The sequence below is a fragment of the Suricata suricatta genome, chromosome 9, assembly GCF_006229205.1.
Source record: "Suricata suricatta isolate VVHF042 chromosome 9, meerkat_22Aug2017_6uvM2_HiC, whole genome shotgun sequence".
NCBI lineage: Eukaryota > Metazoa > Chordata > Mammalia > Carnivora > Herpestidae > Suricata > Suricata suricatta.
The window spans coordinates 8,789,580-8,861,224 of record NC_043708.1 but is presented as its reverse complement, the minus strand read 5'-3'; positions in this window follow the sequence as shown (position 1 = coordinate 8,861,224).

The window sequence follows — 71,645 nt, the reverse complement described above, 5'->3', positions numbered from 1 at the left end:
AGCCATGCACTTCGGGGTGTGCGGGCCAGGTTTTCAAAAGCCCGCATTCGTGTCCAGAGGGGATATTGTAGAAGTTACCAGTGCCTCTCCACCTCGTATGGCAGCGTGAGGGTGGGGGCAGCGTGTGCACGTGTGTGCATGCGTGTGCATGTGTGTGCATGCGTGTGCAGAGCAAAAGAAGAAACTGGACCCAGAAAGAGCAAGAAGAACGTGCAGGGTCACCCAGCAAGCTTACGATTGAGCTAGGATCTGAATCCAGGGGGGTCTGACTCATGGCTCCGGCCTGACGCCCCACGGCTCTGGAAACACCCTAGAGCCAAGGTGATGGAAAATGAGTCAAGGTTGCGGAATATTTTTCCCAGGCCACTTGTCTCCTGTCACCATTTGACACCCCCATCCCAGTTTTTTTGTTTATGTTTTTTATTTATTTTTGAGAAACAGAGAGAGACAGTGTGAGCAGAGGAGGGTCAGAGAGAGAGGGAGACACAGTATCCGAAGCAGGCTCCAGGCTCTGAGCTGTCAGCACAGAGCCCGAGGTGGAACTCAAACCCATGAACGCTGAGATTGTGACCTGGGCAGAAGTTGGACGCTTAACCGACTGAGCCCCCCGGGAGCCCCTGACACCCCATCCCAGTGGCAGGGCCAGAGGGCATTTCCAGCAGCCCTCACGGGACAGCGATCTACACGCCATTAACCACAAGTCAGGCGACACTTGTGAACCCCAAAGTACAGATGCGTGTTCTTCACGCTTGGCCAGCTGTACCGCGCCTTTGTCTGTCCCTCCCTCTTTCCTGGCTTTCCTGTCCTATGAGCCAGGCTGCACTGCCGTCCCCGCACAGAAGGAGCATATGGACATAGGACAAGGGAGGCAGGTTCTGGAGGCCTGCACCCTGGATCAGACCTGGGCTCGACAGCTGGCCTCACCACTTCCTGCCTGTCAAATGGGCACCAAGTAATACTAGTTAACACTAGGTCTCTTAGGGGAAACACAGGCCCTGTTCTGTATAAGGAGGGGTGATGAGTGCTGAGAAGGGGTGGGCGTGGGCTAACAGCCCTCTGGGGAGTAAAAGGTGTGGGTGGGAGAGGTGTGCGGAACGGAGCGATCTGCCTTTCGCTGGCCTTCGGAGAAACGGTCCCAGATGTTACAGAGAGCTGCCAGGGCCACGAAACAGACCTCCGAGTCCGCGGGTCCTGGTGCGTGGAGGGCAGCAGATCATGGAGGGAACGGGGCCACAGAAGCAGCAGAGTCTCAGGCTTGGAAAGATGTGGGCTCGAGTCCCAGCTCTGTTCCCCATTTCCTGAGCAACCTCGCCACGCCCACACAGCCTCTCGGAGCCTCAGTGTCCTCTTCCCTGAAGCAGAGATGATTACACCCACCGCTCAGCTAATGTGACGGCCGCAGGACGCGTGGAACCGGCCAGGCACCCAGCAGCCCGGTGACAGGGAGGGGGGGTACTGTTGTTTGGACATTTCCCCACACTGAGGCAGGGAGCCCACGCCGCAGGGCCTCGGGACAGCCCCAGACAGCCTGCAGGGAGGAAGGCTTTCCAGCACCCCCTTTCCAGCCAGCCCTTGAGGCTTCGCTTACCTCTCTGAAAATTAAATTAAAACCTAACAGTGGTCCCATTGTGGCTCCTACATCTCCAGCCTAACCGGCGAATAGTCTTTAATATCCACCGCTGACAGGATGGAATTAGCCGCGTTGTGGGCTGCTGTTTTTTTTTTGTTTGGGTTTTTATTTCTTGCTCTAACTTTCATTCCCCCCACCACAGGGGTGTAAGTCGGTGTTTAATCCGTCCTGAGAGCACCGGGCAGCTCTTAAGTAGGACGGGCAGGAGCCCTCGGCCCCGCCCGAGCCGACCAAGGTGAGTGCTCCGTGAGCCGAGGAGCCTCTGTTGATCTCCCGGCATCCGAGTCGGCCAACACAGGTTCTCCAGGCACAAGAGAATCAATGCAGAATTACGGTTAAGCCTCCTGATCATTATCCTCATTAGAGGTAACCGGAGCCCGGCTGGCCCGAACGCAGCTCTAAACCCCGCTAAGACGGGACACACTCGGGAAGAATACGCCGTGTGTAATTTAATAATCCTGGAAACAAGTCCACATTCTTTTTTGTCTTTGGCCCAAAGGAGAGGTAATTCCTGACGCAGCCAGGGAAGCAGAACCGTGCAGCCTGGAGAGAAAGGCCTAGATGGGGTGGACAAGAAGGACTTGGGATTTGGAAGCAGTGCTCTTTCTCCTAGGTGGAATCACGACATCCCATTCCTCCGTGCCCCCAGCAAGGCTTCCAGTAGCCCTTCAGAACCTTCCAGAACCTTCCAGAACCTCAATGTGCGTCAGAGAATGCAGGCCCGGCATGTGACACTATGTGGCAAGTGAGGAGGAGGCTGGATCTCAACCCCACTCTGTCCCCTTCAGTGAATGCTTATGTAGATGGCATCTCCATCACCCCCTTGCACACAGACAGCACCTCACAGTTTATAGAGCACTTTCACATCCTTCCCCCCTTTGGGTTCTCCCACAGTCCTGTGAGAGAGGCAAGGTAGGATTGTTAGGGCCATTTCATAGATGGAAAAGTGGAGGCCGAGAGGTGTGAAGTAGCCTCCTGAAATGACAGGGCCTCCAAGGACTGCAGCTGAGTTGGAACTTGGGCCTCCTGACCCTGAGTCCGGGAACCATTTAATGAGAGCTGAATTGTGTGCTCCCCCAAATTTACATGCTGAAGCTTCCACCCTAAGTGCCTCAGAATATGACTGTATTTGGAGACTTTGAAGAGGTGATTAAGTTAGGATGAGGTTGTGAGGGTGGCCCTGATCCAGTCTAACTGGCATCTTTATAAGAAGAGATCCAGACACAAATAGACACAGAAGACCAGGTGAGGACACACAGAAAAGATGGCATCTACAAGCCAAGGAGAGAGACCTTGGGAGGAACCAGCTCTGCAAACACTTTGATCTCAGACATCCAGCCTCCAGAATGTGAGGAAATCAGTGTCTGTTGTTGAAGCCACCGTCTGTGGGGTCTGTTATGGTAGCTCAAGCAGACGAATAAAGGCTCTGCTGGGCCTCCCTGCCTTCATGGAGTCCGCTCTGAAATGCCGGTCTTCATCTCCCTTGTTGGCTCCCCGCCCCCCTGTATGCCCTGGCCTGCACTTGACACCCCCCTCTTGGGACTGAGACCTGACTTGTGGGGGCAGCGGTGGGGGGGGGCAATTGGCCCCCAAGCCATGGTTATCCATTGAGACGCGTGTGTGATAGAGCTTGAGGCTTCTTGAGCCAATGGGATTTTTAGGGTGTCCTTTCTCACTAACTTGTGACTTCATTATCATTTACGCTACATGCGTTCCAAGAGTGCTAGAAATCTCTGCACCTGGGAAACGTGACTTCTGGAAGGACCCTTTCTAAATGTCATTCTTAGCATCACATGTCAGTATATGTGCATTGTGTGTACAAAAACCCATGCAGATATACTTCGTGATTAATTTTCTGCACCAAGTTATCTGCTAAAAAGTAGGTATTTTTGTATTCATATTCGTATTTCGTATTTTCACCATACGAATAAATTTCTAGGTTTAAAAATTTTTTTAATGTTTATTTTTGAAAGAGGGAGACAGAGTGTGAGTGGGGGAGTGGCAGACACAGAATCTTAAATAGGATCCAGGCTCTGAGCTGTCAGAATAGAACCTGATGTGGGGCTCAAACCCATGAACCATGAGATCATGACCTGAGCCAAAGTTGGATGCTTAACCGACTGAGCCACCCAGGTGGCCCTAAACTTCTAGGTTTTTTTATTCAGCCTGTTTACCATCAGCATATGAAGGCACCAAAATACCTGTTCCTCCCAGTTTTCTCTTCTAAAAATCTGTTGACATGTCATTAACAGAGGTTAAATTACTATAATATTCATCACAGTTTGACTTTGATATTTTCAACATTCTCCTTTAAGATGTTTTGAAACTTGCATGTTAGACCCTTGAATGAGGCAGAAATCTTCAAAACCAACAAACTGCTTCCTAGCACCTACTTTTCCTGCAGCTACATCTGCCTGTCCCTCCTGTGTGGGTGTGTCACAGCACAGACCTGAGCACAGAGTGAAGTGTATACAGCAGGTGCTTAATAAATGCTGGTACTTTGGGTTTGTTTTCCCCAGGCCTATGTCCAGCCTGTTGGGTCCTGGCCCACCTGGGCGAGTCCACAGAGGTCACCAAGTGGCAGCCCGTCCTGTGGAAGCAGAGCGTGGTCTTGACCTCACTGCCTCTTGCCCCTCCCTCCAGTATCCCATCCACACCCGGGCAAGTGGGCACTCTGCCCAGGAATGTTCATGAAGCCCCTTGCAGAGGTGGTGGGGGTGGCTGTCCCAGCCCGCAGTCACAGCAAAATCCAAAGTGCTCTCCTGCCTCCAGTCCAAACGGGGTCGACCTGGGCCAGCCCTGGTCACTGGCGACTTCCCTGTGTGTGGTCACCGGGACCCAGCAAACAAGAACATGGCCCACAGAGATGGCGGTGCGAGGAGAATCCCGTCCAGGAGAAGCAGACAGGGCCGCCCGTTGAGACATTATGAGGTGGGGCCCGGATGGCAGGGCTGACGGGCACAGTCGGGAAGGGCAGGGAAGGCTTTGCAGAGGCACTGCATTCCCCCAACTTGGCGGTGGACGGGAGTCCGTAGGCAGGAAATCAGCCATGCCCTTCATGCTGTTTCAGCATCTCGGTGCGCGCCCTGGACCTGACTCTCCACGCACTGGCTCCATGACCTTGGCCGTGTCTCCCGCCCGCTGAGAGAGGCAGGAAAAGCCAAGTGAGTTTTCTATCGGCTCCCAGGGCCCCGGTGGCAACAGCCTGAGCCTTGGTGGGAGGTCACGTGGGGAGCCAGCAGAAAAGGGGGGCCACCCTCCCCAGAAGTGAAAGCAAGAACCAGGGAGAAAGTGGCTGTCCCTGTGGAGAAGCCCGCCTCCCCCGGCCGCCGGCCAGGAATGTGCTGACGGGGTCTGAGGCCTGTCCCCAGCAGTGCCACGGCCCTCTCGTCCTGCTCTTTAGTAAACGCAGCGTCTGTCTCATTGACCAGAGTGTCCTTCCTTCCCGCGTGGGCCCTGGCCATACCTGAGATGTATAAACAGCGCTCGGGCCTCAGACTATTGAATTAGGCCGCTCCTGGCGTTGCTGTCATTGGCAGAGCAAACCCCTCTGTGATTGTTATCAGCTATAATCAAATCTGAGGGTGACTGGAATGCTAATACCTTCCCCGGCAGCGTGTCCTTCGGCAGACGCGGGCTAGCAACGCCCCTGATCCTGGTCAGAGTCGCCCCGGCGGCTCCAATCCATGACATCTTCTTTGTCTCAACCCAGCGGCTCTGCAAACGAGCGCCGTCAGTGAGCCAGCTGGTCAAGACGTGTCATTTTGTGTCCCAGGGAGCCCCCGCTCCACGCCACCCTGAGGCTTTGTATCTGATGGGGCAATGAGAAGGTGACAGTGATGGACCGGGGCCCCTGCCCCAGCCTTGCGAGGAGGGTGCACAGGTGAGCCCCAGGTGGGCTCGGAATGTGATCCGTTTGGGCCCTGATGGAATTCACTCATTTATTCATTCGCTGAACAGAGGTGGGTTGCACACTTCCCTACAGGGCACAACCGAGGGGAAAGAGGACGCTCTTGACCTTCACGGTTCACAATCAGGGCCGGCTCCCCAGCTGACGGAGCACAGACATTACTGCATGTGTGTTACAGATGCCACGAGAAGCGCAAGATGGGGGTCTGGGGAGCATTCCAGAGGACTTCCCAGAAGAAGCACCATGACAGAGGAATCCAGGGCAGGGCGGTGAGGGGTGGGTCATGTGGCAAGACACTACTCAAGACTTTTGGGGATCCCAGGGTTTGAATTGGCACCGATGCCTGGGACCGACAGAAATCAGAAGTCAGACCCTCAGCATGGGGTAGAAGAAAGGAGGGGGACGTCACGGTCCCCGGTATTGAGGAGCATGGCTCCCTCCTTTTGAGAAATGGGGATGTAGGGAGGAGGACGGGAGGAGAGGGTTTAGCCGTATGAGGGTGTGAGGCCGGAAAAGGTGCACATCTTAACCCGACTTGGTGTGTTTGGCGAGGTGCTGACAAGGATGGTGGGTTGGCCTCTGTTTCATGCCCAGCAGGGGCCTGGAGTCCTCCCCGGTGGCTTCCCATGCTCAGACGCTCAGCTACGAAGGAGGCAAATCGTTGGGGGTCCGCACACAGCCTGTGGGTAGAGAGAGGAGAGGGAGTGGGGGGTAACAGGGAAACACAAAGCCTAATAAGTGAACAAGATGAATCCAGGTATGACCAGTGCATTTCCTGCCACTTGCTAACTCGATGAGGCCACTGGAGAAGGGGTTAGGAGACGAGACCCTAGTGCCCACCTGCCCATGACCTCCCAGGCCTACCACACACTCGTGGTCACACTGGGCAATGCACTTAATGTCCTTGTGCCTTGGGCTCCTCAATCCTGCTCCGTGAAATGGGGATCGTCATGGGGCCCGACTCAGGGTTTAGTGCATAGGTACATGTACAAGTTCAATGGCTCGCAGTGGTGCCCGGCATACACCCAGCTGCACGAAGGTGCTGTGTCGTGTTTATTGTTGGTGCTCTGGGTTGAGAAGGATTCCGAGGTCCACTGGGCTCGATGGTGTGAGGATCAGGAGTGGGGGGTGCGCTCTGTCTCGTCATCCCTAGTGACTGGCTCTGCTCAGACTCTCCTGGTCACAGCTCTGACCAGCGTCTCCTAAACCTCCCGGCCCCTCCTCCGCTCTCTTGACCACATTCATTCATTCTTTCCCTCGGCCACGGGGGTGGCAGGATGGGGTCTGGACAAAGGTGGGAAGTGGGCTGAAGGGGAGGGACAAGGAGTCTGGGCCTGGAGTGTCCCCCCCACGACTAAGAGGGGCACACATGCAAGTCATTTCCCAGGAGCATTGGCCTGGGAGTCTCCGCTGACTCCACATCACTGAGGGTCCATGGGCAAGTCATTCCCGCTCCCCGGGGCTCAGTTTGTCTCAAAGAAGAGACCTCAGCAATAAGACAGAAGTGGACCTTCTTCTGTTTGGGACCTGGGGTCTATGGCCCATCTGTTCAGACTCGTCCTCCCTGAACCTGAGGACCCTCCAGTTGGTCCCTTCCTGCCTACGGTTGGGAGGAGATGGCCAGGGAGGGCAGCTCGGCCCTGTGGAGGAGAAAGGCCCAGGCTCAGACACCCTGGATTCCAAAGCCAGAGCTGGGACAGCATTCAGCCTCTCAGATTCAGCCTTCCCATCTCTCAGAGGGGGTCACGGTCATGTGGCAGGTACACAGAAGTAGCGGCTTGGTTTGAGGCTGGAGGAGAGGTAGAGACCTGCATCTCCTTCCTCTGCCTTGACCCCATCTATAGCCCGAGCCTCCCAAACCTTCCCCGGCAAGGCCAGGCCAAACCTCACCTCCAGGACTTTCTCTGCCTTTCTAAGTCCAGCGCCAGCCTCACCTCCTCCGGGCAGTCTTCCTGACCACGCTAGCTGGGAGCCTGTCCAGCACCTGCTCCTAAAACAGCCTTGCCCATCTTCCTTGTGCAGTCAGCTCCCCGCCTCCTCTGAGCCCCAAGCTCAAAGCCGTGTAACGTGGGTTTCCTCTTGCCTCCACTCTCGGCAAGAAGTGACAGCACACAGTCAGTCGTGGGCGTCCGAGGTCAAGCCCTGGCTTTGCTGCCTCCAAACCCATGCGACCCCCAAGCCTCGGGCAGCACAGCAGGCCCCCAGAAGGACAGTTAAGTGCCTCAGGGAGGCTGGTTTCACTTTCATTCGTGCTGGTCCATTTCATCCCTCAGCGTGACCCAGTGGGACACTCATGGGACAAGGATGCTCATGCTCACTTTTTCTTTAAAATTTTTTTAATGTTTTTTTAAATTTACTTTTGAAGGACAGAGAGAGACAGCACGAGCAGGGGAGGGTCAGAGAGAGAGGGAGACACCGAATCTGAAGCAGGCTCCAGGCTTCAGGCTGTCAGCACAGAGCCTGAAGCGGGGCTCAAACCCACGAACCATGAGATCATGACCTGAGCTGAAGCCAGATGCTTAACCGACTGAGCCATCCAGGCGCCCCCAGGCTCATATTTTAAATAAGGAGGAAAATCCATGGCTATTCATGGCGGTCCTGGGTCCCCAGCTCACCTCCAGTGCCTTCACTAGAACATTTATCCCAGACATGCAGAGCAGACATGCTCCTAGGCACGAAGTAAGGAGCAAAATGCTCCCCGCCTCCTCTCCCCGGGGTGGCTGTGCTCACAGCCTGTCCTCCTCCCCACCAGTAGGTCCACCGACGACCCGTTATCGGGCAGCGTGGTGCCAGGTCGCTCTGGGTGTGAGCGGACGGGATGAGGCTACAGGGAGCCCAGGCCAACCGATACCCCAGGCTGTTTGGACCAGAAGTCCGGCCGGGACCAGGGGCTCAGCCGATTCGTGCCGCAGGGCGAGCCTCCCAAGGACCTGCTTCGATGAGGGGGAAGGCCTTCTCCAGCCTCATCTCCCCTAATCCCCATTCAGCCCCCAGGCCGGCATTAGTGTTGTCCCCACTTCACAGGTGAGCAAACGGAGTGACGGAGTGACGCTCAGGAGGACTTAACAAGTCATAAGGCAGAAGCGGAAGTGAAGGTGGGACTTGTCCTCCCCACGTTTCCCTGCACCGGGCACCCCCGGAGAAGGCTCCTGCGACACGCCCAGAATCGGCCATTAGACCGTGTCCAGCCCGCCCGCCAACCCTGTCCTGGACGGGATTCTAAAACGCCCAGGGCGTGGGGCACTTTCTACATGACAAAGACGTTTTGCAGGAAAGAAGTGCTGTGCTCTCAAGCGACACGGCTTCTACCTTGGAATTTTCCTTGTCCATACAGGAAGACCACCCTCCCTGGAGAAGAGACGCTAAAGGCGTTGAGCATCCGTTTCACCTCTAAGCTCCAGGGGCGCTCAAGGCTGCGGACCCCCGGCCGCCAAGAAGTACTAGATGCAAATTCACCGTAAATAGGTCACATTTCTATAATTACGTCACTAGACGATGACTATGACATCACTTCAAAAAGGGCGCTCCAGGGGCGCCTGGGGGGCTCAGTCAGGTAAGCGTCTGACTTCGACTCAGGTCATGATCTCACGGTTCGTGGGTTCGAGCCCCGTGTCAGGCTCTGCTCTGTCAGAGGGATCCTCTTTCTCCCTCTCTCTGCCTTTCCCCTGCTCACGCTGTCTCTCTCTATCTCAAAATAAATAAAAAATAAAATTCATATGGTTCCCCAAAAGTGGCATTCCTGGGCACAGCCTTTGCTCCTCCCTGAAATGCCTGTTGGGAGCCTCCCATGTCACAGCCACAGGTCTGGGGGCCGGGTGACGGCGGGGCCCTGAGAGCCTTCCGACCCTCCTGGAACTCGCCCGTGGGGGAGACAGCGGACGGTGGCGCACAGCGCATAATCAGAGCTGCACACAGGAGAGAGAGAGCGTGTGCGTGAGCCCTGGTGAAGACAGAAAGGGGTTTGGGGTTCGCCAGAGTACCCCACTCGGAGAGTGGCTGGGAGGCTGACCCCTTGAAGGGCCATTGTGGACCCTCCCATCTCTCTCTCTGAGGCAGGGCGATGAGGGGTTGTCTATTCCCATTTTCCGGCAGAGAAAATCCAGGCTCAGAGAAGGTGAGTCACTTACCCTAAGTCACACAGCTGCTAATCCACAGGGCCAGGGCTCCAATGTGGGCTCGGTGGACCCCAAGCCCGGGGTCTATCCTTTCTCCCCTCATGCCTTCCTGCCTCCTGTATTTCCCCCTGCAATTTATTCAGTGGAGTAAAAATTTAGAGTCGACATTTACAAGCTGAGATCGGGGTGTCTTAAGGTCTTCTTTTTCCATCTCGAAAGGGTCCCCCCCCTGGTCTGCCGGTGAAGCAAGACACGTCTAGGGACACCGTCTAATAGTCACGTGATGAAGCCCGCCCCCACCCCCTCAGCCAGGAGCATCTGCAAAACCGCATCTTGTCAGTACGTTTTTAGGAATGTCACCACACCCAGATTTGAACAGCCACTGACAATACAAACAAGACTCAGCAGAGGATGACAGGGTCGTGTGTGTGCGTGTGCGTGTGTGTGTGTGTGTGAGTGTGTGTGAGTGTGAGCATGCAAGTGCGCACACGTGCATGCAGCTCTACGCTGCTGCCCGGTGCTTTCCTGCGCCGGTGACAGGGTCAGGGAAGAATTTTCTGTGACTAATTAGGTTTTAACTTGCCAGAGAGAAAGTGGACATTGGCAGCCTCTTGTATGAGTGAAACAAAATTTGAACTACAGTGAACTTAATTTCCTTTGCACTGAAAGGAAAGAAAGATTAATGAAATATCCCCAAATCCATCCTGTTAGTTTTTATTAAATCAGCAAATGAAATTTAACCTACAATTCTGTTATAATGTCCTTTCCTGTAGATTGGGTTTCAACCAGCCTAAGTGAAACAGACACCCTCCTTCTAGAACAACATTTTGATATGAAAATTGCATTATTGCAGTCAACATCGGGTTACCTGAGGAACAGCCACATGGAAAACAAGTATTTCCACAGAAAGCACAATGACACGTATGTGGCCTCAGACTTGCAAGTGTCCTAATTATGGTGTTTCTGCGAGGTTACTTCTTACTTCTTTGCTAAACGCTAGTAAAAAAAAAATCCGTTGAATGTTAAGTCACAGCAACTGTGATACTTTTAGCTTCAAACAGGGATGAGGAAGAGGAGGAGAGAGGACACACGCACTTTCTACCAGGCGCTGCCTTTCCTAACACTTCATGGTGACCATACTCACCCATTCTAAGGATGAGCAAACTAAAGTCTTAGGAAGCAAAGTACATTCGTTAAGCACACAGATCTGCCACTCAAACTCACTTAACTAACCTGCAATTGTTTCCTGGTTTTTAAGGCAGGACGTGTAGACAGTTGAACACTCAGGGGTTAGGGGTGCCGAACCCCCATGCAGTTGAAACTACGGGTGTAACTTTTGACTCCCCCAGACTAAGCCATGAATAGCCTCCTCTTGGCTGGAAGCCTTACCGATGGCGTAAACAGCCCATCAACACATAGTAGGAACGTTCTCTGTACTACACTCCGTATTCCTACAAGAACACCTAACTTTTCCGGCTTTTTTGTTGTTGTTATTTCTCGGCTACACAGCTCATCTGCTTTTTTCAAACTGTCGCAAATCTCCAAACTATTTCTTCTGCACTTACTGAAAAACAAAAGTGGAAGTAAGTGGACCTGCTCAGGTCAGCTGTGGGTCCTTTTAGTCATTTTTTGTACAAATAGGGACAAGCTGAACATCACTGAGTGCCGGTGATCTGATGATCTTGAAAAGTCCAAGCTCCCATGTACACGTGCAGAGGACAAGTCTTACAACTTCTGGGCAGTCCTTGGCCGTTCAAGACTTGTGTCATTTGACCATCATGGCCCCAGGAGAGGGGACACTTCATGCCATGTCACAGAGTTCCGGAGAGGGGAAGTCACCGGTCCACGGACAGAACGTGGCAGGGCTGGAGCTAAGTGCTTAGGCTTCTGCGTCTTAATTGCAGTGTATTTAGAGGTGGCCACCCGTCATGTCTGTATGCTTCTGTCCCGTGGGGAGGATAGTGACGAGGGTGTGGTTCCTGCCTCTTTCCTTCTGGGACTTTGCCTCAGGAGGCTTCACGTCCACAGCTCCTCGGGGGCAGCCCAGCACCCCAAGGATGGGGTGCATGCGTTTAGGACATGCATCAACTGGGAAAGAATTTCTCCTCTAGCCTGCCACTGACTGACTGACAGCAGCGTTGCCACTGACTGCCTGTGGGCAGGTGACGGACATCTGTGAGCCTCAGTGATCTCATCCGGGAAGTGGGGATGATCCCAGGCCATTCCTCACCAGGCTGTCCATGGTTGGGGTTAAACGAGAGAGTGAGTGCGTGCACAGAGCCCAGGGCACTATGACCAGCCAGGTCTCAAGCCCTCCTCTTCCTTCGGAGCATGAAAACTCATGCAAAACTCCTACCTGAATGTCAACGCCTCCCTCAAGCCCTCCAGAGAGCTCTTCTGGGGGAAGGCGCGGGGGGGGGGGGGGGGGGGGACACACATCAGAACTTAAGTTCAGGAGGGCCCCTAGGTTTCCCAGTGACACATTTTGGGCTCTATCACAGCTCCAAGAGCTTCATCAAATACTCTAAGTGATAGCCAAGAGGGAGACCCCTTTGCCAAGGCTCCCCCCACTCATCCTCTGGAACTGATTACTCAGAGCCTTGCAGAGATGCAGAAATAAAACGATGCCAGTGCGGATGGACAGGCTGGGGACCAGCTCGTGTTTCTAATCCAGCAGCTTCCCCCATCCCCCCACCCCGGAACAAAGTCTTCTCCAGTTTTTAGTAAACTTAACTTGACAATCGTCAAAGGGAATCCAACGGCGCAGAAACGAAGCCTTTAAAAGATGTCAGAAGAAGTCAGAATCGGTAGAAATCTACTACGCTTTCCCCCCAGCCCCCTCCCCTGAATTCGTATTTAAATCTTTTAGGAGCAGGCTCCAGGGGCTGGCTTATTTAACTTGCTGGCGAGAATGCACTTAGGAAAAGCACCGTGTTTATTCTGGGTATTGCCTCCTCACCTCCTTAGCGTAATCCCCAGACTTAATCTAGGGTTATTGGGAAGACACCAATTAGCAGCTCCGGGCTGTCCGCCTCCCCACCCCAGATCCCCAGATTGGAGGAGGGAATCCCCTGGACGGTAATCAGCAGAGGTGCAGCTCTGTGCTCTACAGACCCAGGGCTGGGAGCTGGCCCGGACCACCAACAGACTGAGGGGCTCTTTCCACACCCCCTCGCTTTATCAGAAGGGCCTCCCTGGGCTGAGTAGACGCCTCCTCCTACCCCTTCATTAGCAACTACAGCCGGGGGCTTCTCTCACACAATGCTTGTTTACAGCACAAGGATTTAGCACAGATAGGCCAGAGGTGCACCCCCGAACACCTGCGCACCGCTGGCTTGGTGGGGGGCAGCACCCCGGTCAGCATCACGACTTCTCAGACCACACCCAGTGCGACCTGATTCCTGGGCCCCAGCCCTGCTGGGGATGGACGGAAGCGAAATTCACATTTGTTGCAAATCCCTCGTGTGCCAAGCCCTGGGCCGGACAGTTCACAGATGCTTCTTTATTCAAGTCCACAGACAGAGCCCTTCCCACATTCCTGTAGCTCCAGCCCAAGCACCCCATTTCTGCTTGGGTCCCCTGAGCTCTCCTCAGCATGCCCAGCCCCCCATGGGGGGAGGCATTGAAGGCCGAGAGAAGGAAATGCATGTGTGTATAGGCATGGAACTTGCACACGCAGACACTTCCCCTCTCTCCGGAGCTCCTCCCTTCCTGAGCAGCTCTATGATGGGGGCTCCCCATGGCCCAGAGCGGCGGATGGGGGGATGGGTGCACACCAGGACCTTAGGCCTGCCAGCCCCATCCCCAGGAACGCCTTCATCCCCGCTTTCTCGACTCCATTCTCAGAAGGGACCATCTGGTCACAGTTCTACCGCTCTTTCCTTTCTGGCAACAGAAGAGAATGTCTCTAGAATATTTGGGTCAGGGAATCTTCTCTCGGACCACCATATTGAGAGACTGGTCTGTTGGAAACCAGGACCATGCGCTGGGAAGGCTGGAGGTCAGAGGTGGGTGGATGGTTCTACTTGAGCCTGGTTGGGCGACATAGATGTGTCACTTGACACCCCCAGCTTCTGTCCCCTCCTCCGTAAGGCTAAAGAATAGCCTGTTTTCTGTGGGCTGAGGACAGAACAGGGCCTCATGGGTTTGGTGAGGGCATGATCGCCTCATCCGGGTGGGACTCCGTGAATGAATTTCCTTACTACTCCTGTGAGGTGAGGTCAACGCACGTGTTCCACCATGAAGGTGAAATTTTCTTGCTCTGATGGAGACACGGCGCACCTCCCAAACAGCTCTGTGGCCTTGTGAAAACTGAGCAGGCCCAGAGTTCCCGAGACCTTAAACATCTTAACATTAAATGTTCCTGGAAAGGTACAGCCTGAGGGCCCGTCTCAAGGCTGCCCTTGACCTCAGGGTGGGGTCCGACCTCTGCTCCTCTGTTGTCACAGGTGAAAGCCCTGGGCTGATGCCTCCCACGGCCAGGGAGATCACACACAAGGTGAAGCATGAGACACCAGCGGCGGCAGAATATAATTAGTCCAGAGGGGACAGGGACCCCAGGGCACGTGATGAGCATTGGGACCGTGCATGTGAGGAGCCACCCGTTGGCCCCAGCCACGTCACCCTATCCGGGGCTCCTGAGTCTCAGGTCCTGATGAGGGCATTGGACAGGATGGGCCAGTTCTGAGATTCCGTCTTGCAGGTGACCGGCCTGTGGCCTGGAGATCCCCAGGCTGGTCCTCAGTAGGCAAGCCCTCTTGAGTTAGTTGGAAGATTCTGGTGGTCACAGGTGGGCCTCTCTGTTAGGTCCGGCTTGGGCTTCATCCCTGAGCGTTCTGCTTAGAACGCATGGCAGCAGCATACGCTCGAGAGGGTGTCTTTAGAAGGCTGATTCCAGCCTCGGCTTCTGGGCCGGCGACCAGGGCTCCCAGGAGCCGCCGAGAACAACTCAGCTCATGATAAGACCGTGCGTGTCAGTCCAGCCCCTTCTCCCCCTGCAGGAAGCGATCGATTTCCTGGGACACACTCACAAACTCCTGAGCAGGAAGGTAGCACGGAGCGAGATGGAGGGCGGGACCTTGCAGTCAGAGGGCCAGTTCTGATGGCTTATTGCATGTGACAGAGAGACCTCCCAACTCCTCAAGCCTCAGCTCCCTCTTCTGGGTGCCGGGGTGATGGCACCTACAGGTTGGGCTGCTGGGAGGGCGGAAGGGGCACAGCAAGCCGCACCCGCAGAGAGCAGAAGAGTGGGGCTCCATCATCAACTCCCTCCTCTAACCTGCCACCACCTCCTCCTGGCCTCCGTTGAGCTTGGGCACAGAGGGGACTTGTGCTGGCTTCCCGTTCCCTCCATTCCTCTGCCGTTCACTAGCCTAAGCCTGCTTGTCAATGCTCATCACCTGGAGGAGAGAGGCACACACATGAGCAATGATACGGGGGTGTAGACCGCACTGGACACACACACAAGGGCCCGGAGAACCTCAAGGGGCCCCCAAGCTTGCCTTTCTATGAAGTGGAGGGTTTGGATGCCAAGATCCTAAGAAACCTTTCTACCTGCCCGAGAGAGAGAGGAATGACCAAGAGGAATTCTCTGAGTCCTGTGCTTCGGAGTCTTGGCCTAGATGAATTCTTGCCACTCGATGCGGATCAGCCCTCCTTGCCACGGGGCTCTTTCTCCGGAGCGCATCTGGCCATGATCCCACGCCACCGGTGACACTGGAATCCCCAAATGGTGCCCCAACTACATTCATCATCCTTACGGCTGTCCTCTGCTGCCTTCAATCATAGAGCCTTCAGTTACTATTTGGTGGGAATTCACTGGGCACCCCCTCCCCGTGGGACCCTCAACCTGCGGATCCCACAGGAAGGTGCTCTTAAAGGTAGACGCCACCTAGTAACCTCCTGGCTGCCTTTTGGATGTTCTTCTGGCCCCTCCCACCTACACACACACACACACACACACACACACACACACACACACCTCCTCTGTTCACGGGTTTTCTTTCACACATCGGAGTGAAATTTCACAAAAACACGGGAATTCTGGAAGAACAGGCTAAGATTGGCCACTGACTTCTGGGCATTCCTGGTGAGTCATTGGGTCTCGGAAAGACCTCAGGGCCTGGAGACGTTTGCCAGGGAGGCGGTGAGCCAGCCTCCAGGGACTTATCTGATGCCTTCCCTCCCTCCTCTGCAGCGAAATCTGGGGGAGAGGGGGTGGAGGGAATTATATAAAGAGATGCGGTATTTTGTGAAATACAAGAAGAAAAATGCTCTAAACCCCCTAATCATAAACACAGCATATGGAAAAGGGAAAGAGCTAGTTTTGAGTAAGAAGTGTCTTTACTCCGAGTCCCTCCCCTTTCTGGTCAATATTAGATACATAATCAGAGAAATGCTTAAGTTTCACCCAAGGCTCGCATGAGTTGGGAGCTTGACTTTTTTTTTTTTTTAAAGAAATTCTCTAGCATGCATTTATTGCGAGAAGGATTTGCTTTCTCAAATGCTTTCACCTGTCAGAAGCTCTCTGTCAGAAACTTAACAGATCCTCTGTTCTCTCATTTCTTCAAAGCAGAGAGGAAGGGAGGCCACATCAAGTGTCTACCATGGGCTGGGCACAGATGCAGGCAGCTGGCACCCCCTGCCAGGCTCGCTGCCCGTCTCCGGGGGCAACGGGTCCCGCCGGGCTCACAGACTCAGACCAGCCAGGAGCCTGGCCGGGGAGCACCAACTAGGGAGCCCCAAAGCTCGGTGCACCCCTTCTCCTACACAGCGCTCCCCCTCTGAGCAGGTTCCCTGTTAAAATGCAGAGAAATTCAGGGCACGTGGGGGATTCAGCCAGTTAAGCATCTGACTCTTTAAATTTTTTTAATGTTTTTTTAATTTATTTGTGAGAGACAGAGAGAGACAGCACGAGCAGGGGAGGGTCAGACACAGAATCCGAAGCAGGCTCCAGGCTCTGAGCTAGCTGTCAGCACAGAGCCTGACACGGGGCTCGAACCCACGAACCGCGAGATCATGACCTGAGCCGAAGCCGGACGCTTAACCGACTGAGCCACCCGGGCGCCCCAAGCATCTGACTCTTGATTTCAGCTCAGGTCATGATCTCACTGTTTGTGAGATGGAGCCCCGTGTCTGGAGCCTGCTTGTTATTCTCTCTCTCTCTCCTCTCTGATCTTCCCCTGCTTGCATACTCTGTTTCTCTCTCAAACTAAATAAATAAACTTTTAAAAATGCAGAGAAACTGGAATCGAGGAATATCTGCACCCCCTTCCCCCCAACCAAGTAATCCAGGTAATGTTTTCAATTCCCTTCACGCTTCTGTATTTACTCTCCTTTTGGAAATGGTCACGTGACCAGGGTGCTCACATGTCTCTTTCCGTCCTTCCTCCTGCCTTTTCTCCTTTCTCAGTTACTAACATTTTCTTATTAAGATCACATATGTATCATCAACACGCACACATCTAGCAGCTGGTGATGACTTCGTACACAGATGTCCATAGAATCACCAGTCAGTCCCTCCCCCCGAGCAAGGCAGGGAAGGACCTGATCTTTCTTTAACACCAGAAATTCATTCCACTGGTTCTTGAGTTTCACTGGCACATGCATCTTGGTTTGTCCTTTTCCTTGCTGTATAGTATTCTACCAGGCGACCACACCGCTAATTAATTATGCATCCATTCTACTGATAATGGCCAATCGGTTGTTTCCATTCTTTAGCTAATGTGCATAACGTTCCTTCAAGCATTCCTGTTCTTGTCTTTTGATGGATGTAAACACTCAGTTCACTTGGGTGTATAACCAGAATTTCTGGGTCATGGTGTATCGGCGCCTTCTCTTATTACTATTTTTTATTGTTTTTTAATGCTTATTTATTTTTGAGACATAGAGAGACAGAGCATGAGCAGGGGAGAGGCAGAGAGAGAGAGACACACATAGAATCCGAAGCAGGCTGCAGGGTCCAGGCTCTGAGCTGTCAGCACAGAGCCTGACTCAGGGCTCGAACTAACAAACCATGAGATGATGACCTGAACTGAAGTCAGACACTTAACTGACTGAGCCGCCCTGGTGCCCCTGATTATCACTATTTTTATTTCAGCATCGATAGACATCATTGCAAGCAGTTAAATGAGGAAAAGGTTAAACCCCGCCCCCTCTGGAGCCATCCACCTGCCAAGGGATATTCTAACACACTTCCTGTGTGCTAATCCAACATACAGGTTCACGCACACCACACACATAGAGCATTCCGAATTTTTCTTTCACTTCTTTTTATTTTCTTTTTTCAGCAGATCACTCTATAACACTACTTGTAAGTTGTCTCTTTGTTTAAACTTTGCAGATCTTAGCCATTCTTCCAAAGTAATACATATGAATCCACTCGTTCTGTTTCACAGCTGAAATAATATCCCAAAATGTGAATGTAAGATTACTCATTCAACCAGTGCTTTCTTTTCAAGGAGGCGATCTCCAGTTTTCCTTGACGCACAACACTGCAATGCAAATGTTGAGATGCATGTCATTCGGTCCTGCTGTTTTTATGCTCCTGGTAAAGCAGATTCCCTGCATTATGACTTCTGGATCGAAGGATATGGATGTCTACAAATTTAATATATCCAAGTCAGACACAAACAGACAAATATTGCAAGGTTCCACCTCTCTGAGGGACATAGAATAGTCAGGTTTATAGAGACAGGAAGTGCCATGGAGGTTCCCCGGGGCTGGGGGAGGGGGAAGTGGGGAGTTAGTGATGAATGGGCCCCCAGCCTCTGTGGGGGAGGAGGAAACATTCTGGAGGCAGACGGGCTGCCCATATCACAACACTGTACCCCCGCCCGATGCCCAAACCATACGCTTAGAAAGGGTTACAATGAAAGGCACCTGGGAGGCTCTGTTGTTAAGCGTCCAAACCTGGTTTCCGCTAGGATCGTGATCTCGCAGTCCGTGAGTTTGAGCCCCACATCAGGGCTGTCACACAGAGCCCACTTGGGATTCTCTCTCTCGCTCGCTCTCTGCCGCTCCTCTACTTGTGCTCTGAAGCCACAAGGATCCCCTGCTTGGGGATGTACCTGCTATTGCCCTCCCCTGCCCGCCCCTCTTCTTACGGTGCTCTCTGGGGTCACGTCCCAAGTGACTGCAGCATTCGCACCCCGGTCCCAGCATCTGCCACCACAGCACCCAGCCCAAGACACCAGCTGTCTGTTGAATGGCTGCCATGGGCCACACTGCGCTCACCCGTGGGGAGACAAAGGCGTGTTGGCAGGTTCCACGGCCAGGCGCGTAAACAAACCCGCATCGGGTGCAACGGACACTCTTCACCACATTGGACAGCGAGCCTCAACAGAGAACAGCTTGCTGCCTGCGGCCGCCCGCATCTGGACACCCCGGGAGATGTCTGCACAGGACCGTGGCTATGACAGGGAGAAGGGAGGGAGGCGGCAGGTGTACCTGTCAGGGGGGCCGGCCCCTGCAGAGGGCGGGAAGCTGGACTCTGCAAGCCCTGTGCAGGGTAGGAGTGGCCCCTGCTGTGGGTCTGTGACTCACCTCTGCCCTGCAGTGGCCGGGAGGGCTGGGGCAGGTCCCCAGACGTGGGGAGTCTGTGTGCACCGCTCCCCCAACCCTCCAGAAAATAGGGCCAGAGGCTCCTGGAGCACCGTGTGAGTCCATGTGCGTGGATATGATTTCCTAAATTCAGTGCAGATGGTAGTCATTTGGGATGTGTTTCCTTAAGAGGGTGGGCATGTGTGCCTGGGGGCTTAGGCGATAGCCACACCCAGGGCCCCCATGCTTGCTCGGCTCAGAGCTGTCAGGAGCGGGGCGATTCTTGAACGAGGAAGGACGAAGAAGGACGGAGAAGGGCGGCCGTGCCAGTGGCCACGACACCGTAAGCACGAGTAACGATGTGTCTTGAACAACCGCCCAGCACAGTCGGGATGCTCTCCGGCAACACAGAAAAAGGATTCCTTACGGATCCCATTCTCCTCATGTTTATGAACCGACTTCGCTGTGCCAGGGCGGCAGGAGACAAGGAGACGCACAGTCCGTGAGCGGCCCATGTTCTGGCTGGGGGTGTGGTCGCGTAGACCGCCGGGAGACTCTGAGCAAGCCATTTCGCCTTCAGTAAGAGACCTCAGTTGTCTCATCTGTGAAATGGGGAGACCACTGCTAACCCTATGCCGGTGTTCAAATGATTCATCAAGCTAGCAGAAGTGAAAGAATCTGTCAGACCCATGTCGGGGAGCAAGGAAATGTGGGGTATGGAGGAGAGCAGCCTTCCCCACACTCTTGGTCACCTCAGGCACGAAGCAGCCAATGTGGCCTATAAAATATTAGGCATCCAAATTGCAGGGAGTTGCCGCATTTTATTTATCACTCCTTAGCAAAGGAGCAAAGTGTTGTCTCCAAGTATGGGCAATTCGGAAGAATGCAGGACGAATACCTTTGTATTTGTCTGTGGTGGATCTATGTGCACCTTTCTGCTTGGGGAGCATGAGGAGAGGAAATGTGGGTGCGTAAAGCATGTATACATTGAACTTGAGCAGAAAAAATCCTCACAGTTTTCCAAAGCAAGTGGTGCCACTTCTTCCTACCGGCTGCGTGTGAGTCCTTGTAAGCGCCATGTCTTGGCCAATGCTTAGTATTGTCAGTCTTGCCTTGTAGCCATCCTGCTGGGGGTGTAGAAGAATTGCACAGTGGCTTTATTTTGTGTCTCCCTTGGAACTAATTTCAGTAGCACATCTTTTCACATATTGGCCATTTGGATGTTTTCATGAAATACCTGTTCAAACTACTAACCCATTTCCCTACTGGATTGTCTGTTACTTTCTTATTGACTTGTAAGAGTTCTTTATATATTCTGGCTACCCATCCTGGGTCAATTATATGTGTACTGCAAATATGTTCTCCCACTCCGTGAGGATAGTTCAGAGATAGTGTAACATGACCAGGACACACAGACTGTAAGCTTTTAGCCATTCTTTTCCAAGAACAGATGATAAGGGTTCATTAGGTCTGTCTGCATGCTTTACTAACACCACTAAACCTTTATTTTTAACTTTTTGAAGATGTTTGTTGATTGGGAGAGATGGAGAGGGAGCACATGCATACATGTGAGCCAGGGTGTGGCGAAGAGAGAGAATCTCAAGCAGGCTCCTTGCTGTCAGCACAGAGCCCCGCACGGGGCTCCATCTCATGAACCATGAGATCATGACCTGAACCAAAATCAAGAGTTGGACACTTAACTGGCTGAGCAGCCCCAGCACCCCAACACCACTAAACCCTTGGATTTAAGATGTCTTTGGAAAACCACAGAGCACCACATCAGCAAATGTGAACCATAAATGGGTAAGATACTTGCCTTTGGCTAATTACAAATAGCATGTTGGTATAAGGCTTATACTCTGCGTTTCTGTATCATTACAAAACATTCTACTCAGTTAAAACATACCCCCTAGAGAAATTCTTGAGAAATTATCTATTTACTTAACTGTGTTCCAAACATTGAACAATGCTCTTGGTGAATCCCTAAGGCCCCCTTCTCAAAGCGTGGCCCTTGGACCAGCAGCAGCAGCCCCCGGGGACATGTTAGAAATGCAAATTCTCAGGTCCCACTTCAGACCTTCGGAATCAGAAACCTGGGGGTGGGGCCCAGCCATCTGTGGTCTCATAAGCCCTCAGGCATGGCTAATGCCTGAGAATCACTGCCCTAATCCATTTCATGTTTATAAGGATGCAATGGCTCTAGGCTCAGACGTTCAGCTTTCTATGGGCAATATTTATTGTATATCTTCCAGGCCTTTCCCCCAGGAAATACTTCGCAGATAACCATCCCATTAAATCCTCAGGACACCAAGGTGTGATATAATCACTTCCATGCTACTGATAACAGAGCTGGGGCCCAGAAAGGTTGAGTGACTCAGCCAAGGCCACACAGCTCACAGGTTGGTAGGGTTGGAGCCCGTGCCTCTCTGACTCCAGGTCTATGATGACCCTATGTGTTGCTCCTGAAATCCGCTATGTGCAGCACTGAAATCCTGACATAAACCTCCCAAAGGAAAGTGTCTGTCAGGGTCTTTAGTTCATCCATCCATACCTTGGATTGAGAACTGGGAGTTCAGCAAACATCTCATCATAGAATGTCGGAGCCAGCAGACCCTCAGCATCTAAATAAACCACACATTTATTCATTCTACCGTGTGCTGGACATCACCCACATGCCGTGGAGGCCACACATGCCATCAGTCCCAGCCCCCGCCCTCAAGCAATTCTACAAGGCACTTGGATCAAGCAAGCTGAACAGAGCTTTGAAAAACACCAAGGGTTTTGCAAAAAGGAAAGGAAGAAGAGGGAGGGATGTGTCCTGCCTGGATTGCTCTGGGCTGGCTGTTTTGCAGAAGCTGTGTTTAGGAGGTCACTGAGGGATGGGCAGGCAGGACCCCAGCAGGCTGCAGGGCAGTGCAAGAGAGGAAGTCTGGACGCAGAGGAAAGGGAGGAAGACTTGAATGTGCAGCCACCCCGTGAAGGGGTGGGAAGGAGAGGGCAGATGGAGTGGAGCAGAGGAAGAGGGCTAGAGCAAGGGGTCAACACCAGATTGGTGAAAGAGCTGGGGCAGGAGAGGGGATGGTCTGCCTCATGGACACAGAGATCATCTGGGAATATTCCTTTCCATCCCCTCTTGCCCAGCCAGTCCCTGGAGCAGATGGAGTGGTGCAGGTGCAGACAGAAAGGTGATGTTGGCATAGTCAACAGCAGGAGTCAAGAACAAAATATTTCCCAACCAGGATGGCGTGGGCACTGACCAACCAGAATGGACATCAGCCGCCATGCACAGGGAGCACAGACGTGCTAGTGTGAACCAGCCGGTTACCAGCCCTGATCTACACTGGACGTAGTACCGGCTTTGAACACCAAAATGGTCCCCCAGGACCTTGGTACTCTTTCCCCCAATGTAATCAATCTAGAAGAGTCCAGCTGTCTTAGAAGTTTCCACTCGGTCTTGAGTGGACAACACTCACTTCATCACAGTTATTGGGGGGCTCCCCGCCTCGATACTGCTTGAGAAGGTGCCCGAAGTCTTGGGGGGCATACCTGTCTGTACCTACAATAGCATCTCCTGGGAGCAAACCAGACTGGGGGCCACCCGATGACAAGCATGAAGCCTCTTGGGGACCAGTCTTTGTTAGTGGTTGAGAATCCATCAAAGGTTTTTAATTAAAGTTAAGAGGATCTTTAAGAAGCCTGTGGTTTTCCCGTCTGTGTGATGGTAAGATTAGTTCTGGATGATTGATGGGTGCTGGGTGGTGGACCTGAGGCCTCATTCAGAAGACTATCTTTGAGAACCCAACACCTTGACTGTTACAGCATTTGGTTTCAAGGTGGATTAAGCCCAGCGGACTTAATCTTCACTGTTTACTTTGCTGTGAGAACCCAAAGTCACCAATTCCAAATCGTTTTATGTTTTTGTCCTAGAACTCAAGTGTCCTCCTGTCCAGGAGTCTTTTTGTTACCCCCTCGGGCCTCCTTTTACTCATCATTTAAGAAAATGGCCAATGGCAATGACCATTGCAATGGCTGACGTTTTCTAACAATTGCTCACATTTCTGACCTAGTCTTACTCTGTCCTCACTTCCTAGCTCCCAAAAGGGGCTGAATTCTTGTGGTTCTATCGGATTGGCCTGGCAGCAGTGCGTGATTTAAGAGATAACTCAATTTTAGAAAACTCAGTATAGAGAAAATAAGAAATTGGAATTCAGAAAATGGAATCCTTGAGGGTTGAGAGAGGACAGTTCATCACATTATAAAAGGATTCTCTACTTCAACAGAGCTTCTGTCTGGCCCGGCAGGTCTGCTCTGCTACCTTAGGGTCTTGTCACCCAAAGCATGTACTTTGGGCCCATGGCATTGGGCGAGGAGTTAGGAAAAGCAAAACGATGACAATATGGTGTGAAATGAGCTGTCGTAGGAACAAGGCCGCCAAAGAGGAGGGAACAGAACAGTGAACCATCTACTGCTTTGGGACACCCTAATTATCCCCACTCTTCATTCTAGAAGGCCTCTGTTCCTAGAGCGTAGACCTCACCACTGCTGTTTTGCATGAGAATTGGCTGGGGAGAGGAAACTCAAGAGCAGGGTCAACACGTTTCTCTCCGGTGTCCTAGTCCTTAGCTTGGTGACCAGTACACAGTAGGTGTGTGGTGCATCAATAAATCAATGCATGAGTGAGGTAAGTCAAGCAGGCAAAGAAACTAGAGTCTAAGGCCTCCGCCAGTTGGATCTCAGAGGAGACGATTACAGCATGAGCCAGAATTGGAGAACAGAATTCAATTTCTTAAACATTCAAATGACACCGAACAGTTTCAGGCCTTGAGTGCTGCACAGCGGGAAATGCCGGGGTTGGTTAGGTGGAGGCGGCGTTGGTGACGATTAGTTGCCTCGTGGCCTGGGGACAGGAAAGCAGGTTGCAGGCCCCTCGTAAAATGACTGAGGGGTCTGTGGATTCAACCAGGGGTTTGTTGGAAGAACTCTGGATTTCCTTCCCCCCTGAAAGATGCAGGCTAACTGGGGATGGGCTTAGTAGCAATTGAAGGTGGCGTCTGAAACCCCGTTGGGGTCGGCTTTTACTCTGAGGTTTGAAAATCTCAGCTCGCGCTCGTTGGTTTCCAGTGTTCTTCCAGGGTAACGTCCCCCAGTCCGTGCTGTTCCAGAACCACAGCCCATTCAGGCTGGACGCATCCTCAGTGGGACAGCCAGCTTGTTGGTTTGTGTGGGGACTGACCTGGTGCTAGGACTGAAGTCCTCGGTCTTGTGAAGGTCGTCACTCCTGCGCAAACAGAGATGGTAATTTGCGTCTCTACAGACCATTAGTGGACCCAGACGGACCCAGATTCAGCCCCCATATGTCTGCTTCTTGGCATGTGACCTTGGGCAATGAGCTTTGCCCTTCTTTTTTTAAATGTTTTATTTATTTTTGAGAGAGAGAAAGAGACAGTGTGAGTAGGGGAGGGTCAGAGAGAGATACAGATACATATGGAGACACAGAATCCAAAGACAGGCTCCAGGCTCTGAGCTAACTGTCAGTACAGAGCCCGACACGGGGTTCGAACCCATGAACCGTGAGATCATGACCTGAGTCAAAGTCAGACGCTTAACTGACTGAGCCATCCAGGCGCCCCAGAGCTTTGGCCTTCTAAACTTCCGCTTCTTTATCTCTAAAATGGGGAAACTAACAGTCTTGTTAGTAAACGTGGAGTCATTTGAAGGTAAATGTGAAAATTAGTATGTATGGCCCTTAGTACAGGGAGTGCTTCCCCCACCCCATAGTCAGTAAATTGTAGTTGTTATTGTTGGTGTTCTATTCTAAATGCCACACTTCGAAGATGAAGTCCAGAAGGAACACCAACAGACTGAGGGCTTCCAGCTGGGCATAGTGGAAAAGCCAGGACTCAAAGCTATACCCTGACTCCCAGTCCAGTGCTCTCCCTTAAGCCAACCCAGTAGGGGCGCCTGGGTGGCTCAGTTGGCTAAGCTTCCGGCTTCGGCTCAGGTCATGATCTCACGGATCGTGGGTTCAAGCCCTGCATCAGGCTCTGTGCTGACAGCTCAGAGCCTGGAGCCTGCTTCGAGTTCTGTGTCTCCCTCTCTCTCTGACGCTCCCCTGCTTGTACTGTCTCTCTCTGTCTCTCAAAAATAAAAACACAAAAAAAAATTTTTTTAAAACCAACCCAGTAGAAGCATGGGCTCCCGCCGGGAGGCTCCCAGGTCTCCAGCGGCCACCCTCCAGCACACATGCACTGTTGTCCCACCTTCAGTGCAAGGACCATTGTCTCTGGTCACCAGCAACAGAGACAGATGGCGGCTAACTCAGAAGCAAGGGAGTTTATGGAAGCACATGAGGCCCCGAGGACCACATGGAAAACCACGGAGCCAGCTTGAGACAGGTGAGTCACATGGGTCAGGGGGTCCCCGAGAGTGCAGCCAGCTGCTGGGACAGCACAGCGTTTGCTCCAAGGTGTGGCCCTGAGAAGGCGCACATCACAGACGGTTTTCCATCTTTGAGCCCTCCCTGGGGTCCGGCGCCCAGCAGAGAGAGCCCAGCTGGCCCGGCTGGCAGGGGAGGGCAGGGAGAGGTAGGATGAGACTGGAGGGCCTCTGGAAGTCATCTGCTTCCACAGCGGGAGGGCCCAGTGGACCATGAAGGCTGTATCCCACGGAGGAAGTCAGGGCTCCCTTAGGAGGGGAAACGGGTATGAGGTGGGTGGCCGCACACCATACCGTCTGCTCCAGCCACGAGCTCAGGCAAGGTTGCTCCGCCACTCGGTCTAGAACCGTTTTGAGATGGACCCACCTCCCCTCCCTCCCTCTGCCTTCTTCCCCTTCGAATCTGGCCCGAGCTCCGAGCTCCGTGCCATTTCCAGAAGGGACCTGCCCTGGGGATGGAGCGTGTTCCTCGTGAAAAGCCCCAGGCCCTGCCTTCTCTCTCCAGTGTGACGCTTGTGTGCCCGGAGCCCCCTTCCTTTTCTCTGCCCGCCTGACTTCACCTCCAGAACCAGGACCCCTTGTGAATGCCGCTTATTTGGGGCTGGGCGAAAATCACAGCCGGCTGGCCACAACCTTGGGGTCCACAGGAAACCCGAGTCAAGAGTTCTCCTGGGCACAAAGCTGCTGCAATTTTGGTGAAACCACTGTAATGAAACGGTAGTAAACATCCCAGAAACTCCCAGTGTGAGCCGGGACCAGAAGCCTGTTTTTTCCCAAATAGGTCCATTTTTCACTTTCTCCTTTTTCAAAATGGTCCGAGTAATGACTTGCTGAAAACCTGGACTAGCCCACACTGTTTTGAAGTCCAGCCTGTCTTCAAGGCTTTTTTTTTGTTTTTTCTTTTTACCTCCGATTTAACTTGCTGGGCGCCTCTGGAGTCTGGTATTAATAATAAATATTATTGCCATGCATCCTTATTTTTCCCTTAATTTAATTAGAGAAAATGTAATAGCCCTTATGAAAACAATATATGAGTTTTCAAACCTAATTAACATGATCCAAACTGCGCAGGTCACTACCATTGTTGTTTTCCCTGGAAAACTTCCATCCGAATAGATAAAAACAAAACTGCTTTTAATTCCATAGCCTGGGCTAACAGGCAAATCAGAGATGACGGGCTCCCGCCCTAGGGCTCTGTCTGCCTGGTAATGAATACTTCCCTTTTGTCACGATTCAAGGGAGAGCAAGAGCGATATGCGAACCCTATCAAATATTCTGAGGGGGAATCAAGTCAGCCGTGACCGGGGCTCAGCCTTCGACCGTTCGCGATCCTGACGCCAACACGCAGCCCAGATGGAAGGGAGCCTGCTCTCCTGCATGGCCTTTGTAATCCGCGCGGAGCACCCCCGCTTTGTTCCTGGGACATCGAGCACCCTTCATCCTGCCCCGGGGATTCCCTGGGCTTTGGGGTCGGGCCGATCCCCAGGCAGGGCCCTCAGTTCAGAGCCTGACACTCTTTGGGGTTTTCTCCAAGGCTGAACAGGAGGCACGCGGTTCCTCACTCAGTGGGGATCAGAGCACCTCTAAATGTCTGGGCTCTGCCGGCCACTCCTCACCCTCAGCCTCCCCAAGGTGCACCCTGGACTCACTTCTCAGAACATGCCTCTTCTTTTCTTTCGGCAGCCAACAGCCGAGCACACCCCACTTTCCTCTCGTGGGTTCGAATCAAGGCTCCCTTCCATGGAGAGCAGGGGGCAGAGGTCTGTGAGCCTGGCCCGCGAACTGGAGGGGGGCAGTACCTCCCTCCTGGTGTTGGGGGGCGGCTCACTGCACCTACCGACGGCTCACAGTGTTGTAGACGCTGTCTGAACCTCACTTCTCTTCTCAAGAGCTGACAGCTTCAGCTCACTTTACCCGAAGTCTGAACGTGGAGAGGGGTACGGCTCCCTCACCCCAGTCTTCTCCCCTTTGCAGTCCCAGAGGCAGCAGCCTGTGGGCCCCCTGGCTTGCCAAAGCTCTTGGGTTCACGTGTTCAGAGAAGGAGCCAGATCTTGGCATCCAGGTGGTGACAGGTGGAGAGGGAGCTGGAAGTTCAGACAGAGGGTAGGACATGGGAAGTAAGGTCCGGCCCCAGGGACAGAGGCCTCGGGACCCAGGGAAGGAGGAGGATTCCCAGCACACATACTGCATTCTCGGTTCTGGTCCGTTCTCCTGAGCGAGTCTGAAGGTCAGACCAGTCAGTGGAGCCCACCTCCAAGGACAGTGTGGCCCTGCAGGGTTGGCACCATCGGCCAAGATTCGAGGCCCACAAGCGGCCAACGTGAGAATCTGTCCCAAGCCTGCTGGCTCCAGACATGACTCCCCTTCCCTTCCTCAGACAAATGGGGGGACGTTTAATGAAAAGATGCCAAACTGGGAGAGAGCTTTGTTTACACTCAAATGTGATTACGTTGGCGTGGCAGCTAGTATGTAACTAGTAATGTTATTACTCACTGTTATTATTATTACTCTTGAGGAAAGCATGCTTCCTCAACGCATGTGTTACAAATCCTTCAATGCACAGGGCAGACACCAGGTGTGGCTAATGGCCACTAACCCCAATTCTCACTAATTTGCATGGGCACGTGGTCTCTGTTGGTAACTTAGAAGCTTCCTTTAACTGAGTCGTGGAAGTGTGTGAGTCAGTGTGAGTGGCCGTGTGCAGTCCAAAGAAAAGAATACCCATGGATTGACTTTTTAAAAATTATTTTTATTTTTTTAATTTTTTATGTCTTTATTTTGAGAGACAGAGATGATCAAGGGAGGGGCAGAGAGAGAGGAAGACCCAGAAGTCAAAGCAGGCTCCAGGCTCTAAGCTGTCAGCACAGAGCCTGATGCGGGGCTCGACCCTGCAAACCATGAGATCATGACCTGAGCTGAAGTCAGACGCTCAACTAACTGAGCCACCCAGGCACCCCTGGATTGATTTTTAATGCACAAAGAGGATTAATACACACGTTTATCTCCTTTCTTAACAGCTTCTGAAGTAACAGAAGAGGAGGGAGAGGTAGGCTCCAGAGGACAATTGACCAAAACTGATGGTGTAGGTAATAGTAACTGACTTAGCAGAGCGGTGCCAATGGGAAGGAAGCGGGAGGGGATTCCACAATCAAGCAGATTCAGTAACCAGACCCCTAGGGACTCAGGAGTTGGAGGCTGCAGATACCTCAAAGAATTAGGAGCAGGATGCGTCTGAAAACAAGCGTGGTCCAGAAACCATATAAAGAGCAATGACCAGGCTTCCCTCCCTCAGCGTTCTCTGCTACGGAGCACCTACCCCACCTGCTAGCAGAGGGTAAACGTCAATCTCTGAAGAAACTGAACGAGAGAGGGTGAGAATCCAAGGACACAGACCCAGCCGAGGGTGGGGTGGGTGCCATATTGAAAACAGGGGCTAAAGTAAGCATTGGCATTCCAAACGGTGGGACCCCGACCCTCCTCCATGCCGGGCTCCCAGGATTCAGGCAGCATCTTCTGCAAGCATAAGCCTGCAGCAGACTTTTTGGGAGAAACTCACTAGTCTGGTAAAAAAAAAAAAAAAAAAAAAAACAACTATAGCTTCTCACAATTGAGGTCCCTCAACGAAACAGCCATAATTCTCCAAAGAGGCCCACCTGGCAACAAGACCCACCCCAGCACCTAAAGCTCCCAAATCCCCGTTTTAGTGCTTTGTTCTAAAACATGAACAGACAGACAAGAATCCCCAGACCTTTGAGGAAAGCACTAAACCCAGCAAACAGAACAAAGGAACACGTAGGGGATAGAGACTTCAAAAAACACTAATATCCTCAGAGAGATAAGAGAAAATAGCATATCCAAGAACAGGATGTCATTTATAGAGCTCTTAGAAACTAAAACCCACTTCAAATGAAAAGCCAGTAAAGGTTTGGAAGATATAATTGAGGTAACGTTTTGGAAAATATGACAGCAACACAGAGCGCAGGAAAACAGAAAATGAGAAATGAGAAGCTCAGGTAGGAGGTCTGATATCAAGGTATTAGAATTTCCAAAGAATGAGAGAGTTGAGAAAAGAAAAAAATTTAAGTATCAAGGACTATAATTAAGCTCAGCAGAATAAAATGAGTTTCTGGATTGAAATGTCCCGCGGAAGTGCTGGCTCATGGTACGAATAAAAGGTGTTCACCAAGGCAAACATCATAAAGAAATTTTAGAAAACCAAAGAGAAAGGGAAGTGCCCCCAGGAGATGGGAAGGGCAGGTCACAGACACAGAATCATCAATCACAGAGGCACTGAATTTCTCTGTCACTGGAAGGTGAAATATGATGGGGGGCACCTGAGGGGCTCCATCGGTTAAGGGTCTGACCCTTGGTTTCTGCTCAGGTCACTATCTTGAGGCTTTATGAGTTCAAGTCCTGCATCAGGCTCTGCATTGGCAGCACAGAGCCTGCATGGGATTCTGTCTCCTCTCTTCCTGGCCCTCCCCCACTCGCACTGTCTCTATCACTGTCAAGATCAATATATAAACTTAAAAAAAAGATGACAAAACAATGCCTTCAACATTCCAAGGGAACTGATTTCCAATAAAAAATGATATTTCCTGACAAAGTATCAGTTGGGCGTGAGGGTAGAATAAAGGCAATTGTGGATATGGAAGATCTCGAGAACTTTCCTTCCATTAAACAGGTCCGAGGAAGCTACTGTAGGGTGTGCCCTACCGGGAGTAAACCGTGAAAAAGGAAGGCTTAACGTGTGTCTTAATCTGCCCAGGCAGCCTGAATCAGATCCCATAGACTGGGTGGCTTTATTTGTTTATTTAAAAAAGAGAGAGAGAGAGCGTGCGAGCAGGGGAGGCACAGAGAAGTGGGAAGACCCCAAGCAGCCTCTGCACTGTCTGCACAGAGCCCATGGGGGCTCAATCTCATGAACCATGAGATCACGACCTGAGCTGAAATCAAGAGGTGGACCCTTAACCAACTAAGCCACCCAGGTGCCCCTGAAATAAGCAGTTTAGCACAGGACTAAGGACATTGCTAGGGTGACCGCTAGACAGCGGATTGGGAGAGCCAGCAGAGCAAGAGCAGAGGATGGAAGTCTCCAGAAATTAATATGGAAACTGATTACTCAATGTCTTTGACAGTATCAAGAGAGAGTTCACGCTTCCAGCAAAACAAAATTGGCATACATGGAAAAAGATTAAAAAAACACAAGGCAATAATTAGCTATTTCATAAGCACAAATTAATATAAGGAAGGATTTGGGGCGCTTGGTTAAGGGGCTGATTTGGGCTCAGGTCATGATCTCACAGTTCGTGGGTTCGAGCCCCACGTTGGGTTCTGTGCTGACAGCTCAGAGCCTGAAGCCTGCTTTGGATTCTGTGTCTCCCTTTCTCTCTGCCCCTCCCCTGCTCACGCTCTGTCTTTCAAAAATAAACAAATGCTAAAAAAAATTTGTTTTACTGTAAGGAAGGCTGAATATAATTCAAGCACCGATTCATAGAATTCAGTCACGGGTACCGGACGGCGTAGCAGCAAACACTATTTATATCGTCCTAACATTGTGAAAATTAGGCCTCTTCTGAGTATGTGAGTGCTGAGTGTTGCACACCTGTGATACAACTATGTTGAGCCTACGTGACCTGTGCTTTCTGCCAATGGCAGGATTACAAAATTGCCAGAGTATCATCTTTGCTCTATTTGGAGCAGCGCCCCTTTTACTCCAAGGCAAGGCCTGTCCCACCTCTGAGCTCCCACCACCCTGCACCCCCATGTCTTGTGGTTTCTGAGCATCCGGTCGTGGGCACTGCTGTTCCCCACGACAGCCTCCCCCCAGCTGGCCCTTTCGGGAGCGCAGCCAGGGAGCCCAATGGTAAACACGGAAAATGAGAACATCACGGCAGGTTAGATGTGAGGAAGGGGGCCCCCAGGACAGGGTCAGGGAGGTGGGGAGGGCTGGAAGGTGGACCGGCCTGCAGTAGTAAGTAGGAAACAGGGATGGGGTGCCTGAGGGGGCTCGGCCAGTTAAGTGTCCGGCTCCTGATTCCGCTCAGGTCATGATCTCACGGTTCATGAGTTCGAGCCCTGCACTGGGCTCTGTACCGGGCTTTGTGCAGATGGCACAGTGCCTGCTTGGGATTCTCTCTCTGCCCCTCCCCTGCTCTCTCTTTCTCTCACAAAATAAATAAATAAGTAAATAAATAAGTAAATAAATAAATAGGAAATGGGGAGTCATTGAAGGTTATTGAGCAGAGGAAGGACCTGATCCAATTCAAGACTGCAGAAGGACCAGTTAGGGGCTGTTGCAGTGATCGGGCTAAGAGATGTTGGGGACCAGCAGAGGTGGTGGCAGCAAAGGAGGAAAGAAAGGGTTGGATATGAGCTATATTTTGAAAGAATGAATGAACAAAACCAGCCCATACGAGATTTGATTTGACAGCAGATTTTCTTGGGAAATCAGAAGACAGAGCTCAGTTTATTATTATTCTTCTAATATATTTTTAATTTTTTAATGTTTTTTATTTATTTTTGAGAGAGAAAGACCGCATGAGCAGGGGAGGGTCAGAGAGAGAGGGAGACACAGAATCTGAAGCAGGCTCTAGCCTCTGAGCTAGCTGTCAGCACAGAGCCCGTCATGGGGCTCGAACCCACGAACCATGAGATCACAACCTGAGCTGAAGCCGGACACTCAACTGACTGAGCCACCCGGGCGCCCCCAACAGAGCTCAGTTTTGAATGTTGGTTTGGAGATAGACAAGGTGCACCTTGATGCCCAGTTTCTGTCTCCCCAAAGCCTCCAAATGTGCAAGTCCATCCAGTCCACTCTGTCTGGTCCAAATATCTTTTGAGGAACTGGAACCCCAGGAGAGGAGAGACACCAGAGGAGCCCAGGGTCCAGATCCCCCATTCCTCTGCTGCTGCTTTCTGCCCACACCTCCGAAGGGCAACTGCAGCACTGAAGCTGGGGTCTTTCCAGCCCCTGACCCCAAAGCCCCAGTCAGGGGAAGAGGCCCAGGAGGCAGGACCTTGGTCCCCGTGTGAGTGTGGCATCGGGAGGTGGGCAAACAGGCAGAACGCCAGATGACGGAAGGAGGGGACTGCCGTTTCCCCAGAGCTCTGGCTGTGCTGAGCTCAGCACCAGGCACCAGGCACCCGGCCTCCACCCTTGAATTGGAGCCATGACCCCATTTTCTTTTTCTTTTTCTTTTTTAACAGTTTATCGTCAAGTCGGTTTCCATATAACACCCAGTGCTCTTCCCCACAAGTGCCCTCCTCCATACCCATCATCCCCCTTCTCCTTTCCTCCTCCCCCTTCAGCCCTCAGTTTGTTTTCAGTATTCAAGAGTCTCTCCTGATTTGTCTCCCTCCCTCCCCCTAACTCTTTTCCCCCCTTCCCCTCCCCCATGGTCCCGTTACGTTTCTCCTGTTAGATTTATGAGTGCAAACATATGGTATCTGTCCTTCTCTGCCTGACTTATTTCATTTAGCATGACACCCTCGAGGTCCATCCACTTTGCTACAAAAGGCCAGATTTCATTCTTTCTCATTGCCATGTAGTACTCCATTGTATAGATAAACCACATCTTCTTGATCCATTTGTCAGTTGATGAACATTTAGGCTCTTTCCATGATTTGGCTGTTGTTGACAGTGCTGCTGTGAACATAAGGGTCCATGTGCCCCTATGCATCAGCACTCCTGTATCCCTTGGGTAAATCCCTCGCAGTGCTACTTCTGGCAATGACCCCATTTTAAAGCTCAAGAAATCCAGGCTGACAGAGAGAAATCGACATGCACGAGGTCATCCATCCACAAGCAGAAAGGGCTAGAGGCAGACTAAGCCCTGAGGCTGCTGATCGCAAAGTCCTGGACCATCCAGAGGGCTCAGGCTGGGTCTGCCTTTGCGTGCGGCCTTCCTTCCGGGGCTCAACCCCAGCCTGCCCCAGAGGTGGTCGAATTGTCAGGAATCCAGCCTAAAACATAACCTTGGGCCATGCCGTTTAGAGAAAATCAGGCGGTGGGCAAGAATTGCCATTGGCTTCTTAGAGCCACCTGTCACTCAGACCAGTGGATGCCTCACCTTGTCCTCCCCAGGCTTCCAAACAGGGGGTCCCGGGAGGTGAGGCAAACTTTCCGAGCCCTCTGGAGAGAGGGGCTCATCCTGCTGTCTCTGTTTCCTTGGCATGTTCCCTCTGCTTTCGGCCACCCCCACGCCTCACCAGCCCCCCGGCCCCCACGGCCCTGGCACGAGCGGTGCGCATTGAAGCAGACGCCAGTTTCTCACAGACGCTCATATGGGCGGCAGCTGGGCCTCGAAGGTTCCTTTCTAGAGGAACTGATAAGGAGCAAGAAGCACTCATGTCCCACTTCCACTGGTGGCCTGGAGTGCATAATGAAGGGGAAACAGCACATCCAAGTTGAATCTCTCTTTTCAAGATAAAACACGGAAGCCAGGATTTGAGGCGGAGCCCATCTGCTTTCTTACGTGGGACCCACATGGGGTATTCGTTTCAACTCTTGGACATTCAGATTCCTCACTCATAAAAAGGGGACCTTTTGGGTGCCTGGGTGGCTCAGTCAGTCAAGCCTCCGGCTTTGGCTCAGGTCATGATCTCCTGGTTCGTGAGTTTGAGCCCCGAATCGGGCTTGCTGCTGTCAGCACGGAGCCTGCTTCAGATCCCCTGCTCACTCTCTCTCTCAAAGATAAGTAAACCTTAAGAAAGGGGGGAGACTCTTTCAGGGCTGCAGTAGTATGCTGTGACGTGGCCAGCATGGCATGTGAAACGTCACCACCTCAGCTGGGTATTAGAACTTCACCTCCGAAAGGACAAGGGTCTTCTAATTCCTTGCTGCTGGAGACCAAAGCTTTCTGCACGTTTTGCAATGGGGAAATATATTTCAATCAACATGTGTTTTATTGTATTTAGTCTTCCCTGTCATCCTAGGAATTAGGCACCGTTAACTTTTGTTTGAAAGAAGAGGAGACTTGGACACCGAGGGGTTGACGGTCACACAGAAGAAGGCAGGGCTGGAAGCTTCAGACTCCGAGCTCAGGGATGCCTCCCTGAAGGACCGCCGGGGTCTGTCAGGGGAGGTTTCCGTGCGCATCCTGGGGTTAGGATGGCAACGATGAGTGGGGGAGGGGACGGCGGGGCAGGTAGTAAATGGCCCAGCTTCAGGAAAGGCCTACATTTCCTGATTTCAGTCCCCCCAGGCGGCCCATTCAGAGGGTAACAAAGGTTGGAGCAACCTCAGGACCACTGCTCTCCAGCACCATCACCCACGGTGATGTGTTTCACCTCCCTGTGTATCAGATCCTGGACCTGGGAAATGGGCCGATAATTGTTCCTACGTCCGAGGCTTGGTAGGAGTACATGAGATATAGAGGCACAGAAAGTGCTAGAACAGTGCCTGCCACGTAGTGAATGCTCAGGACTCACTAGCAGGGTCTGCCTTTGACAGATGATCTGCTTGAGGTCACCCAGCTTTTCAGTAGGAGCTTGCCAAATAAATAAATAATAAATCCTCCAAACCATTACCGGGCACGCACTGGAGACCAGCGCGCGTGACCAGCAGGGATGTGAGCCCTTGCCACTCCGACTGGGGTGGACTGACTGTCCCCCACATTCCTGTGTTAAAGTCCTAAGCCCCCATGTGACTGTATTTGGAAGTTAGGGTTTACAATTTTTGTTTAAGGTTTATTCATTTTTTGAGAGACAGAGAGAGATGAAGCACGAACAAGAAAGGGGCAGAGAGAGGGAGACACAGACTCCCAAGCAGGCTCCAGGCCCTGGGCTGCCAGCACAGAGCCCGCTGCAGGTCTGTGAGATCGTGACCTGAGCCGAAGTCAGACGCTCAACCGACTGAGCCACCTAGGCGCCCCCTGGAAGTGGGGTTCTAGAAAGTAACGAAAGGTAAATAAAGTCATAAGCCCAACTCGGATACGCCTGGTGGCCTTATTAGAAGAGAAAAAGAGATCTGTCTCTCCCTCCTCCCCCACCGCAGGGCACACAAAGGAGCAGCCACAGGTGCACACAGGGCGAGCCTAGCAGCCCATCTACAAACTAGGAGGAAAGCTCTCACCGGAAACTGGATTTGCCGGCCACCTGATCTCAGACTTCAGCCTCCAGAGATGGGAGGAAATGCACTTCTGCCGGGTCTGTGGTGTTTTGTTAAGGAAGCCTGAGCCGACTCAGACCCCAGCAGAATCGGGTTTCGGGAGCAAAGTGGATAGTGGCTGGGCAACAGTACTCGCTACGGCTCAGAACCACGTGATTAGCCCAATGGCACGGAGATCGGTGAGGCCCGTCTCCACGGGCTGGCGTGGAAATCTGCTCAAGACAAAAATGCTGACCCAAACGGGCAGTTGTAAAAATGATTCGTGAAGGATAGGCAATTTATGAAAAACAAACACACGCACGGATACAAAACCATGTTCGATATTCCTACGGGACCTTATTTAAGTATGAAATATATTCGAACAGATCAGGAAAATCAGACTCGTCAAATCCCCTTCCTTGATTTCCTCCAAGGAAGAGAACAGGATGGGGGGGTGGGGAGTCAGAAGGACTTCCGTTTTACCTGCAGTTTAAAAAATATTTTTTGATACTGAAAATATATTCATGTTGTGCTCCTTGAGGAGGAAAAAGCAGTGACATTTACAAAGAGGAAGTAAAGGAGAAGAAACGTCTGGCCCGAGGTGATCTCTGCCTCCATCACGCACATAAAAGCTGCTGGCATAATTTTCTAATGCTTCTTCACCCCACACCCCATCACATCTCCTAAATGAAAGACTTTTTGAAAAGAGAAGACCATAAAAAGAGGGTGAGGAGGTGGTGAAATCCATTTGAGGAAGAGAGTCGAGGAAGGGTCCAGCAAACAAGAGCTAGAGATAAGGAGGAGAGGAAATGTGATCAAAGAGTGGAATGCAGTAGGCACCAATATTTGACGCACGTGCTCTCCCCGAGTTTTCCAGGCAGCCTCGCGGGGACTCAGTCCTGCTTGCAGGGAGGCAGTCCCCCCAAACTCTTGGCAGGCCTCCCGCACCGGCCCCCAGACAGCTCCTTCCAAAGAGCAGGCCTGACATAACGCAGCTCTTCCTACGAGATGCAGTCCGTAGTGGGGTATGCCTTCTCCGGGTCACCCCACACTCCTGCCCTGGGGCGCCTGTGCTGCAGGAGCCCTTGGCAACCTGCTCACTGCCACACCACCTCTTACCCAGGTCACTGAGTGCCTTCGTGTCCCTGGAAGGCCAACCCCGCACCTCTTGGTGGGTCCAGTACCAAAGAGTTGCTGCCACCGGGTACGAGGCCAGCATCATGGACCCAAGTGCTTCCCCTCTTGCGGGGGGTACTTGACCGGGCCAGAGCTTCCTGGGGTCTGCAGGTCGCTGTCCAAATGCCGGGGAACTGACAAGATCATCTCCTCAAAGGGTGTTTAAAACCTTTTGATTCTAAACCGAAGTCCTTTGTAAAGGAATTGGGAAAACCCAGACCCCAGCCTTCATAGCGTCCTTTCCACAAGAAATGGCTGACCCTGGTTTTTGTATCATGCCGGAGGGGACCGGTACAAGGAAGAGCAAAGAGGAACTTTATTGATGTTGCCTTCATTTCATGTTAATCAGCTTTTATAAGTTAAAGAAGATGGATGCATGTGGTGGAGGAAAGGTGAACCATACAAAAGGACAGTCACGAGAAGTACGTCCTTTCCACGCCCAGAGGTAAATGCTACCGCCGGTATTTGTTTCCTTGCACGCGCATACACATGCCTGTGCTTTCTCATACATTGGGAAGTAGATTACACACACCACTTAGCATTTTGTTTGTTTCTCAACTGACAGCATATAAAGAAATTACTGGAGCGCCTGGGGGGCTCAGTCGGTTGAGCATCCGCCTTCAGCTCAGTCACGATCTCACTGTTCGTGGGTTTGAGCCCTGCGTTGGACTCTGTGCTGACAGCTCGGAGCTGGGAGCCTGGGGTCTACTTCATATTCCGTGTCTCTCTCTCTCTGACACTTCCTTGCTCTCTCTCTCTCTCTTAAAAAATGAATAAATGTTAAAGAAAAATTTAAAAAAGAAAAAAGTAACTATGGGTAGAGGTCTACCATCCCTAAGTCTTCCTCTTCCCAAGAGCCAGCCAGACTCTGGTCTAAGACGTACAATCCACATGGCTCGAGGTGCAGATAAACGCAGGTGAAGAAGGGCCGTGCACCTGTCCACACGGGCCGCGGGGGAGGTGGTGGGAGCATGCGCAGGGGACCCCAGTGAACAATTATAACCACAGATGGGCACAAATCCTGTTACAAACATAGACATAAAATGCATGGGGGAAGGAGAAACTGGTCTGAGGGAAAGTGCCGGGAAGGCTGAGCGGCGGTGTGTCCCCCTCTCAGGCTGGAGGTCACGGCCACGGTCAGGAGGTCCGCTGATGGTCCCCTAGGCACGGAATCACACCTTCATGACAGCACCTTGGGCTATCGCAGGAGGTGGCCTGAAATCGTTCACGTTGAAAATTTTAATTATTTATTGTTTAGAGAGAAAGAGAGAGAGAGTGCACAGAGAGGGAGAGGGAGAGAGAATCTTAAGAACGCTCTGTGCTGTGAGCAAGGAGTCTAATGTGGGTCTCGAACCCACGAACCCTGAGACCATGCCCTGGGCTGAAATTAAGAGTCAACCGCTTAACCGCCTGAGCCCCCCAGGCGCCCCTGTTCACATTTTAGCAACACCTCACATCTAACACCACAGTGCACTCTGGGGAAGACTCTCCCAACCGAGCACATTAACATTTCTGTGGAAAATGTTTTGAGTATTGTTTGATTATTAAAGTTTTTTCAACTTCTGAAATGCATAGAAGAGATTGTAGACCTCAGTGAAAACCTATCTCAAAGAGAAAAACATCAGATCCAATAAAAAACGGAGTGGGAGTCAAGAAACCATGGCAGGGGACAAAATTAACAAATATGTTGCTAAATCTATATGAACATTGTAGAAAATGAAAACAATGGTTTAAGGGAATTTTTTTGAATGTTTATTTTTGAGAGAAAGACAGAGCATGAATGGGGGAGGGACCGAGAGACAGGGGGATGGAGGATCCAAAGTGGGCTCTGTGCTGACGGCAGAGAGACCAAGTGTGAGGCTCAAACTCACAAACTGGGAGATGATAACCTGAGCCAAAGTTGGACGCTCAGCAGACTGAGCCACCGAGGCGCCCCTAGGTGAATTTTAAACACAAGGATCTAAAATACTGAACAAAAACAACAACAAAAAACAGAGATGAAAATTGAGCAGTAGAAGATTAGAGTCCAAACATTCTAAAATCATTGTATTGTCCTGAAAAACAAGAAAAGTAACATTTTTAAGAAAGTGGGTCTGGGGCGCCTGGGTGGCTCAGTCGGTCAAGCGTCCGACTTCGGCTCAGGCCAGATCTCACGTTTGTGGGTTCAAGCCCTGCGTCAGGCTCTGTGCTGACAGCTCAGAGCCTGGAGCCTGCTTCTGGTTCTGTGTCTACTTCTCTCTCTGCCCCTCCCCCTCTAATGCTCTGTCTCTCTCTGTATCAAAAATAAATAAAACATTTTAAAAAAAAAGTGGGTTTCACGCCCAGCGCAGAGCCCTGCAGAGCCAAGCACCGGGCTTAAACTCATGACCCCTAGATCAAGACCTGAGCAGAGATCAAGAGTGAGAGAACGTAACCGATTGAGCCACCCAGGTGCCCCAAGAGAAGTATTTTTCTAATTTAGAAGTGAAGCCCTCCAGTTGAAACATGTAAGGTCAGACCCTAAAGTTACAAAAGGAATAACTTCCAAATAATTAAAAGGGGTAAAGAAATTAACGAAGGTCAGATTGTTGCAAAGCAGGAAAAGAGACAGGGAGAAGCAATGAGAACCACAGGAGACAGAAAACACAGGCCGGATGGCAGACATCAGCTCACGCACAAGCAGCAAATGTAAATGCATCAAACTCATCTACTAAAAGACTGAGAATTTCCCAATCGAATTCTATGCTGTTTAAGAGACCTGTCTAAAATACGAGGTCCCAGAGATGCAACAAGATACAGAGCGAGGTACACAAGACAAAGAAATACTCAGCAAAAGAAATCTGTGTTGCAGTATATTGCATAAACAGTCTTGAAGATGATCTTTAACTGTGTCCAGGTGGATACAAAAAACCCAATCAGCTATATGAAAAATCTCAATTTATAAAGTAGACAAACGCCAATACGTTAGCCCCAGCCTTCACCCTATAAGCAAAACTCTCTACTAATGGACCTGCATTGGCCTCTAGCCTCCAAACTCCTGTTAGGAAACAAGTTGTGTCTTATTAATAGTCACTCAGTTCCCAGCTCTTGGTCCAAGCCTGACTTAGGGGTTTCTTAATAAATGTTTATTGAATAAACCGGTGGTTCTCTAGCCTGGCTGCACATCAGAATCTTCTGGGAGTTTTTAAAAATACTGAGGCCTGGGCCCCACCCCAGACCAATTAAAAGGAACTCTCTAGGCGTGGGGCCTCAATATGGTATATTTTTTAAAAGCTCCCCAGGTGATTCTGATGTTTGGCCAGGGCTGAGAACTGCTGGAGTAAATAAATGACTGAACGACCCAATGAATGAGCGTCTCTTTGATTTACAAAAGAATTCATTGCAGGATTCCTTTTAAAAGCACGCTCCCATGGTGCATTGCCAATGTAATTCGATTTTAAGAAATTTGATTTACACCCAATATTGCCGGGACAATCTATTTTGTAAAGCAAGGAACATCTGTATTATCTATCAATTTTTTTTTTTTATGGATTTGGGAATACTCTGTTTCTCCATTTAGAAGTGAACTGGAGACTCGAACAAAAACTGTATCATTTCCTGTACTCTGAAAAATGCTTTCTCCCACTCTGGCATTTAGGGACCATTTCCCAGCAATATTAAGCATGTGATTCCCTAACGAGATGTTTAAAGCGGTTTTGAGAAGTATAAAAACATCATTGTCTGGGCGTCTCGCTCCCGACGTTACAGGAGCAAGAGACAAAGCACTGAGGGCACGTTAGGGTCCTTCCTTCCGTGAGCCTGGGAGCAGAGAGAGAGATGGAGGCCGGACTTCGGCGGGCAGCAGGAGGGCAGGAGGGCAAACAGGTGTCAGTGAGACGGACAGTTGTGGCCCCTTCCCCAGTAGCGTCCAACAAGGCACTAGAACAAGCAGAGTAGCCGGTCAACAAGAAGACAAGATCAAGACCTTCTGACCAAGTCTCAGAGAGGCCAGAAGAAGGAAACCTCTCATAAAGGAGAAAGGCTTGGGGCCCTGTCTTCACAGATGGGGCGGATTTCTCCGGGGTAAAGCTGGGGGAGAATGTTCTGGCAGAGGGAACAGTGTGAACAGCTGCAGAGGACGGGATGCTGTTGGAACACTTCCTGGCGCTTTTCTTCCAGGGCTTGAGAGCCCCTCGTGGCCACCCTCCTCCCAGGGCCACGCCAGCCGGCCACACCGGGCATTGCTGCCCCTTCCTGCTGACCTCTGCTGTCACCATCGCTGCATTCGTGTCCCAGCGCAGCCGTCACAAAGTGCCACAAAGAGGGATCTATTCTCTCATGGCTCCGGAGGCCAAACAGCTGAACTCAAGAGGTTGGCAGGGCCATAGGCCCTCTAAAACCTATAGAAGAATCTTTCTGTCCTGCGCCTTCCTCGCTTTTGGTGGTGATCGTTGGTGTCCCCTGGCTTGCAGAGTATCAACTCAGCCCCAACCCTCCCTCTTCCCCGTCTTCCCCCTGTGCACCTGCGTCCAAGTCCCCCCCGCCCTTTTCTTTCAATGGTAGAACACCTGGAAATTCATGGACTCGCAAACACCTGGTTTTGTTTTTTAATGTTTATTTTGAGAGAGAGTGAGAGAGCACATGAGCAGGGGAGAGGCAGAGGGAGAAAGAAAATCCCAAGCAGGCTACCTGCTGTCAGTGGAGAGCCCGCTGCAGGGGCTCCATCTCACAAACCATGAGATCATGAACTAACTGAACTCAAGAGTTGGATACTTAACCAACCCTGCTACCCAGGCGCCCCCCAATTCACCCCTCTTTATAAGGACACAGTCACATTGAATTATGGCCAACCCTAATGACCTCATCGTAACTCGATTTCCTAGGTCAAGACTCTACGTCCATGAGAATAGCAACGACATGGAAACAACCTAAGTGTCCATCAACGGATGGAGGGACGAAAGAGATGTGGTGTATACATATGCAATGGGATATGAGTCCACCGTAAACAAGATGGAAATCCTGTTATTTGCAACAGCATAGATGGAATCTAAGGGCCATTATACTAAGTAAAACACGTCAGAGTAAAACAGATATTGCATGATCTCACTTATAAGCAGAATCTGAAAACAAATAACCAAACAACAAAAACACACCAAACTTATAGATAAAGAGAACAGATTTGTGGTTACCAGATGCAGGGATGGGAGGTGGGGGGACTGGGTGAGGGTGATCAAAAGTACAAACCTGCAGCTATATGATCAGGTTCTGGGGATATAACGCACTGTGCAGTGACTCAAGCGAACCATACTATAGTGCACACTTGCAAGTTGCTAAGAGAGATCATATTTAAAGTTTTCAGGGGCACCTGGGTGGCTTGGTCCGTTAAGAGTCTGACTTCAGCTCAGGTCATGTTCTCATAGTTTATGAGTTTGAGCCCTGCATCTTACAGCACAGAGCCCCGCTTCAGGTCCTCTGTTCCCCTCTGCCCCTCTCCCACTTGCTCTCTCTCTCTCAAAAGTAAAAAAATGGGGGGGGGCACCTGGGTGGCTCAGTCGGTTAAGAGTCCAACTTTGGCTCAGGTCATGATCCACGGTTTGTGGGTTCGAGCCCTGCATCGGGCTCTGTGCTGACAGCTCAGAGCCTGGAGCCTGCTTTGGATTCTATGTTTTCCTCTCTCTCTGTGCCTCCCCTATTCATGCTCTGTTTCTCTCTGTCTCAATAATAAATAAACATCAAAAAATTTTTAAAAATTAAATAAATAAAAAATAAAAAAACATTAAAAAAATAAAGTATAAAGTTCTTATCACAAGAAAAATGTACAGCTGTACATGGTGATAGATGGTAACTAACCTTATTGTAGTAATCACTTCACAATATACGTGTGTCAAATCATTATGCTGAACATCCATAACGAATACAACATTACACGTCACTTGTAACTTGATAAAAGACAAACCTCACCTTATCTCCAAATAAAGTCACATTCAGAGGGACTGGGTGTCGGGATCTAATAGATCTTTGGTGGGGAACACAATTTAACCCACAACAGTTGTCAAGGTTGGAAGATGGCCTCTTCCTAAGTTTCCTGTCCTGCCTCTAAGCACTTAGAATTTCTTTTCCCCCAAGTCTTCAGTCTTTTGCATCTTCGCTCCACTCCCTTCCCAGCCCGCATGATCCCCTCTGGTCACCCCGGAGAGTCTGGGCAGTCCCCTCCTGGTTTCACATGGAGTACCTCCCAACATTCCCTCTGCCTCCACCCCCCACCGCCACCCCCTCCCTTCAGCCCAGTGGCCAGAGCACACCTGTCAGGGGTCTCCCCTGCCCTCCTCAGGGCGGCCCCCTGGCCATCTGCACCAGGTGCACTCCTTTTATGCAGAGCCCTGCGGGCCCCACCTCTGGGACAATCTCCCTGGGCCCCAAACCCTCCATTTCCCCCTGCTGTCAATAATAGCATCTTAGAGATAACCCCAGGGCATCCCTACAACCTCTTGTCTTCTTCCTTTCTCTCCGAGATAATCCAGGCAAAGTCCCGTCTTAACTTGTCCGACTGTCCTTCAGCAGGATCTCGGCAAGCCCTTCATCCGTCTCCTGGAACATTCTTGAGTGTCTGCGGCCGAAGCCGTATTTCTTCTTGGCTTCCCTTTTCCTTCTCCCCTCTTATCTTAGCTCGCTCCCTGCCCTCTTCCTTTGTTCCTCTGTTACTCCCTGTTCTTCAGCTCCTGGAGATCCCCTGCCGAGACTCAGAAGGGCAGGGCTCCCTCTCGAACTTGGCTCCTCCCACCCAGTGTTTGCTCTGTCACTTTCAGCCATCTTGGGACACGTGTCACCTGGGGCGGAGAAGGCCTGGGCTGTGGTCCCGGAAGCTCTGGAGGCGAAGCCTGTCTGGTCAGTTGGGCAGAGCCAACTTTAGTGACAGAGACAGCTTGGCTGTGGCATCAGACAGGCCAGGATTTGGAATTTCACTATCACTTCGGCTGTGTGACACTGGGTAAATCCCTTAGCCCACTTAAGGGTTGACTTCCTAATCGGTACAAAAGGAAGCAGATCCCACCTACCTCATGGGGGTGAGAGATCAATTAGGTTCCAGCAGGAAACGGGTGGTGATTTTGAAATAAGATAATCCTCAGATTATTCAAGGAGGGTTTACATACACAGGACCTATTTACAAAGTGGTGGGTTGCAGCCAGCTGTAACTACCCCAGGCCCTAAGCAATAGGGGCAGTGGGCTGGGGGTTCTGGGGAATACTTACTAGAATCCAGAAGGACAGAATCCTTTAGACTCAGACACCTTAAGTAGCTGGTGTCTAGGACTACACTCAGCTCTGCAGGGTAGGGGCTGGGGAACTGAGGCCAATGTGCCCATTGGTTGAACCCCAGGACGCCCAAGGCCAGGGGGCCGGGCCCACGTGGTCCATGGAGGCCAGCCTCCCCAGCAGCCGGGGGGGGGAGGCGGCTGGAGGAGTGGGAAGGGGGGGTTCATGGGGAGAGGTAAAGAAGGCATTTGGAGGAGGAATTGGATGAATCGGCAGAATTCCGTATAAATCAAATAAGATAAGGTATATAAGACCCAGGACCTGGTACATATCAAGAATTCAATAAATGTGTTGGCAACTTTTCCTCTCCCTATTATTATTATTATTATTATTATTATTATTATTTAGAGAAAGTAAAGCACAGTCTTTCCTGACTCCTCTCTCACCAGTTCTAAATCTCCAGGAAGGAGAAACTACCAGAATCAACGTCATCTTTGAATTTTTGAGGAGTGCGCACCCACACCAGTCTGCTCCAGGGAGCTGCTGTGTTCCATCCCGACCTTACCTGATTGGACCAAGGATGGGCACCTCTTTCTCCTGGGCGAGGCCGATTGGACCGCAGGCAGGTGCATCACTCTCGTGGGCAAAGCTGATTGGGCCAGGGGTGGGCGCCTCGCCCCGCCATGGGCAGAGCACCAGCCAATGTTTCCACCCCTGTCCCAGCTGATTGGACCAGGGGCGGGCACCGAGGCAGGCGCTGGCTAGTGATTGGCCAACCTCATGCGCTCTCGGAGGATTTGCAGGTGAGCTGCTCAAAGGTCCAGGAGCGGGAAGAGCGGAGCGGATGGGGAGCCGAGGCACCACGAAGGTGGTGGAGCGGAGAAGGGTCAGCAGATGTCCAACTCCGAAAGGCTGGAGACCCAGAGCCGCTGCTTTATTCCAAACACTGCACTACTCCAGCTCCGTCAGGCTGGGGAGACAGCGCAGAGCGTTTCCTGCCCCCCTCGCTTTCCACCCCCTCTTAGAATAATCCCCCTCTTAGCTGAGCTTGTCCCTGTCTGCTGCGACAAGAATTTCCAAACTCTTCCCAGACGCCTTGTCAAAATCGGCATATATGGCAGGCAAGCGGGAGGTGCAGGCCACAGCCCATTTGCAGCTCCTGAGTGTTGAAGGTTTATGATGAATACTTTCCCCCCACACCCCTGCGGCTTGTCAAAGCAAGAGGGGAGAGAGATGAAGCCTTCTAAATATTCAAGGATCTCTCTTGATTATCCGGTTACTTAGTTTGTTATTTTTATAATCAAAAGGGCCCACCAATATGTCAGAGGAATTTATTCAAAATAAATATTGGACAGATATTTAAGCGACACTGAGCGGTGGGGAAGTAATAGAGCAGAGTAACCGGCTTGCGTCCTTTCCGGCTCAAGCCTACTTGTTCACCCTTGCCAGGCAATTTCACAGACCTTTTTATAATTAATTGCTATTGTTTTCATCTCCAGAACCAAAATATTTTACTCTCTGACACATCTGTTGGGCATTTGGGATATGTTTGGTGTATGTTTTCTCCTTTCTCTTTTTTTATGTAAAGCCAGTAATGTGGAGTCTGGTCTGGTCCTTTTTTTTTTTTGATGAGACAGCCAAAGCCCCAGAGGACCAGTAGGTGCACTGCCCACAGTCTCAGGAGGTTAGATGCACAGAAAAGACCAGAACCAGGGTCCAGAACTCCTGAGCCGCTTCTCCTGCCCACATCCCATACTGTCCTCTCTATCTGCAGGCAAAATGTCCTCTTGGAACCAGGGCATTGTGAGCCCGCTCAGGCTTCCAGAGTCGCTGCGGGGCCACCACCTCCTGGAAGCCCTTCTGGATGGTCTCCGCAACAAGGCCACCAACAAACTCAGATAGATCTGGGTTTGCACTGTGCTTCCTCCACACCTACCTCGGTGTAGCATCCTTTCAGCGGCGCCCCGTGTCTCTGTGCCTTTTACCTTCTGTTGGGCTCCACAACCTCTGAGGTCAAGATCCTGCTAGATCACCTTCCTAATTCCTGTCCAACTCTGAGCCAACATGCACGTGTTGGATGAATGATGGCATAAGTGATTGAAAGAATGAAAAGAAGAGTATTCGATTGGAAAGTGGGCTGGCACTTTGCTATTGGGAGCCGGCGATGGTCTGAGAGATGAGACCTAGGGTGGAGGTTAAGAGCCAGAGTGGCAGGGACCTGGCTTCTAATTGCCACTCTGGAACTCACAAGCACTGTGACCTTAGGCAATTTCCTTAATCTCCCGTGCCTCGGTTTACCTGTCTGCAAATGAGGATAATGGTGATGTCAGCCTCCCCATTGCACTGTTGTAACAATTGTATGAAAGAATGCAAGTAAAGGGTTAGTGCAATTCCTGGCACGTAGTACCTGCTCCCCAAACACCTGCTATTACACATTATTTTGGAAATTGGAAACCATCCCCGCCATAAGCTTTGTTTCTTCTCTGTGAAAACGAGGACTCATCTTCTGTATTTTCTCTTTGTCACGTGAAGCATGGGTGGTGATTACTTTTAATCTCTCTTCTCTCGATCTTTCTTAAAGCGTTACCCACCTTCCAGCTCAAATCCAAAATCTTTTTCTACCTCCAACAAAATAAGTGGTACAAGCGTATTGGGTCTCGGGCTTACTCCCGGGGGCCTCCACATCTTGGTTCCGGCTGAAGCGAGGGTGAGTGAGTGAGGTGCTCACCTCAGGCACAGAATTTAAGGAGGATCTGAAAAACTCAGTAATGAGAAATATTTTTTTATTGTGGTAAACATACATAACATAAACGTTACCAGCTTACCCACTTTAACGTGTGCGACTCAGTGAGTGACATCAAGTAGGTTCACAAGGGAGGACAGCCATCACTACTGTCCATTTCCATTAAACGCAACAGTAAGGAATAGCCACTAAACAGTAAACTCCCGAGACAGAACATTTTAATGCAATATTTTAAAAATCAAAGTTAATGCAAAAAGTCCATGATTAAGAAAATATCAAAATTTTAAGTAAAGGCAGGATTAGAAAACTGAAGCAAATTAAACTTTCTTTAAAGTTGTGACTGGGTTGGGGCTCCTGGGTGGCTCAGTCCGTTAAGCATCCAACTTCGGATCAGCTCAGGTCATGATCTCACGGTTCGTGAGTTCGAGCCCCGCGTTCAGCTCTGTGCTCCAGCTCAGAGCCTGGAGCCTGCTTCAGTTTCTGTGTCTCCCACTCTCTGCCCTCCTCCTCTTTGAAATGAACTTTAAAAAAATTAAAGTTATGACTTGGTGGAGAACAGTTGCCAAGCCTGGGTAATTCTCTCTATTGCAAATGAGATTAGCAAGGAAGTAGATTTTTGAAAATATTATTGGTAAGCATGCTTCCATTAAAGGCCGAGGAATAAAATTATAACAGATTTCGTTTGGGATATGAATAAAATATTCAAGTTTAAGTAATCTTGTGAGATTTAACACACCTACTTTTCAATTTTTCAATAATATTTCCAACTACTAATTACAGCGAGGTGACTTCACAGGACCAGCAGCACAGAGCCACGGGGACGTGGCTGTTGGCAGTGAAGGGTAACCCCTCCCTCCTCTATTCTGTGTGACCCGCTGTTACCTGTGACGTTGCAGGGGAAGGAGGCCGGGAGTTCTCTTCTCTCTGACCAGGAAGGGATGCAAAGAGGCCTGTCCCCAAAGCCAGAAGTGCAGCTCCTCCATCGGCCAGCCCTGAGACCTTGCATGAGTCAGGTCACCTTCAGGGCCTCGATTTACTCCCTTGCGTGTGGAAAGCTATCTTCACTCACACCTCCCAGGCTCCTACGAAGCAAGTCAGCTAAGGGCTTATAAACGTGAGGGAGTGGTCTTAGGAGGTGATCATACCATCTGCTTGGGCCCCAGAATCATCTCTATGCGGCTGTGGGGCTGTTTAATAGTCATTCAGCAAACGTTTGCTGAGCACCACTGTGTGCCAAGCCCAGATGCATCTGTGGCGTCCTCAAGCTTACTCAGCATTTTCATACACCTTTTTAAAAATTTAATTTTTGAGAGAGAGAGAGAGAGAGAGACAGAGGGTGAGTGGGAGAGAGGCAAAGAGAGACACACACAGAATTGGAAGCAGGCTCTAGGCTCTTAGCTGTCAGCCCAGAGCCTGAAACAGGGCTTGAACCCACGGACTATGAGATCATGACCAGAGCCGAATTCAGAGGCTTACCCGACCGAGCCACCCGGGTGTCCCGCAGACACCCTTTTTGTTTGATTTTAGTCTTCCGGAGGAAGCAGACAGTTATTATTCATTCCATTTTCACAAACGAGGAAACTGGCCCTCGGTTCCATTGAACCCAAAGTCACTTGTCGCATGGGGGACCTTCTGACGCTTGAACACATCTCTGACTCTGCACCCGGTTGTCCTGTGGCTCTGCACTGAGGCCCCGTCTAGGATCTACCAGGCATCCCCGCCCCGTCTGGCCCTGAGAAGGGATTCCAGGAAGGGGTTACCTTTGACCTTGTACCCTGCGTGCACTCTAGCCGCAGCGCCGTGGTGCCTGGCAGGAAGAGCCTTGAAGCAGGGAGGCCCAGTCTCTAGTCCCAGCTGCACTTGGCTGGACCCTGACCTTGACCTCCCCATGCTCCTCTGCACACTGGGAAACAGGTCGTAGGGCACAGGGCTGGGAGGCACATGCAGGGGGACCTGGGAAAGGGCAGACACGCAGGTTCCTTTTATCCAAAACAACAGAAGCATTGTCCACGCTGAATCCGTTGATAGGGCGCCGGCCGCATCGCCATTTCTCAGCGCCGCCTCCACGCGGGTCCCTGTCCCTCCAGGCACGCCGCTTCAGTCTCCTGCAGAGTCACCCCCAGCAGTGCGCCCCCCCCCCCCCCCGCCCTTGCAAGCACCTTAGAGCCCTCAGTGTGGTCCCAGCTCCGTGCTGGACACCGCAGAGGACACAAAGGAAGGCCCGCTCACCGCTCCCTGAGAGCCCACAGCCTGCTGGGGAGGCCAGCACCAAGCACGTACTTTGGGGACCACGCTCTGCCATTTTGCATCAGCCCTGGGAACGGCCGACAGGCTTGATCCCACCCACCTCGGGGATGCATGGCACATGGTCACTGTGCATTCCGGGAAGCCTTCCTGGAGGAGGAGGTTTATTGAGAGGCAATAGGGGTTCTTCAGTTGTCCTCCTCGAGACACCGGTGCATCAGGAAGGAACATGCTCTGTAGAGGGTGCCCTGGCTCGTGTTCCCTCCTCCTCTGCCTCTCAGGACATAGGCCCTGCGTGCAAGCCCCCCATTGGCTCCCACACCAGGAAAAGGGGGTAACGTTATGGCTGACCTCAGAGGATTGTGCAAAGGCAATCATGAAATAATAGAAATGAAATAAATTGCTTTGTAGACTAGCAAGTGTCACAAATGTCAGGTGCTATTATCTCTACCCCCAGGTCTGGCTTCACTTCCTCACACGAAACTCTCCGTACTGGGCACCCACCCAGCAGTGGCCCCTGAGAAGCGGGGACTGAGCCCAGGTCTCTGTGCTCCTTCTACTCACACCGTCCTGAGTTCTGTCCCCTCCGTCATCCTTCCTGACTCTTCCAACAGGACTGCTGTCAACACTGAAGGTTACTTCTTTTGTACGGTGAAACGTACATATGTAACAGTGACCGCGTTCACAGTGTTCAGCATGCAGCCCTGGGCATTCAGGACAACACGCTGTTGCGCCATCACCGGCCATCCGACTCCAGAACTCTTTCCATCTTGTAGAACGGAAACTCTGTCCCCACGAAACACTAGCTCCCCCGGCCCTTTCCCCAGCCCCGGCACCCCCCTATCCCGCTTGCTGTCTCTGTGAATTGGACTGCTCGAGGGGCCCCGTGTACGCGGAATCGTGCAGCATTGGTCTTTCTGTAACGAGCCACGTCCACGTCGCATACGTGTCCTCGAGGGTCATCCGTGTCATAGCTCGCTGCAGATTTGCGGACCTTTGTTCCTCTGTGTGGCTGAACAGCTTCCATCGTATGCATGTGCCGCATCTCCTTTATCCACTTATCCCCTCCACGGACAGTTGCGTTGATTCCACCTTTTCGCTGCTGAGAATAATGCCGCTATAGAAACGTGGGTGCACAAAGACCTGCTCGCATCCCTGCCTTTCATTCTTCTGGACACATGTATACACCCACAGGTGGAATTCCCGGATCCTAGGATAATTCTACGTTTGGTTTTTTTTTTTTAGGCTGCACCTCTTCACATAGTCCAGGGTTACATTTGATCAACTTCTTTCAGCCTGTGCACCGAGCGCCTGGTCTGCGGCCAGCGTCACCTCCTTTAGGAGCCTGGATTCAAGGTAGCGTTTGAAAATATGAAAATCCAGGTTGCAGAACAACTGGGGACTTTGGGGAAGCAGAGGAGAAGCCATGAGGAGGTGTTGGAGGAAATCACTCCGAGCACGGCTCCCCGCCAAAGTACGGAAGTCGCTGCCTCACTGAGCCTTTGAGTGTGCTGGTAATCATGGATAATGTTATTACTTGTTGCCAGATGCCCGGTAAACCCCTTAATATAGAAAGCAATGATTTTCCTTTTGCCGAAGGACTTGGGAAATACCTCTTCTGAAGCCGTGAAGGCCAGTGGACCACGCCGAGGGCAAAGCACCTATGCAAACCTGTCTAGCTTTCCCAATAAAGAACATTATAGGAACAGAGGATTTTTTTTACATGCTCATAAAATGATTATACTTGTTCTGAGAATTTCCTGGGCTGAGCAGGACTGCTACAGACCTATTTCATAAGTTGATTTATTTGTTTAACGGGATCTGCAGGGACGTGTGTTTCAATTCCAGTTGGCTTTTTTGGGGTTGGTTTTGTTTTTCTTTCCTGCCCATCTCCCATCTGAAAAATCTCTTTCCGCCACAGCACGTTTGAAAGTGGCTCGGACTGTAAGAGCCTCTCGGTGCGCCCAAATTCCGGTTGGTGTTCTCAGCCGCTGACATTCGGGTGTGAGCTTTTCCTTGCCTTGAATATTCATTGGCCATTTCTGTTGTTGCATTTACCAAAATAAAATCGACTTCAGTCCGTTCCTCCCTGGGAAAGGGCTGGTGAGCAGTTTTCTGACAGTTGTATATTAAATGCAGGTGGCTTCATGAATGCACGTTCTGTCTGGCTCAATACATTAACCATAACCCACAGTTTCTTCCAAAGGAACTGGAATGAATTAAATTGTTTAATAAAACCGTACTTACCTGGATAAACTCATTTCTATTTTGCATTTAGACTCCCTAATGCATCTTTCCAGATTGTTATTTGTAAAATAAAAAGCTAGACGTGTTTACTTAGAAAGCCAAACATCAGACCCTAATCCTGGTTCCTGTCCAAGTTCTTTGCAACATCTCTCTTTTTTTTTTTTACATTTCCTACCATGTTATGAACTGTTGCAGATTTCATTGAGCATGAATTGATAACTCCCACCCCAGATCCAAATTAAAAGTTGAATTCACGTCTCTGCGCGTATTTTTTTTTTTTAGTATCACACCCCTGAAACCTATACTGTTTCGGATGGAAAGGAAGCCAAAGGTGCAATTTGGAAATTGATTTTCAAGCAGGGCCCTTTGCAAGAAGGCCTCGCCGGGCCTCTGGTTGATGCTCTCCGGGATCATCAAGGGTCCGTTTAAGAAGCTGCATATAGGATCATTCTAGAAGGCTGCGTCTTTCGGAAGAGCCAGCACGGTAAGCCCAGCTTGGAGTTTCGCTCTCGGAGGATGCCGGGCCCAAAGCATCAGTCATCTTTCCTCTTACCTTTGCCAAAAGCAGTTTCTGGCACATTTTATACCGTTCAGTGAGGACTTGCTGAACTGGTTCACTGAACACATGAATAATGAGGCTGACTTACTTTACCTTATTTCCCTGTTTGCCTTTTTCCAGTAAACCTGGTGCCAAATTTTATGCTTAAATACAATGAACTATATTAGCCCGGATATTTGATCTAATTGCTTTTCCTCTTTCTTATTAAACATTTAAGAGTTCTATTTAAACAATTTTATTATATTCCAGTCACACACACATACATATATATACATACATATATGTGTGTGTGTACATATGTACATATATATATGAGGGGCTAAAGAGAGGGAGAGCAGGGGAGAGGGGCAGAGGGAGAGAGAATCCCAAGCAGGCTGCATGCTCAGCGAGGAGCCCCTCATGAGGCTCGATCCCACGTCCTGGTATCATGACTCAAGCTGAAATCGAGAGGTGGACACTCAACTAAATGAGCCTTAAGACACCCTATACCTGTCTTAATATAAAGCACGAAAGATAATGTCTTGTTGTCTGAGCCAACACCACTGAGCACCTGTAAGCTCGGAGGTTACCTGACGTGATCTGCTCATCCTCCCCGCGTGCCAGGAGTCCATGTTCTCTGTAATAGACGAGGACACCTAAACATTCTTGTCTTTGGCTTTTGGAGGGTGTGGGGAGTAGTAACTACCATATGTCACCTGCCATGCTAATCATTTGATGGAATCCTCAAAAAAGAATTTCACGAGGTGGCTATTCTGGCCATCCCCATTTTGTGAGTTAAGCAGCTGGGACTTTGGGGCGCCTGGGGGCTCAGTCGGTTGGGCATCCGAACTCGGCTCAGGTCATGATCTCCCTGTTTGTGGGTTCGAGCCCCTCATTGGCTCTGTGCTGACAGCTCAGAGCCTGGAGCCTGCTTCTGATTCTGTGTCTCCCTCTTTCTCTGTCCCTCCCCAGTTCTCACTCTGTCTCTCTCTCTCTCTCAAAAATAAATAAACATTAAAAAAATAATAAAAAAAGAAACAGACTTGGCAGTTAAGTAATTCCCTGCAGGGCACACAGCTGGAAAGTGGCAGAGAGGGGATTTGAACCCTGACTCCTACCTCCCAAGCCTGCGCCCAATATGATCTACAGGTGGATCAATGTTGGAGCAATATTGATGCGGTAATAGCTTCATTCAGATGCAAACTGTTCTTTCCCTTCACTGCAGTGAGCTGGCTGTTTTCGAACTCCTCTCCGGGCTCAGGATGCGAGAGGTGGGTGTCTGCGCAGGAAGAAACGGCCGCTAGAGCAGGCGTCGCTGGAACAAGAAAGAGGGCTCGGGCTGCACGAAGTCACTTTTGCTGTGGGTGTCAGGGACCACTCGGTGGAGAGGAAGGGTGCTGGCTAGGCCCCAGGGAGCGCCCGGCCGGAAGGGGCCCAACCCACACCTCACAGCTCGGACCCCTTCCTCTCTGGGGACCCTTTTCCCACCCAGGAAACGAAGGCATCAGACTCCGCGTTGTCGGCTCCCAGCAGCTCCGCGAACCTTCTCGCCCCTCCACCGGGCCACTTGCGGGCAGGTCAGCTCTGAACACCCTCCCGCCCACCGGCCCCGCTGCAAAGTCCTTCCTCTGTGTCCAGCCACCAGAGAGACCCGACCGAGGGACGAGGGAGACGAGGCACTTGAGGTTTATCAAGTTTTCAAGAGGACACCTCCAAAAACCCCCTTACAAACCGCTGGGCACCAGCCCGCGGGGGCTCCCGGCGCATCGCCGCCGCCTCTGGCGGGCGCCGCCGGGGCCTCGGGCAGCCCCCCGCCACCCACCCACCCATCAAGACCCACCATGTCACCGTCAGGAGGAGGGGCAGAAAGCTCAGCGCTGGTCACCTTATAATCAAATTTTCACTGCGCTCCCTGACAGGTTTTTAAGTCACTTAAGGGATCTATTTATACGTGAAAGCATCAGCATCGTGCAGTAAATCCAACCACAAGCCGGTCCCGTGTTTTATTAAGTTTAAGTTCAGTGAGAGTGCAAAGCGAACGAGGGTCCTGTGTCTCTCCGTTACATCTGATTTGCGGTTCCCATAAAAAGGCCCACATGCCGCTGTCTCAGATGTGTTTTGGATTGAAAATAGGATTAATGTGCTAAAGTGTGATTGGAATGGTTAAGCGCGATTAATTGGAACAGACTGCTGCTGCCAAGGGAGCCCCTGGGAGGCTGGCCCCGCTCCAGGTTACGAAGTGAACAAAGCCGGCCAACTGTCCGACGGGGTCCCCGTCCCGCCTGGCGTGCTCGCCCCTCGCGCTTTCTCCTCGCCAGCCTGTCTCAGGGCAGATTAAATGCAGCTGAGAATGTGGGGCTCGCTCGGCGGCCGGCGTCCTCCGGGAATAGGCAGGAACCTGGGCCCGGCTGGGCCGCGGCGGTGCAGGCCGAGGGCCGCCGTGCACGGGGAGCGGCGGGCCAGGTGGCTGGGCCGGGGGTGGGAGTCATTTGGGTTGTTGGTTTTTTTTTTAAATGATCTATTAAACCCCTGAACTTTAATCAGGCTGCTACCACACTGACGGCTCTGATTTACTCTCGGAACGGGCGTGGGTGGAGGCCAAGGCGCAGGCCGGAAGGCCTAGCCAGCCGCCTGCCCGCCCGCCGCTGGGGAGCCCGGGCCTACATGGGCCCTCTCAGGCCTGGACCCCGCCTGCTTTGGGCACCCCTGGCCCCCAGCTCTGGGCACCGCCAGCCCCTAGCCTTGGCCACCTCTGGTCCCCAGCTTTGAGCACTCCCAGCCCCCAGCTCTGGGCACCTCTGGCCCCTTGCTCCAAGCACCCTGGGCCTCCAGCTCCAGGCACCCCTGGCACCCTGCTCTGAGCATCCTGGGCCCCCAGCTCCGGACACCCCTGGCCCCCAGCTTTGGGCACTTCCAGCCTCTTACTCCCCGCCCCCCAGTCCCGCTGCTCCTAGCACCCCCGGCACCCTGCTCTGGGCACCTCGGCCCCCAGGCACCTTTTGGTCCCGGCCACCAGTCTGGACAACAGCTTCCTCCCACCTCTGCCCCAAACACACATGGAAACTAAAGTTGAGTTAGCCAGGCTTCTTCCCATCCTGCACCCCAAGGCTCCTGCGTGTGGCGGCTCCCCACCCTGGGGATCTCTCAGTGGTGGCTGTTGCCCCACATTGAGTCACGAGGTGAAATGCAGTCTCCCAGGCTCTGGCTGCTCCCAGGTCCACGGGCAGAAGTTCTGAGGAAGAGACCCACGGGGGTGACTTGCTTTTAAAGTCCACATAGGATAAAAATTTTTATAAAAGGGGCATTTTCCATACCATGGAAGCTTGAAAGAGATTCTTTCCAAAGAGTGAGGAGGAAAAGTTATGATAGGCCCTAAAATTTATTTATTTTTTAATGTTTATTTTTGAGAGAGAGAGAGAGAGAGAGCATGAGCAGAGGAGGGGCAGAGAGAGAGAGGGAGACACAGAATCCGAAGCAGGCTCCAGGCTCTGAGCTGTCAGCACAGAGCCCGAGACGGGGCTCGAACTCACGAACCATGAGATCAGGACCTGAGCTGAAGTCGGACGCTTAACTGACTGAGCCACTTGGGCATCCCGATAGGCCCTAAGATTTAAAAAACATATTGTCCCTTTACAAGGGTCATCTGGCTATTAAAGGAAAATATGACCTAGAAAAGACCAATTTGCTCCCTGGCCAGGTCTGACACAGAGTACCAGGCAATTGCTGAGCCTGTTAAGGACTTTTCCTGTGGTGACTTATATATTATTTGTCTCTAAGGTTGGCTAAGTAAAGGTGTGTATGTTCGTGCGAGCACGCACGCGTGTGTGTGTGCGCGTGAGAGACAGAGCGAGCAAAAGAGACTGTGTGTGTCAGTGTCAGTGTGTGTGTGTCATACGTGTAAGTGTGTGTGTGTCTATGTGTATTTGTGTGTGTCTGTGTGGGGTATATGAGTGTGTGTTGATGAACTAGAAACAGGCCTTCTAGAAAGGTCGGCACTTGCAGACGTCACCCCGGACCTGTGTCTCTGTCCTACGGAGGGCGGGCTGAAAACCTTGAGGTATGAGGGATGCGGCCACAGGACTTCCGGTGCAATCCGGAACCCTCAAGAGTAATGTGACCCAGGAATGACCTGACCATGGGAGCAGTCACCCCAGTCGGAGGACCCAGCACAGAGGTCAAGGCTCCTGTAACTCATCGAGGCCACAAGTAGGAGATCGGACCCAAAGAGGGGGCCCCGTCATGTCCCAGACGGCACAGGGAGTCAGCGAGGCGGGATCTGGGTGGTAGGCTTGTCTGGCGCTCGCTGGGGTGGTATTTCCAAGGGTCCCCTGGGGTGTGTGCCCCATCCCATTCCGGCCTCCATTTTATTCTCTTTCTGGAACGCTCTGCCCTTTGATGCCTCCCTTCCTCCCACACTGACGGGCTCTGCCCATCTGCCCAGCACAGCGCTTTAAAGCCGGGTCCCTCAGACACATCGTGAGCCCTTCTCCGCCCGCCTGCGTCTCCAGGGCACCTGCCCCCAAACCAGCCAGGTTGGTCACGTGCCTCCATCAGCCCTACCTGTCACTTTTCCTCAGCCCGGCACAGGTGAGGCAAAGGGGTAAGAATTAGAGCTCAGGGTTAGCCAACGTGGGTCCCCATGGCTCTGCAGCTCCCTGGCTATGTGACTTGGGGCGAGTGACTGAATATTCATGATCCTCCTTTTTCTCATCTGTAAATGGGGGCAATATTCTCTCTCAAATTTGAGACCTGTGCTTTTCATAGAAGCGTGGGTGTGTCTTGAGCCGATGCACACATCGAACCAGGTGTCTTTCTTTCCCTGAGATGCTGTTAGTAAAGCTCTGCTGTGTCTTCCAGTGAACGGCGTGTCGAAACTGAGAAAATTCAGACACACCTCTCGCGTGGCGACTAGAAGTGTCCCCCCCCATCCGCCCCTCAACCCCGCGGCCTTTCTGAAGAGCATCCAGGACCATCTGGCCAGACCCTCCCCCGGGGGCATGGGCAAGGCTCAGCTACGCGTCCACTTGTTTGTTTGTTTTTCTGGAAAAAACTATGCGTCCCGGAGGTGCGGGGTCTGGAAGGGCCTGCGCCACCTGGCAGAGGGCACCGGGAAAATCAAGTGTTTACGGGCTGTACAGACAGGAATGTTTCCACGGCACCGCGGGGCCCCCAGACTCCCCGGAGCAGCGTCAGGCTGTTTGAAGGGAGACCATCTGGGCCCGGACTTCTGCTCGGCCCGCGGCAGGCCTCCCGCTGAGCAGGAATTGGGGTGCCCCTGGGGCTCCCCTGTCACCCTCCCCCCGGGGGCCGGAGAGCTCCTCTCCACAGCACAGGGGATGGACTGAGGGAACAGGGCCTGGAGTGAGGTGACACTGTATCCTGTGTCCGGGTTTTGTTTTTTAAGTTTATTTATTTTTGAGAGACAGAGAGAGAGAGCATGAGCAGGGGAGGGTCAGAGAGAGAGGGAGACATAGAATCTGAAGCAGGTTTCAGGCTCCAAGCTGTCAGCACAGAGCATGATGCGGGACTCGAACCCACAAACCGTGAGATCATGACCTGAGCCGAAGCTGGAAGCCAGACGCTTAACCGACTGAGCCACCCAGGCGCCCCCTTTGTCCGGTTTTAAGCCCTGTCCCCTGCACCCAGCAGGTCCCTTTTCACCCCCGTGGCATCTCTGTTTTCTTCCCCTGAAAAAGGTGCAAAATTAACGGCCCCCTCCAGCTCGGAAAGCTCTGGAGATACACCCCATCGGGCCATCACCTCTGCCTGGGCCACATTGCATTATAAAGGGGTGTCTTAGTTTGAGTACCCCTCCCCCAAGTCTGAGCCCTGGACAAAGAGCTTGGGGCCTGCGAGCTGGTGAATGACCTAGGAAGTGGCCCCAGGAGGCAGGAGCGAGAGGAGGTGAGGAAGGAGGAGAACCTGAGAGGTGCCGAATGGCTCTGGTACGTGAATCGGACTGTTCTGCTGGGCACCCCTGAGGAATCGTATAGAACATGCCAGAGAATTGTCCCTCAGAGGGAACGTGTGCCCAGCGACCTCACCCGCCTTGGGCCAGGGGCCTCCAGGGTGTCAACCTTCTGCACTTTGAAGCCACTTCGGCTTGTAGACTGAGCAAGCTCTCTTGGCTTTCTAGAAAGTTCTGTGGCAGAAAACTGAAACAGCACTCGTGTAGGAAGCCTTGCAGGGGCAGGATCTGTTTGCCACAGCTGCAGTTGGGTTGGGGGGACGCAGCACAGGGCACCCCCAGCAGCTGCCACGGGCATTATTTACCACCTTGCTCAGTGCCCACCACTGCTTCCCATTTAGGCCACGTCGTGACTAGAGTGATCCCTGCATCTCTCAAAAACGATTAAGATTATTTTTTACAACCGCATTGGTGTAAAGATAGCCCAGACCAGATTCATGAGTCTATGTGCATTACTATATTTGGGATTTTTCTGATTAAAAAAATGACAAGGAAAACATCGTCACGGGCCTCTCGGTGTGGTGCGCCTCGGGTGTGGCGCCTACTTGGTCTGCTCCCACTGCTTGTGGAATAAGGCCCTGGGTCCTGCCAGGTTCTTGGCCCTGCTGTCCCCTTCCTCGCCAGGCCTGGCCTCCTTCTGCCTGGGGGCTGTCCCAAGCCTTTCAGGACAATGGAATAGAGCTCTCTCAGGTCTCAGCTTTTAAATGTCACCTCCGCACTGACGCCTTCCTGGATAGTCTCTCTCACGCTATCCTCTTGTCCGTCCGGCACCCGTGGGCCTTACATCAATAGGTGACTGAATCTGCCGGCTGCTGAACGCCCATCACCCTGCGAGTCAGGACCGGGTCTGTGGGAGCCGCTGCTCCGTCGTCCGGCTCGCCCAGGCTGCTGGGGTGAGCTGCCCGGAGCCCCTTCGGGAAGGCGGGGTTGGGAGGCCAGAGGCAGCGAGCGTCTCCAGCAGAGAGCCCTCAGCTGTCGCCTTGTTCAGAGATTACTTCACCCGAGAGAGCTCCCTGGCCCAGCACTCCCCACCTTCCAGAACAGTCTGCACCCAACGACGGAACAATCTGGAACATGAAGACTCCGCCTCTCGCCCCACCTTGGATGGCCTCTCATGGGTCCTCCGGGCTTCGAGGGCCACAGCCTCTGTGGGGAGTGTGCCACGCTCCCTGCCCCCCGATGGCGCAGGTGCTGACCCCCAAGGGCGTCCGCACCCAACTTCCTGCTTCCGGTCTCCCCTGGAAACCCTCCAGCGGGGGCGCCCTCTGGGCTGTGGCCATAGCCTAATCCACACAGAATGAGAGAGACGGGGCTATAAGAAAAACAGGAATTTATTAAGAGCCTGCTGACATTTCTTGATTTATATCCAGTGAAGAGATTTTTAAGCGGTTGTCCTGAAACCCCGCTGGGGAACTAAGGTGGGGGACAGGGAGGGGGTTTCTTCTGAACACGTACGGCACAGCCTCTGCCCCCCGCCCCCCCAGTACCTCTGCTGTCTTCCGCTGTACACATCCACTTTTGTTTGGAGAAAAGGTTCTGCCATCAAAACAAGAAAAGTTTAAAACCCACTGACTTAAGGGGAGACGGAGACGCTAATGAGCGTGGCGGCAGCCAGGACCCGTCCGACGCCCGGCCAGGCGGCCACAGCGTCGCTCCCCAAGGAGGCCGGACACGCGCCTCGCCTCCTTCTGTAATTCAGGACACTGAGGCCCGAAGAAGTTAGGGAGACGCCCCAGGTCACAGCTGGGAGCTCTTTCAAGCAGGATCTCCACTGGCATTTTATGGAATTCAGTCCCAGGAGCCGAGAGAGGCAGGAGCCAGCCAGACCCAACCCACTTGCATCCATTTAGAGGAAAACACCGGCTTATGTTCTTTTTTTGTTTTTTTGTTTTTTGAAATTCAAAAGCCCAGCAGACTTCCTCTGTTCCTCTGTTCTTCTGTCTTCATGTCCTCCTTTCCTGGGACATGAGTAGGGGAAGGGGAGGGGGGAAAAGGTAAATTGACTTAAAAAAAATTATCCCAAAAGAGCCCTGTGATAGTTCAAACCGCTTTATTTGCAGGTGGCTGAACGGAGGCGTTGATGTGGCCACAGGCCCACAAAATTCAGTGGTTTCTAGCTTCGAAGCCAGGCCAGGCTGCTTCCCTTCTTTCAGAAGCCTCCCGAGGAAGATAAGGCCTTGGTCCCTGGCCCCCTGCCCAGTAAAGGCCAAATCAAGTCTAGGGGAAAAGTCTGACCGAAGTGCACGGCCCGGGGCCCCAGGATCCGAGGAGGCGGGCCCGTGACCCTTGCCAAACTCCATCTCATCCAGTTTCATAATGCGGTTTATTTAGCATTAAACTAAGGTCCTGGGGCTTCATCAGGAAAAGAGGGCAAAGTTTCTCAGGCTCCCCAGGGATCCAGGCGCAGCCAGGACAACGTTTAGGATCCCGCCTGGCGGCTTCGCTCAGCTCAGCCCCAGCCGCACTGGACCCCCCAGGAGTCCCTTGGGTTCTCGGGCCTGCATCAGCCCGGAGCACCGAACTGAGAGGATGTGCCAGGGAGGTCAGGCCTTGGGGTCCCCAGACTACAGCTTCACCCCCAGCCTCCTTCCCTGTGTGCGTATCTGGAGCAAAGATGAGGGAGCCTCACCCAGAAAGCATAGATGGTCAGTTCGTTTCAGAAAAATAGGAAGGAGACTCATCTACCTCATTTCTGCTTACACGTCTCTTTTCCTGCACCCCACCCACCATGGGCAGAGTCACAGCTGTTCTTACTTTCTCGAACACGGAGATGGGGACATTTATCACCGAGACCCTCTTTGGACAGAACCGTGTTTGTTGGGGACAGTCCTGTGAGGGGGGCACGGTGAACGGGACGTTGGCCAGCTTTCTGGTCAGACTCTTTTGTCTCAGGCTGGAGTGTGTGAGCCTTTAAGACAGGGATAAATCAGCTGGAGGTTTGACTAGGCTTCGCCGCCTCCAAGGCGGACGCGTGATTGCACCAAACTTTCCCCACTTCTGCAACGTCATGCAATTTATTTATTGTATTTTTATGTATTTTAGGAAATTCCATGGTTTATATATATTTATTGTGTGCCTTACTTTCAGATAAAGACAATACCCCACCTCACTACTCTTTCAGGATTTTCTTGGATGTTTTTGCTTCTCTATTTTTGAAAATAGATTCGGCTTATCTAGGGGGAGGGGGGGGACTCTTGTAGGTATTTTTTACTGGGAATGCACTAAATTCAGAGAGTAACTTGGAAAAAGTCCCAACTTGAGGGTGGGAGGTCTTCCTAGCCAAGACGTAAGATGTCTCTGTACATAATAAAGTGATAACGTCTTTTTTTGGGTCCCTCGATAGGACCTGAAAGTTTTCTTTTCTTTTTTGTAACAAAGATCTTGCCCATTCCGTGTTTATTTACCTCATTCATTCCTGCCAGTTCCCCACACTCTGCCCTCTCTCTGATTCTGGGGAAATAGAAGGAGTCTGAGTGTTCGAGGCTGTCCGGTCATAGCAGGAGGGGAGCACTATGTGACAGAGAGAGCGCTGTCCCATTCCGACACCTCCCATCTCTTCCCCCACATGCCACACTGGATGCCAGTCCCCAGCCCAGTTCCTGCGCTTCCCAGGTCCCTAGCTGGTCCAGGCAGCCTTTCCTCTCTGGGTCTAACGGCCTCCTTGGGCGATCACACAGCATGTCCGAACCTCCAGGACCCACAGCCGGGGAGGCTCCTTCCAGCCAGGAGATCTCGCAGGCCACTCGGGGTTTCTGCCTAGCCATAGAAACTGCTACTTGCTTGAAGAGTTGGAAGGAAGTGGGGATAAGTGGGGATACAGGTAACTACAGCGTAAATGAGTATTTGGAAATATCAAATTTGGTCTCACGTATTTTCTCCTCCATCTCCCTTCAAAGAAAAGCCTGCCTGACCCTTGATGTCTCTACTCCTTTCCCCCAAGTGCAGCTCCAGGTCAGTCCTAGGAGTTTCCTACATAAATGAAGAAGCCAGAGCTAAGCACTGGCCGCCCCCAGGTGCCTCCCTAGGCTCTGCAAGGTCAAGGTCCCAAGAGCATTGGGAAGCCACAGTGGAGGGAGAAGAGGTATCAGCCAGCCTCCGGGGACAATTGAGTGTCCACCATTCAGAGCCAGGCTCCGAGGTGAGCTCACAAGGTCATCAGGACGAACAACTCCAGGGGGCGCTGTTGTCACGGAGCACATGGCAAACCGTGCCTCCTAGGGGTGTGCAGCAACCCAGGCCCCGGTGATGTAATAAATAAAACAAGGAAATAGTTCACTCTGACAACTAGTGAGCCTCATAATCTCTGTTTTTTTTAAGTTTATTTCTTTTGAAAGAGACAGTGTATGAGCAGGGGAGGGGTAAGGGGTGGGGGGAGAGAGAATCCTAAGCAGACTCCCTGCTCAGCACAGAGCCCAAAGCAGGGCTCGATCCCACAAACCGTGAGATCATGACCTGAGCCAAAATCAAGAACCAGATGCTTTAACCCACTGAGCCACCCAGACTCACCATGAGCCTCATAATCTCTAGAAGCTGCATTATTCTTTGTCATTTACAAGGAAGAGTCGCTTTCATTTTCTCTTATAATTCTCAGAAAGGCCATGTGGTACAGAGAGAAGAGAGGAATCTTCCTGCCTTGGAGGGAAAGACACTGAGGCTCAGAGATACAAGCAAGTGTCCCAGGGTCACACATGTCAGGACTGACGAAGTTCAGCAAGCATGTCAGCCTAAGCATCGTGTACATTTCACGTAAGTACCAGCTCACACCTCTGTCTCTGGTTGCACGGAGCTGCTTGAGGCCATGGCTGCATCCTCCTCCACCCTGTCTTCCCGGCCCCTGCGAGGTGCTGATAACAGTTCATTAAGCACAGGAGACTCGCTGCAGATTAAGTACCTCCTCGTCCGGGAAGGGGTGATGTCAGGATGCAGCGGGCAGCTGGGGGCTGGGAGGCGTCATAGCCGGCTCCCGTCAGCCAAAGGCAAGCAGCTGGGGACCAAAGACCACCCCTCCTAGAAGCACAGCCACCTTTGCTCACTCACCGCAGTGCACGTCTTCTTGTATATTTGTCTTTGTTGACTCCTCACATTGGAGGTTAAGGTTCTCAAGAGAAGAAGTTGTCTGTCTCATGCACCATGGTGTCCCTAAGCATGGTGCACCCCTGGTGCTCCAAAAACATTCGTTGAATGAATGAATGGACGAACAGGTGATCAGTTATTACCAATGCTTCTGAACGCTTTGCAGCTGATAAAGCGCATTCTTTTAAAAAAATTTTTTAATGTTTATTTATTATTGAGAGACAGAGAGAGACAGAGCATGAGCAGGGGAGGGGCAGAGAGAGGGGGAGACACAGAATCCGAAGCAGGCTCCAGGCTCCGAGCTGTCAGCACAGAGCCTGACATGGGGCTCGAACCCACAAACCATGAGATCATGACCTGAGCCGAAGTCAGATGCTTAACCGACTGAGCCACCCAGGTGCCTCAATAAAGCACATTCTCGTGTGCGCCAGTGATTGTCACCTAGCAAACCATCCCCAAACTTGAGGTCTTGGGACAACAGGGACCATCTCCCCTCAGACTTCCGTACGTCGACTGGGCACGGCCACGTGGTCCTCGTACGGGGACTCTCATGCCGTCAGATGTCAGCCACTCTGAGCCAGACGTCCCCGGTAAGTCACCCGCCCGGCTGGCAGGTGACACTGGGCTGTAGCCTGAGCACCGACTGGTGGCCACGTAGCGTGGCCTTCAACAGCATGGTGGCTGGATGCCAGAAAGAAGTGTTCCAGGAGCAAGGATGCCGGGAGACCCAGACAGAAGCTGTACCTCACGAAGGGACGGTTCAGCCGCCATCAGCTTTGAGGACTGTCTACCACAGCATCTGCCATTCTGATGTTCTGTCCTTTTTGTCACCACCACTGTCTATCGAAAGCCAACTCTGTGTGGGCTCGCTAAAGGGTATGGAGCATAGAGCACTGAACTGAACAGGTGCATGTCTGCCCTGGGCTAGGCTGGGGCTGCTTGCTCATAAGTCCCTTCTCGGCCCTTCCCCCTGTTCTCTGTGTCTCGGGCTACTGGTCCCAGCAGACGTCATATCCCAGGCTCCCTTGCCGATTGGCTGTTAGCAAGTTGGGAGGCACCAGTCAATGGTTAGAAGGTAGGAAGAAAGAAGAGCCTAGGTATCTCTCTCCCACCCCTTACTTGAGGCGGCATTTCCAGCAGAGACCGTGTCCCTTCTGGAACCCCAGCCCCACCGGGCAGCGCTGGCTCTTGGGCTCTGGTAACACTACCGTGAACTTGGCCCTACCTTCCGGATGAGGGGTGGCAGCTTCCTGCCACAGCTAAACTCTCAGTGGCCCCCCATGGTTGGTTTTTTACCTCTTTCAACACCTTTGTAACAAACCGGCTATATTAAATTCTCTCTGTTGAGCTACCTGACATGGGCTGTTCTCCTGAGACGGTCCATCCCGGAGTTTCCGTGTGGCTATTTAATTCACAGAAGCAACCTAGGAGGAGAGGATTTTTATGCTCCCATTTTGCAGAACAGGAAATTGAGGCTTGTCAGGAGAGGACCTTGCACCCTCTCTGGCTTAGAGCAGCCCTTCGACCCTCTGGATTTCGAATCCAAAAACGATACAGCAACCTTCTCACACACGGGTTTTAGGAGGAGCCAAAGCCCTGGAAAACGTGGTTCAAAGTGCTGTCTCCAAATGGAAGCCCATGCATATATTCGCCAAGACTCGGGGGCCCTCCGCGGGCCAGCTCCCGCCACGTTATTAATGAGGAAAGGCGCAGGAAGAGGGTCTCGGAATGTCTCCCGCAGTGACGCCTCCCCTTTTCATTTTGTGGGATATTAAGGCTCAAAGTATTAGCTTAGGATTCCAGGATTATTACCTCCAGACCCTGCCCAGTGCTCTTTCTACAAAGAAGTGGGCGGGGAAGCAGAGGATCTTAGGGTCAAAGACGTGGGTTCAGATCTCAGCACCGCCATTGCTGGGGGCGCAGCTCTAGGCCCACACTTAGACATACCTGTAGTGCTCCGATGGCTCAGTCTGTGTGGGGCTGGCAGGGCGCTACGGTGACCTTCCCGCCCGGAAGGGACAGCTCCCGTGGGTCATGGCCACCTGAGAACAGGGTTCTGTGGTTACATCTGCCCATTGCACAAGAGAAGCCTAAGATCTTTTTTTTCTTTTTTTTGGATAAAATTTTTTCATCTTCAGAATAACTGTGCAGGCCAAACAAAAACCCAGCTGTGAGGTGTCGGGACCGACAGGCTGCCGATTTCCAACTTCTGCCCAGAAGAGTTACACAGGAGTTAGAGTGCCAACCGCAGCCCCCTCTCTGTGAGGGACAGCCCTGGGGGCGGCCTGGTTTCTTTTCTCTCTCTCTCTTTTTTTTTTAAGTTTTATTAATTTTGAGAGAGAACATGAGCAGGGGAGGGACAGAGAGAGAGAGGGAGAGAGAATCCTAAGGAGGCTCCACACTGTCCGTGCAGAGCCCAATGCAGGGCTTGAACCCTCGAATCACGAGATCATGACCTGAGCCAAAATCAGGAGTCAGACGCTTAACTGACATAGACATCTAGGTGTCCCTCCGCCTTTTTCTTCTTTTCCCAAGGATACAAGAGCTCTCCAGGACTTACCATTTTCTCTCCGAGGCTTTGTAAACTTGGGTTCCCTCTGGATTTTCTTGTCTACAGGTAGCTCCCCTCAGAGAGCCCAGGGCCAGGGCTGAGGGGTGCTCAGGGAGCCCCCAGGTGGTACCTACCTGAAGACCCCAGGCTAGTTTCTACATTAATTTTATCTTCTGGTCTGTAACACACCTGATTATATGCATATTTATAAGAATTCTTTCCATATTCCACACTCACAAAGTACCATTAAATGGTCCAAGCTCAAAAATAATACACCATTCCTAACTCTGTTAAGCCGCCCCAATCTGGCTTTGGTTAAAAGGCATTTTTTCAGGAACCCTTTTGCACTGTGGAGGGGAATGCAAACTGGTGCAGCCGTTCTGGGAAACAGTGTGGAGATTCCTCAGAAAACTAACAATAGAATCACCCTACGGCCCAGCAGTAACGCTGGTAGAAATTTACCCAAAGGATACAGGAGTGCTGAGTCGTAGGGGACATGTGCTCCAGTGTTTATAGCAGCGCTATCAACAGTAGTCAAATTCTGGAAAGAGCCTAAATGTCCATCAACTGATGAGTGGATCAAGAGGATGCAGTTTATATACACAATGGAGTACTACTCAACAGTGAAAAAGACTGAAATCCTGCCATTTGCGGCAACGTGGATGGAACGGGAGGGTATTATGCTGAGTGAAGTAAGTCAGGTATGTTTTCACGCATATGTAGAATTTGAGAAACTTAACAGAAGACCATGGAGGAAGGGAAAGGAAAAAAAGTTTCAAACAGAGAGAAAGGCAAACTGTAGGAGACTCTTAAATACAGAGAACCAACTGAGGGTTTATGCAGGGTGGGGAGAGGGGGAAATGGGTGAGGGGCACGGAGGAGGGCACTTGTTGGGATGAGCACTGGGTGTGTATGTAAGTCATGAATCACGGGAATCACTCCCGAAGCCAAAAGCACACTGTATACACTGTGTGTTAGCCAACTTGACAATAAATTATACATATATTTTTTAAATTAAAAAATATTTATGTCTTTATTTTATTTTGAGAGAGAGAGAGAGACAGAGAGTGAATGGGGGAGGGACAGAGAGAGAGGGAGATACAGAATATGAAGCAGGCTCCAGGCTCTGAGCTGTCAGCACAGAGCCCGACGCGGGGCTCAAACTCATGAACCATGAGATCATGACCTGAACCGAAGTCAGACACTTAACCAACTGAGCCACCTAGGCATCCCAATAAATTATATTTTTAAAAAAAGCATTTCTTTGAGCAATGCCCGTCTCCTGTAAATAGCACACAGGAGAGGGGCGATCCCTTATCTGAGGAAAATCAGTCTTAGGACTTCAGCCCATGGCTCCATCTTCCAATAGAAGGAGCGGACAGGGCTCATGGAGGGGGCAAGGCAGGGGGGCAGAGGAGAGGAAGGGCCACCATCCTTCAGCCGGCTTCCAGGGAGGCCACACGCTGTCTGTCTCCCGGCATTAATTCTCTGTGTGCTCCTGCACATCCCCATATAGAAGCCTAGGAAGTGCACGGGGTTTCGGGTGCCGTGCCCGCAGTTCCGGAACTGGATTTTAGTGACGGCCACACCTCTACATCCGCAGCCGTCTCCCTTCCAGCAAATCCCCATGTGCTCTTCAATGCAAAACACACCTTGACCTGATTTAGGTTGGATGGCATTGTTCAGATAAATCATTTATTTGTGCGATGTTAAGACACTGCTGAGTACCAGGTCTTATTTTTTTAATGTTTATTTATTTATTTTGAATGAGAGAGAGAGAGAGAGAGAGAGAGAGAGAGAGAGAATGCACATAAGAGTGGAGAGGGGCAGAGAGAGAGAGGGAGAGAATCCTAAGCAGAGTCTTTGCTGTCACTGCAGAGCCCAATATGGGGCTTGAACTCACAAACCATGAGTTCGTTTCTCCATTCATGTGTCCATTCATCATGACCTGAGCCAAAATCAAGAGTCAGACGCTCAACTGCCTGAGCCACCTGGCGGACTCCCCCTTTTCTTTCTCTTTTTCGCTAACATAGAGTGTAATAACGGTTTCAGGAATAGAGTCTAATGACTCATCACTTACATGTAACACCCAGTTCTCATCCCAGCAAGTGCCCTCCTTAATGCCCATCCCCCATTTAGCCCACCCCCCACCTACCTACCTTCCAGCCACCCTGTTTGTTCTCTGTATTTAAGTGTCTCTTACGGTTTGCCTCCCTTTCTGTTTTTACCTTATTTTTCTTTCCCTTCCCCTATGTTCATCTGTTTTGTTCCTTGAATTCCACATATGAGTGACATCATGTTTGTCTTTCTCTAACTGACTTATTTTGCTTAACATACTACACTCTAGTTCCGTCCATATTGTTGCAAATGGCAAGATTTCATTTTTTTTGATTGCCAAGTAATATTCCATTGCGGGCGCACTTACACATACCACATCATTTTTATCCATTCATCAGTCTGTGGACATATAGCCTCTCTCCATAGTTTGGCTATTGTTGATAGTGCTGTTATCATCATTGGGGTGTATGTGCCCCTTCGAATCAGCATTTTTTGTGTCCTTTGGATAAATACCTAGCAGTGCAGTTGCTGGTTCATGAGGAAGCTCTACTTTTAATTTTTTTGAGGAGACTGTGTACTGTGTTCCAGAGTGGCTGTATCAGTTTGCATTTCCACCAAGAGTGCAGAAGTGTTCCCTTTACCCACATCCTCACCAACATCTGCTGTTTGCTGAGTTGTCAATTTGATACCATGATGGGGGTCAGATAATCTGACCCCCAGGGAGTTCCCGGTCCAGTGGGGGGAACAGAAGTGGGACAAACAGTTCCCCCAGGCCCCTTTGGTGCCATTTCTAGAAGTTAGGGTAGGACAAAAAGGGAATAAAGTCAAATTTGAGTCTTGATTTTCCTGTTTGACGTTGTTGAAAAATGAAACAGTGGACAATACGCAGGTTAAGCCTGTGGTCCTCAAGGTGAGGCCACTGGCAGGACCTGCAGACCCCTGGGAAGACCCCCGGGAAGAGAGCAAGGGAGGACCCTCGGCTGCCTCCCCGCCTTTAGGATCAGGTTGGGGGGGGGACAGAACCTGCAGCCCCAGCCCAGGGAGCCACCAGCAGGCACCTGCTGGCAGCCGGGGGTGGGGGACAGCACCACCTGTGCTCCTGGGGGGAGCCCGAGCCTCCTCCATTCAGCGTCAGGACACCTTGCAGCCCCAGGGCAGAAGACAAAGGTCCCAGCCAAGCCGGCAGGAGCGTGCAGGACAGGCCCCCAGTGAGTCCCGCCTTCCTCGGTGCATATTTGATGAGCCCTGCCAGCGACCTTCCACATTCCAGCTGGGCTCTTCAGCATGCTCACTGCTGCCTCCCTCCCAGCAGGGCTCCCTTGGCTTTGAAGCCCCAGGATTTGGGGCCAAGTCGGTGTCCCCCTTCCCCAAACCTAGACCCTTCGTTTATACCATCATGAGCTTGATTTCTACCATAAAGGTACTCAGTTCTTTGGTCTGTCTCTTCATGACCGTCTCTTCCCTGCTTTAGGAGGTACCGTAGTTTATGGGCAGGAAGGAGGACAGTGTGTTGGAAGGAATGTAGCTGTGGCCCTGACAGCCCCCGGCAAGGGCCACCCCCCCTCTGATGGCGTCAGGTCCCGGGTCCACAAAATGCACAGACTCCGCTCTGCCGTGTCCATATCTCTGCGTCACACTCCTCCAACCCTTCTACTGCAGCAAGATTCAGGATGGAGAGTGCTTCACCCATATCTGGGCAGATAACTCCCAGGGACAAGGTGCAGGGACCCACTGACAGGTGCAGGGACCCACTGGCCTGGCCAGGTTTTCCAGGCTGTGCTGACTTTCGTTGCTCACCTACAACGTTCCCGGCAAGCTGGGACAGTCGGTCACCTTAGTACATGAGCGCCATGGTTGCCCCTCCCCTCCCCATGCCCAGCCTCCTGTACTTCCAAAGAGGAAAAACCCTGTTTCCTGGCAGATTTTCAGGCTAATCTATCACCACCAACTCCTTCAGTGGAAGATGATGAGGAGTAAAAGGCTTTGCCTTTGGCCAAATTAGTAGCAGTAGCCTCTTCGCCATGAAAAGAAAGCATCTGGGTGTCGTTAGACACAAGGTAAAAAACAATCTGTGTGCACCTCTAAATCCCACAACCAGACGGAGCCTTGCTGGGGATGCACAAGGCAAGGGCAAGTCTGCCCACACAGCACCAGTTAAAGGAACTGAGGGCTTTCAGCCCCGAAAGGAGCCATGATGGGTCAGCGGACACCGACCTTCTGTGCCTACAGAGCTGGACGCGGGAAGAGAGGTGACAATCTACCCCAGGCCCCGGATGCGGACCCAGACTATGGGGTAGAATCGATACACAGAAGTGCTCAAATCCGTAGCCCATATCTGACCCCCGATGTGACTGGCCCCTGAGATGTGCTGTGAGGGTCAAATACACACAGGACTCGGACAACTAAAATGAACAAAAGAATGTGAAATATCTCCTAAGTAGTTTTTGCATGGATAATACATCAAAGCAATATTTTTGGGGTGCCTAGTTGTCCCAGTCCGTTAAGCGTCCGGCTTTGGCTCAGATCATGATCTCACGGTTCTCGAGTTCAGCCCCTGCATCAGGCTCTGCGTTGACAGTGCAGAGCCTGCTTGGGATTCTGTCTCCCTCTCTCTGCCCCTCCCCCACTTGCACGTGCATGCACTCTCGCTCTCTTTCAAAATAAATAAGTAAAAATATTTGAAAACAATAATAAAATTTGGAGACAACAGGTTAAAACACATCATTAAAAATCAGTTTCGGGGCGCCTGGGTGGCTCAGTCGGTTAAGCGTCCGGCTTCGGCTCAGGCCATGATCTCACGGTTTGTGGGTTCAAGCCCCGCATAGGGCTCTGTGCTGACAGCTCAGAGCCTGGAGCCTGCTTCAGATTCTGTATCTCCCTCCCTCTCTGACCCTCTCCTGCTCACGCTGTCTCTCTCTGTCTCTCAAAAATAAAAATAAATAAATAAATAAATAAATAAATAAATAAACATTTAAAAAAGTCAGTTTCAACTCCTTCCTTTTTCATTTGTTAACGTAGGAAATTACCTTTGTACATGTGGCCATATTGGTTTGCTAGGGCTGCTTCAGTAAACAAAGTGCCACAAACTGGGTGCTTTAAACAGCAGAGACGTGACTGACGCACAGCTCTGGGGCAGGGGTCTGACACCAGGTGTCTGTGGGGCTGGTTCCGTCGCAGGCTGAGAGGGAGCGTCTGTTCCAGCTCTTCTTGTGACATGTTGGCCATCACTGTGGCTCAGCCTCTTCGTCTTCATGTGACAGTCTTCGGTGTGTGTCTTCACCCAAATCTCCTCTTTCTATAAGGACACTCGTCATATTGATAATGGACTAGGGTCTATCCGAATGACCTTATTTTACTTGGTTACTTCTGTAAACATATCTCTAGAGAAGATCATGTTCTAAGGTGCTGGGGGTTAGGATTTCGACACGTAAGTTTGGGGGGAACACAGTTCAGCCCGCAGCAACGGCCCGGATCGTATTTCCGGGGGAGAATGCTGCACTCACCCGCTAGTATGCTCTGTGAGGGCAGGAACCACACCAGACCAGGCTGGGACTTGTGCATTTTCAGAATCCAGCCCAGAGCCCAGCACAGAAACTCAGAAGCCATGCGTAGGATTAACTGATGACATCAACCCTGTAAGCCTGACTCTCCTTAGAGGTGGGACAGGCCGTCTCTACAGTGTGGGTGTGAGACAACACAGAACCAGACTCCGGAAATGGGCAGAGGCTGCCTTGTGTCGGCGGCATGCCCTTGGCAAGCTCCTTATCACAGGAACCTCACTTTGGTTGGTGAAATGAAAACAATGCATGCTTACCAGGTGAGCAGACTATGTTTTTGGAAGCAACTGGCACGCGGGAGTCACCAGCTTCAACCGCCATGGGAGGTGAGGTCCCCATCACGAGATGTGTGTAAGCAGACACATGCCAGAAGATCTCTTCCCAGCGAAGCTTGAAATGGTGACTTCAGCACAGAGATGGAGTTGGGGACTGTACCTGCGCACATGTACACCCGAGCTCTCCCAGACCTTCTCTCTCTCCAGATGCCCAATCCGCCTTCCCTGGGTTCCTCAAAAAGAAGAAAGGGTGTCAATGTGCTCGGAGCACATGCCCCATCCCG